Genomic DNA, 72,089 nt, shown 5'->3' with positions numbered 1-72,089 from the left:
CACCAAACACCCAATCATCACTGCTAAAGATATCAACAACAAAATGTAATAGTATTTATTGGTTAAACTTTAAACAATCAGGTTTTGTAATTAGTTCTGTTTGATATTGGCTTACATTAACGAATGATACTAGCTCACATTATCGTACGATATCATATTGACACAATATTCTTTACACTACGTTATTATAGTGATTTACTTTTTATGGTTTAGAAATATTGTTATTATTTTTATTATCTGTTTAATAATTAAACAGTGATTGTTTAACTTGTGTGTTTATTACTCAAGTGGATGTGATTATTGTTTGTATAGATTGCTGTCAGCATAGTATTTCTTTTTAATTCCTCGTTATACAGCAATAAAAGCACTTTATTCATTCCAAGACTGAGCCTTGGTAAAGCATTCCAGATGTTTCATTGTGTGGGTTTCGTGACAATATAATAATTATAATTTAATTACAACAGTTTGTAATAAAACTTAAACAAGTTCTGTTTCCTTCTTTTGTGTTGTTAATGTTATTATTATTTGTATGATATGATAACATGTTTTTAAAGTGCAGTTTAAGTAAGTTCTGTTTTTTTAACGAAATTTGGTTGCGTGTCATTCAAAAGTTGTATGGGCGAGTCAAAGTGTTGCTGTGAGTGGCCCGATTGGCCAGTCGAAAAAAATTCCAAGTGCATACCGTGTGTAAGTGAATGGTATGAACGTTGGATTTTTAATTTTGTCACAATTATTTATGGACAGCAAGTTGCCCAAACACTCAGGTGAGTTAGCTTTGGGGCGAGTTGACCAGCATTCCTATTTAACATTCGTACATGCACAGGCAATGATAGTTGTTGTTGACATCGTTGGCAGTGAAGACTGGGTGTTTGGTATATAGTAGACTCAGTATATTCCGTAAGAAATGAAAATGTTCCAACACAATGCAACTTCGGAAAACCTCAGGCTTGTAAAAAAAAATTGTTTGCGAAACATACCGTAGCGGAATGTGACGAGTTGTTTCGATTGTAACTAAATGGAAAGTAAAGATGGACATGGCCGAGGTGTTCCGATTGAACCTACGAATACATTTACGTGTCCAAGGTTTTCCGAATACATAATCAAAACCAGCCGAGGTATTCAGAATGGTTTTAGACTGTTCGATATAATGGGGAAGTGGTCGCTATTATGTCCTATATGGGTTTGGTTGTGCAGATATTAACAGGAAACCAGCTGAAAACAATAAATAAAAAATAACTTACAGATCTCTATCAAACATTAGTAATTTGCATTTTGATACATAATACAATATGCGGAAATTTTTCAGTCGCCAAGCGGGAGACACATTATAAGGTTTTGACGTGCCCGACACTATTTTGACTCACCACGGGCAATTGGGCGACTGTAAAGTGCACACCCTGTAAGTGTACCATTAAATGTATCACCTACTGAAATAGATGCTATAGTTAATATTTAGTACTGATGAGGCATGGTAATTTATGACACGTGTGGCAAACTTTAACTTGTTACATTAGCAAGTAGTTTAGTATTATTTGAATCACACAGTAATATAAAGGTAGCCATATCAATTATGTAATAAAACATGCATTGCTGTATTAAAACAGATTTAATACTTTATTTTGTTTACAAACTGATGTATTTTAGAAACAACTGCATTACTAACTCGCTAACTCACACATAAACACACACACAAACAGGTGAACAGAACGCAACTATACATGTAGCCTAGTCTACATTGAAGGCCTACGCCTACTTTCCTTTTCTCAAGTTTTTACACAAAAAAAAAAAATTGTGAGTCACATCAATTCCGGGTAGGCATATCATGAATAGCGGTACACTAGTAGCAACAGGTCCGTCTACAAAAACACATCACCCCCACATCTATAAAATATATCATTAATTAAAACCTGGTCACTCGGACTGTTAATCTGATCGAAAAACAAGGAAGCGAACAGAGCTCCGCTTCCATGAGCAGCCATTATTCTTCTTCTTGTTGTTTAATTTCGTCCATTGCTTCGTGCACAAACTTCAATAAACGAAGTGACAGACGCAATGTAAGCTTGACTGTACAGAATATCATAGACTTTAGAGTTTTGTTGTTGCTTTGAGGAGCTTTTTAAAAAATATAGGAATGTAAAACAAAACAAAATTGCACTCCTCAAATTAATGTCGAAGAGGGGGAAATCGCAAATTTCAAAATAATGGAGAAGAAATTATTTGCACTAATTAATTACTTACTCTCCTAAACATGATTAGGTGACTTTGATAATATTGATTTATAACCTATATGTATAATGTCTTCTTCTCCTTTAAAACAATAATACAAAATTTTTATAAAAACAATTACACCAAGTATCATTGCTGTAGGACTTATAGTTCGTGAAAAATTAATGAATTAATGAATGTTTCACGGTACTTTAGCATGGAAAACAAAAGTAGACTATAAACTTGTATGGGTCTCAAATAAAGGTAAATATATGCATATCAGTGATCACTTTATATATAAAACCTCAAAGTGTAATTAAAATATAGTGTAAAGAGGTGTGCAAAAATTAAAATATCAAAGGTAAGTATATTAAAGGGACTTCCTCGAGTTTGCTGCCATCGTAAGATATTTCCGACTAAGACAGCAAAACTAAAATTACGTACGTAGTTTACGTTCTTGTTTTGAATATAAGTGTCTGTATGCATGTCCAATATAAAGCCTAAGTCCCTGGGTGTGTATGTGTGTATAGCATCTAGCATCTGTAGATTTGAGAGCTGGACATACACGTACATGTAGGCCTACACGCAAAACGTTAACATTGATCTAAATGTTTCGGAGTAGCCTATTTTAATTAAAATTTGTTTTTAAGTTGTTTTTAATTTTAATTTAATTAATTTCACATTTTTAACACTCATAGATATAACTAAAAACCAAGTTTCTTTGTTTCATGAGACAGCATTATAATAATGGGAGATATTAATGCTAGGACTGGAGACCTTCAAACTCAAACAAGAGCCTTATGTGTTGGAAAGATGCGTACCCGGACCACCAAAACATACTGACACTTTACAACATAAAAAACGCTTAATTTTAGAGTTAATAAAAAAAAACGTGATTATTTCTGCTAACTGGGGGCAGCCATTTTCTTTTGTTTTCGATGCGTCCGGTACTCTAGCTTGGGGCGAAGTGACGTCAGCTCCAACCAACTCCTGTATGCACAGTGTAAACAAAAGCAGTAATTTAAGACAAGGCGCTTCTCTTTGATCAACCTGACTTGTAATTGTAAAACAACATAAATGACGTGATAATATAATAAACTATTTAACTAAATATATTTCAAGTTGCATTAACGGAACGAAATTGGGTTATAGAATTGTTCTCTGTTAAATATCTAAAGGAAAAATATACACTATTAGGCCTATTGGTATGCTACGTTGGAGCAAAAACGACAACCCACGATACCCAAGTGATACTTTTCTTTTCTTTGGGACAACGCAATTGGTGAGTTCTGTGATTTTAGATGGGAAAGTCTACTTAATCAATAGTTTTACAGAACTATTTACAGTAATAAATCATGCCCATTACCATTTTAGGGGCGACAGGTTATTACACAATACCGGTATGTAAATTTTTGTGTCTAGGCAGCGGTAATTAATTGGCCCGTCTGGTTACCTATCAAATATACACATGCCAATCAGGAATCACAGGCAGAGGCAACTAACAGAATAGACCAATTTCAGTACGCAGGTTAATGCATGGACAAAACATGGTACAATTATTTCGACTTGTTGTGTAGCCACTTTGACAATGGTGGTTTATTTTGTATTGAAAAATGATATATACTTATTGCTGGCTTACTGGGATGGATATTATTACAGAACATTGCAATGCATGCCTATTTTGTCATCCCACAAAAAGTTCTAAGACTCATTCCTAACGTTACGCGTTAAGTATTACGTAATCAGAGGGCGTATTCACTGGAATATAACAAAATGGCTGCGCCCGTTTTATATAACAGCCGTCACATTTAACCGTTTTATTAATGAAATATAATAATAATATACTTGTTGGTATTAAGCAATAATGTGCATTATATATATATATCGATGAATATACATACCAGTCCAAAGGCCTTGCGCGAACATTCCTTTAACAGTCTATATATAGAACACGACTCGATAAACTACATACCGCTCCCGACCGACTACACCCCAGACAGTACATTAATATATACAACAACACTCGCAGGACAACGTAGGTAATAGTCAGTGTAAAAAGCTTATTGAATTGTGAAAAACTAGAATACTAAATGGCCGAATTCCTGGTGATTATTTGGGAAAGCTAACTTGTTTCAATAACCAGGGAAACAACGCAGTTGATTATATATACTAGCCGATGACAGAACTATATTCCTAATAGGTGGTCTACACGTCTCATATTTAACAAAGGTATCAATTCACTATTCCCTGTCTGTAATACTAAAAAGCGACATAACCTCTACCAATATAGACACTATTGTACTCCATCCACGTCGGAGGGTCCATTGGGCTGTTTCTCGTTCCAAGCCAGTGCACCACGACTGGTATATCAAAGGACGTGGTATGTACTACCCTGTATGTGGGATGGTGCATATAAAAGATCCCTTGCTGCTAATCGAAAAGAGTAGCCCATGAAGTGGCGACAGCGAGTTTCCTCTCTCATTATCTGTGTGGTCCTTAACCATGTGTCTGACGTCATATAATCGTAAATAAAATGTGTTGAGTGCGTCGTTAAATAAAACATTTCTTTCTTTCCTTCCACTATACACAAAATACCAACCGTCGGACAAAAACAAGATTGCCTATATAAATAACCTACTGGGTGAAGAGGCTCAAAAACAGATACAGGAGTTTATGACCAACCCAGTTAACAATTCCTGTAACAGTATAGACACAGCAGTAACAAACTTTGACAACATCCGCATTGTTGCAGCATCTAAAGCATGTCCTGCAATTCGCATTTGTAAAAATATAGGAAAAAGAGCAAAATCGAACAAACTGCCAGCAGATATCCAAATCATCAAACACAAATTCACCTAAATAGTTAAAGCACTCTCAAAACACCTCAAAGATAAAGAGGAAAATATAACCAATATAAAAAGCTACTTTAAAAAATGAAAATGAAAAAGAAAAAAGAAAAAAACACCCAAATACATTAATAGGCCTACTATGTTTTACTATAAACTACAAACTTTGCATAACAGTAACTTACAGGCCTACTGGAAGGTTATAAACGATATTACAAGCAGGATTAAAGATGGTGTTGGCCTACCAGAAAGTATAACAGAGAAACGTTTAACCATCGATATACAATATGACATACAAATACGCACCTTTAACATGGCAAGTATCACAACAACCAAACACTACCCTGGATCCAAATATTAAAATAAAAGAAATTAAGATAACTTTACACAATTAAAAAAAAGAAGAAAAAGCATGTGGTCTAGATCAAATAACAAACGAAATGCTCAAATACGAAAGTGATATTATAATATCGCTTCTAGCCAAATTACTTAACACAATATTCCAATATGGAAACCTATCTTCAACCCAACAGTAGGTTATATAACATCAATACATAAAAATGGATCTAAACAAGACCCAAACAACTATAGAGTCATTACTATTACAAGCTGATTAGGAAAAGTTCTTAACAGAAGAACGGCAGACAATATCTTTATAATAAAAACACTGGTCAACAAATATATTGAAACCGTCAAAAGGCAAACTCTACTTTTGTTTCATTGACTGCCATAAAACCTTTCACATTGTTTGCTGACCAAATTTACTTCTTAAACTACTCAGAATGGGTATAGGAGGGGAATTGTACCAAATTTTGAAAACTATGAATAGCAAAACTAAATTATCAGTAAAAATTAATAACAAACTCACTGATACGTTTCCATCAACAATATGAGTAAAACAGGGTGATAACGTAAGTCCCACTATGTTTAATATCTTTCTAGGGGATATGGCATTTTCCAATAACTGCGACCTACCATATTTACAGAATGAAAGAATGTCATATTTACTTTGGGCAGACAACTTGGTACTCGTATCTGAAACCCAACTAGGCCTATACAAAGTGCACTAGAAGAGTTACACACCTACTGCCAAGAATGGCATTTAACCGTTAACCTAGAAAAAAAGTAAAATCCTTCTCTACATGGTATACCGCCATCACCCCAAATATATAACAAACTATTCGATTCAATAATCAAACCGATTAACTGCGAAGTCTGGGGTACAGAACTAAACAACAAAACAAAGGCACACAGCCTAGACAAGTTCTTAGACATATTGGAAACGGAACATTTTGAAAAAGTGGACACAAAATTATGCAAATACAACTTGCAAGTAGGAATAAATACAACAAATATTGCATGTAAAAGTGATCTAGGCCGATATTAATTAATAACTGAAATAAATACAAAAATCTTAAATTACTGGGCACATGTAGAAAACATTCCACAAAAACGTACTTTATTATATGATGCAGTCCAATACAGCAAACTGCTCAACAGGAACGACAAAAACAGTTTCAACAACTACATAACTAACATGCTCAAGAAAAACAATATTAATACAACAGAAATCAGCGTTATTCTATAAAGAAACCAAAAACACTCAAGAAAATAATAACGTAACTACAGACAACATTATTTACAGAAACTGAACAATTCCGAAAAACTTATATATTACAAGCATATTACATAACCATACAGACTTGCAACATATCTGGGAAAACGTAATAACTGTAATCTAAGACGACATCTCAACAAAATAAGAATATTTGAACATCGGCTTGAAATTGAAAGAGGTCGATACCATAATATACCGAGAAACAACAGGTCATGCAAACTATGCAGCATCACAGTTGAGGATGAAACACATCTTTCAATTGTTCTAAACTTGAAATAACCAGACTTTTTTTTTTTACAAACTCGTAGATGAATTTCCCGCATTTCAATCAATGAACAGCTATGAATATCAACTGGCCTTCTGTCCATCTTGTAAGGATAGCACAGCTCTGTTGGGACATCGATACAACAAAAAGTAGTTTGTACCATCCCAGTGAATACGCCCTCTGGCGAGCTGCTGGTTACGTAATATCTAACGTGTCAAGTCAGGAATTAGTTTTCGAACTGAAGAAACAAAACATACCTGATTTTTGCGGATGCACCGCAATATTCTGTAATAATAGTCATCCCAGTAAGCCAACAACAATTATATATTACTTTTAATACAAAATAAACCACCATTGTCAAAGTGTTGAAATAACTGTATTATGGTTTGTACATAAATTAACCCACGTACTGAAATGATAATCGGGGTCTTTTCTTAGTTAATTGGTCTTTTCTTTCCATGGCCTGTACCTGTGGTTCCTGATTGGCAGGTGTATAGTTAGACGGTCCCCAGACACTGTGTCTAGACACACTAAAAAGACTTGCCTCTTTTATTAAAGCCGCACGCCCTATTTCCATCCAGCGAAAATAAATTATAATTTGTTAATCTACAAACCTGTAACACACTTAGATCACGTTTTTATCAAATGGAGTGAAAAAGCAGGTTTTATATCGATAAATACCATGGGAATCCCCATGTCCCAATTGCTTGAAATAATTTTGAAAGTTAGTATTCTGATGTCACCGGTAGATGTCGCTCGAAGCACAACAATGCCTACGTCACGACAAATTTCACAGAGTGCGCACAGACTTGGGGTGCGTTCCTTTCACCTCTCCTGGACATGTTCCAACTGTTCTGTCCTGGTTGTATCCCCTCTCCAGATATTGTAAGACTTAGCAAAATTATTGGTTTTAAGGTTTTGTAACGTTTTGTATTGAGATACTTACTTGTCTGAACTTTATTGTTACTGAAAATGTTCACGAACTGTGAAGAAAAATCTCACAAATGAACAACAAGCAAACGACAACAAATCGGATGTTGATTGCGCGAACTGTGCACGAGAAAACAAACCGAACCAAAATGATAACGGTCACGTGGTATACCAATGTCTGTGACATTGAAATGGGAATATCCCCTCTAAAAATAGATTAGACCTTGTCTGCTCAACGGTTTTTTCTCAGAGGCCCGTGGCATTTTATGAAATACGAAAAATGCTTTTTGTGGTATTACAAACACCAGGATTACCAAAAACCACTTCAGGTGAATGGAAATGTATATTCTAAATAATAAACTGTAAGTAAAGTGCAATTTTATTTGTGAAAAAATGGGTTTAATAGCGAAAAACAACGGCGTAATGGTTAACAACTAGGGCGTGTCCCTTTAAGATCACAGGGTATTGTGTGTTAACCGCACGGACATCCCTCTAATCGTAATCGATCAGCCGTCTTGTTTTATTACTGTAAGTAATTCTATAAAACCCTTGATTAAGTAGACTTTCCCATCTAAAATCACAAAATTGACCAATTACGTAGTCCCAAAGAAAAGAAAATTATCACTTGGGTATAGTGAGTGGTCGTTTTTGCTTGAACGTAGCATACCAATATGCATTATTTTCTTTGCATTTTAAAAAAAAGAAAAATACTATAACTCCATTTCGTTCTATTGATGCAAATTGAAATATATTTAGTTAAATAGTTTATTATACTATCAAGTCAGACTGATGAAAGCGAAGCGCCTTGTCGTAAATTAGAGTGTTTGTTTACACTGTGCATAGAGCAGATGGACGGAGCTGACGTCATTTCGCCCCAAGCTATACCACCAGACGTCACAAAAACGAAACAAAATGGCTGTCCCCAGTTAGCATGAATAATCATGTTGTTTTTTTATTAACTCTAAAATTACGCGTTTTTCATTTGTTAAAGTATCAGTATGTGTTGGTGGTCCGGGTATGCATCTTTCCAACACATACATTTCTTGTTTGAGTTTAGTCGGAAACATCTTACAATGTAGCAAACTCAGAAATGTCCCTTTAAGAGACAACTTTGGTGGGTATCTTATACACAGTTTTGTAGCAAAGTACTGGTATTTAAAGGGGATATTTCACTGATAATTTTATGACAATTTGTCTGATTTGTATGAGATCTCACCATCTGTACCATTTATAGAAGGGTTTGTTGAGGTTTTTTGTCCAAATATTGGGGCGACTGTCGCCGCCCCTGCCGCCCCAGTTCCGATGCCTCTGAGTTATGTGAAAAGCCACTGTAATACTGTTTTATTTTGTTTAATGTATTTATTTAGTCGTTCATTATTCTTATCATAAGCTTTATTATTGCTGGGTCCAAAGGCGGATCCAGAGGGGGGACCAGGGGGACCCCCCCCCTCCCCATTTTTTAAGTGCCTTCAAAATGTTCAAGTGCCCTTTTTGTTTGTATAAAAAATGTTTTGCACGTAAGCATTTTTAGCTGCATGAAGTTAAGCTGTGTGTGTATATGCAAGCTTGTAGATGTGTGTCTCTGTTATCACCACATTGTTTAACGCTAGTAATGAGCGCCTTAAAGTCGCGTGATCAAAGTTGAATAATGATAGCCTAATAGTTTTTGCTTTGAAATTTTATATATTTTCAAAATTCATAATGAACAATAAGCTCTGTCATTTTTATGTATATCTGCCCTATCTAGACAGCTGTCTCTAGAATAGTTCTCTTTATAGCTATACGGGGCATGATGTAGCTCAGTGCTGGCTTGATGCACTTGCGTCGCAGGATCGAACCACCTCGGTGGATCCATTCAGCTGATTGGGGTTTTCTCGTTCCAGCCAGTACATCACAACTGGACAAAGGCCGTGGCGTGTGCTTTCCTGTCTGTGGGAAAGTGCATATAAAAGATCCCTTGCTGCATTAGGAAAAATGTAGCAGGTTTCCTCTGATGACTAAGTGTCATAATTACCATTTGTTTGACATCCTATAGCTGATAATTAATGTGCTCTAGTCGTGTCGTTAAACAAAAACAAACTTTTTTTACAGCCCTACCTAGACAGAGTCGTACCTAGAATAGTTCCAGTTAAAGTTATAATTTACAAATACCCCTTTGTATCGTTTTTTTTATGTATAACTGCTCTACCTAGAGAGAGCCGTCCTTAGAATAGTGCCCTTTAAAGTGAAAATTATCAAGTACTCCTTTGTATCGTTGTTTATGTATAACTGCCCTACCTAGACCGAGCCGTGCCTTGAATAGTGCTATAAAAAAAAGTTATCAAAGTCAAATTATAATGAAATATATGATAGTCCTACTTATATATGAAGTAAAGTTGATTCTATGGCTTTTTCCCGGGTCCCCCTCCCCGTTCTCCTGCCCCCGGTCAACGCTAAAATTCATGATTTAGTTATTGAGATCTAAGAGTAACGGGTTTGAACTCTTTTAAATAGTAATTTTTGGGTTATAAAACTCCAAAAGAGGAAGTGATCACTGTCTGAAAATGGGTAATTTTGCTATCAAGATGCCAAGGGGGAAAAACACATTCTTGGGTTATAATACTGTGCAAAATAATGCTTAAAATAGTTTTCAAATTATTATTTTAAAATGGCTAATTTTGCGATTCAGATGCCAAGAAAAGGTGTTTAAAGCTATCCAGTTTTAAAAATTTCCCCGGGGGAGTATGCACCCGGACCCTCTACATATTTTGTGCCATGCTTAACAACGACCCTGATCATTAGCTCAGCCCACTTTTAAAAAAATGCTCCGACGGGCCTCAAAACTCATATACTAATCTTTATTAATGCAGATAGCGTTACAAAAAACCCACAGCTAGTCATTTAGTGTACACTTCCGTTCGTACACTGTACATAAACGCATTCATATTAACTGCAAATATTAAAACCTTTATTAAAATAGTCTTTTAACAAGCCAATGTGCCCCTTTTACTAGGTGCCCACCTAGAAATATGTCCTGGATCCGCCCATGCGGGTCACCAACTGTGTTTATATGTATAATTTTATGTATACATCATATGTAAGCACGGTAATAAAGCATTTTGTACTGTATTGTATTGTATTGGGTTTTTTGTTGTTGTTGTTGTTGTTTTTGTTTTTTGTAGGGGGGGGGGGGGTTTAATGCATTGAGATGAACATTCGTAGGTGCAACCATGTTTCATTGATGTTAGACTAGTCTTACATTTTGTTAGAAACGGAGCCAAATGCGAAACTTTAACTATGAACTAAACAGATATAAGTATTCTAATTAAAAAAAGAAAGAAATGTTTTATTTAACGACGCACACATTGTATTTACGGTTATATGGCGTCAGACATATGGTTAGGGACCACACAGATATTGAGAGAGGAAACCCGCTGTCGCCACTTCATGGGCTACTTGTTTCGATTAGCAGCAAGGGATCTTTTATATGCACCATCCCACAGACAGGGTAGTACATACCACGGCCTTTGATATACCAGTCGTGGTGTACTGGATGGAACGAGAAATAGCCCAATGGGCCCACCGACAGTAATCGATCTCACACCGACCGCGCATCGAGCGAGCGCTGTACCACTGGGCTACATCTCGCCACCAACAGTAACCGATCTCACACCGACCGCGAATCGAGCGAGCGCTGTACCACTGGGCTACATCTCGCCCACCGACAGTAACCGATCTCACACCGACCGCGCATCGAGCGAGCGCTGTACCACTGGGCTACATCTCGCCCACCGACAGTAACCGATCTCACACCGACCGCGCATCGAGCGAGCGCTGTACCACTGGGCTACATCTCACACCGATCGCGCATCGAGCGAGAGCTGTACCACTGGGCTACATCTCGCTACCAACAGTAACCGATCTCACACCGACCGCGCGCTGTACCACTGGGCTACATCTCGCCTACCGACAGTAACCGATCTCACACCGACCGCGCATCGAGCGAGCTGTACCACTGGGCTACATCTCGCCTACCGACAGTAACCGATCTCACACCGACCGCGCATCGAGCGAGCGCTGTACCACTGGGCTACATCTCGCCCACCGACAGTAATCGATCTCACACCGACCGCGCATCGAGCGAGCGCTGTACCACTGGGCTACATCTCACACCGATCGCGCATCGAGCGAGCGCTGTACCACTGGGCTACATCTCGCTACCAACAGTAACCGATCTCACACCGACCGCGCGCTGTACCACTGGGCTACATCTCGCCTACCGACAGTAACCGATCTCACACCGACCGCGCATCGAGCGAGCTGTACCACTGGGCTACATCTCGCCTACCGACAGTAACCGATCTCACACCGACCGCGCATCGAGCGAGCGCTGTACCACTGGGCTACATCTCACACCGATCGCGCATCGAGCGAGCGCTGTACCACTGGGCTACATCTCGCTACCAACAGTAACCGATCTCACACCGACCGCGCGCTGTACCACTGGGCTACATCTCGCCTACCGACAGTAACCGATCTCACACCGACCGCGCATCGAGCGAGCTGTACCACTGGGCTACATCTCGCCTACCGACAGTAACCGATCTCACACCGACCGCGCATCGAGCGAGCGCTGTACCACTGGGCTACATCTCGCCCACCGACAGTAATCGATCTCACACCGACCGCGCATCGAGCGAGCGCTGTACCACTGGGCTACATCTCACACCGATCGCGCATCGAGCGAGCGCTGTACCACTGGGCTACATCTCGCTACCAACAGTAACCGATCTCACACCGACCGCGCGCTGTACCACTGGGCTACATCTCGCCTACCGACAGTAACCGATCTCACACCGACCGCGCATCGAGCGAGCTGTACCACTGGGCTACATCTCGCCTACCGACAGTAACCGATCTCACACCGACCGCGCATCGAGCGAGCGCTGTACCACTGGGCTACATCTCGCCCACCGACAGTAATCGATCTCACACCGACCGCGCATCGAGCGAGCGCTGTACCACTGGGCTACATCTCGCCCACCGACAGTAACCGATCTCACACCGACCGCGCATCGAGCGAGCGCTGTACCACTGGGTTACATCTCGCCCACCGACAGTAACCGATCTCACACCGACCGCGCATCGAGCGAGCGCTGTACCACTGGGCTACATCTCGCCCACCGACAGTAACCGATCTCACACCGACCCAGCATCGAGCGAGCGCTGTACCACTGGGCTACATATTCGCCACCGACAGTAACCGATCTCACACTGACCGCGCATCGAGCGAGCGCTGTACCACTGGGCTACATCTCGATACCGACAGTAACCGATCTCACACCGACCGCGCATCGAGCGAGCGCTGTACCACTGGGCTACATCTCGCTACCGACAGTAACCGATCTCACACCGACCGCGCATCGAGCGAGCGCTGTACCACTGGGCTACATCTCGCTACCGACAGTAACCGATCTCACACCGACCGCGCATCGAGCGAGCGCTGTACCACTGGGCTACATCTCGCCCCCGTATTCTAATAACGTTTTAAAAATTATGTTCGTGATTTTTTTTGTCTTCAGACTTAGTTCTTTGCTTTAAAAAGAATATTTAAAAAAAAAAATGTTTCTTTCAATGTTACTAGTTAATTATAATCACGAACCCTTTTTCCAAATTCCCAGTTATAGCCAGGTTTGGATAGTGTCACTGTATTGGTACTCGGTTACAGCGAGAGTGGAGCGTTGACGATTTTTGTTGCACGAGCTCCGGTAGATTTTTAGACAATATTGTTTATTCTTATACAGTAACTTTCATATTTAATTATTCAAACCACTCAGATATTAATTTTAACGTACCGTACATATATGCACGTGTTTAATTTAGTGCATAGCGTTGTATAGCGTAGTTTAAAGTACTATTTAATACAGTGTCATGCAATATTGCATGCTAAAAGAAAGATCCGTAGAAAAAATATGTCATGACTACCTATGTTTACGGTAACTTTCACACAAGCAATATATTTTGTGTATAGAAGAAATATGTTAGCATTTATTGTCAAAAGATTGCTTTAAAATATCAGAAAATGCATGTTTATCTTTTCTAAATCGAAACAGAAATGATACGAAGTTTTGACGATTTCTATTCATAGGTTACGGCGTTTTTCCAACGCTGTTACGGCGTGTTAACATTTCTTTGCCAGATGTCAATGAAAACAATTTCACCAATTCTGACAACTGTACTGATATTAATGTTGACATTAAAGGGACATTCCTAAGTTTGCTGCAATTTTTAAGATGTTATCGACTAACATAGACTTTTTAACGACTGTAATTACATATCAAATATATTTTCCTGCATAAAATATTAGTGTGGCTGTATATTAAACGTGTTTCTGATTGTTCTAATATTTGTACTAGGTTAAATTTCATTCTATTTCCTAAAATATGTTTTTTTCGTACATGCGAAATTATTTGAAGACAAAATCCAGTTTGGGCTAGGCCTACTTACAAATATTAATACAACCAGAAACACATTGAATGTACAGACACTGTTATTCTAAACAAGAAAATATATTTAATATGTAAGTTTAATCGTAGAAATATTTTATTAGTCGGAAACATCTTACAATGCAGCAAACTCAGGAATGTCCCTTTAACAACTGTAAACATGTTATAACATCAACAACAAAATCAAAGGTTAGTGGAGTATTAAAGAAAGAAAAAAGAAAAGATCTTTGTACTTACGAAAGTCCAGTTGGCAGTAATTTGAAACGACATGTCAAGGCTAAGCATGAGAAGAAAAAATTCAGCTGTGACAAATGTTCGAGAATAATATATTCCAGTAAATTTGATTTAAAGCAGCATGCTACTTTCTCGCACGGTGATGCCAAACTGCTATGTGAGGTGTGTTCCAAGGTCTATAACACTCGACAGGGACTTTCTGTACACATAAAGCGTCACCATGCTAAAACATACAAATATTTGTGTACATATTGTGATAAGACATACTGTGATAAGTTACTTTATTTCGGCCATTTGAATAACCATATCAGAAACAAGCCTTACAACTGCCCAAAATGCTCAAAATCTTTTGCATATGTTTCAAGTATGCGAAAACACATCATGTATCGGTGATAACCCTGAAAACTATGCATACAAAGAATGCGGACCAAAACTCAAAACATCAGCGTCCCTGCAAGATCACATGGTTGATAAGCCCGGTGATATGAACTGTGTGCATGTGGTAAAACATTCTAATGGCGTCCATCGTTTGCACGACTCAGGAAGATATGTGTAAAATTGGCCAAATGCAACTTGTTGTTTAAAACCTTATATGGCAAAGAAACTATGCACGAGTACACCCGAAACTTCTGTTGTAGTTTTAACTTGATCATTTGACTTTTTATTTTGTATTTAAGAACACTGTTAATATTCGATTGCGTAGTAATGATACGTATCCAAAATTTGAAACAGCCATTCTTCTTGATCCAGGTTATTGTTTACAATTCAGTTGATTTTATTGGGTAATGCTAATTACTCATTTGCAAGATGCATTTAAGTTTAATAATGAGTGTTCTTTTGTTGTGTACTGTAAAAATATTACAATACTCAAAGAGCTTATTGTGATTTTCGTTACACCAAACCAGTCAATATCTTCATCACAGGCCATCTGATTTCTGAAAGATATATATACACACACGAGTATGCATATATACACGTAAACTCGTACAAACACACACACACACACACACACACACAGAGAGAGAGAGAGAGAGAGAGAGAGAGAGAGAGAGAGAGAGAGAGAGAGAGAGAGAGAGAGAGTTTATTGTGGTTTATTTTAAAACCTTAGGAAAATTAAGATGATACAGAGAGAGAGAGAGAGAGAGAGAGAGAGAGAGAGAGAGAGGGGGGGGGGGGAGTTGGGCAGACAGACAGACGGAGAGAGACAGAAAAATGGAAAGCAATATAAACAGTATTTGGAACAGAATTTAGTATTAACAGATGTTACTAGTATGTTTGGTTTATTGGTAGTTTCATCAAAATAAACAGCCTCCAGCATTTTCTCTACATAATCAAATGTTCTTGTTCGAAATTTAGATGTTAAAATGTTACTGGATGGTAACAAAATTGACACTTTCTCTTTTGGGTGAATCTCTAATATGTGTCTGACAGCTGACGTAACATTTTCAAATTGTTTGCGACAATATTTGCATCTTGATGTAGAATTCTGAAACAAATAAGACAAAAATCATGAGTCAAAAAATCATAAACACTCCGTAATTCTACTTTAAAAATCAACAACAGTTCGTATCCAGACAGTAAACGTTCCGTAGCATTTTCAATAATTTTATTAATTTAATTTAGTTATAAGTACTTATATTTCTGTCATAATTGCGGCTTTTACTGGGAGTTATAATATATGTATTCTACTTTAGTTATAACATTTCAACAATTAATAATCAGGAAACTGTATTAAATAAAATTAATATAATTTATGCACATTTCCTGTAAATATAGGGCCTACGTCCAAATCTATATAATATTACGGAATATGTATTCATTTTGAAGCGTATAACATGTGTTTGTTTCTATACTTCAACGTAAATAGAGGTTTTACCTGTGTTTTTGTCGTCTCTTCCCTAGCAACAGCCACAGCCAGTGTTCATTGTACTAAAATCAGTAAAATGTAAAAAGTCCTTATATTATAAAAATATCAAGCAACACGCTGTAACAAAAATTGTCAACAGCCCACTCTCGCTGTAACCGAGTACCGATACAGTGAATGTATCGCATATGAATGTGAAGGTGGCGTAAAGTTGAGGTAGCGCCAGATTTTAATATACCGAGTATACAAAACCCCCAAAACAAACATAATTTGTTACCTATGGTCCTTCCCAGCAATGCACGTCGTTTTCTTATAATGGTTATACTATTATTTCATGTACAAAAATAGTGGGTATTATTATGTTTTGTTTATTTTTTATTTAAAAAAAAAAAAATTGTTGTTGTTGCTTACACTTACTTTTCTAAATACATTTAAATCAAACTGAAATTATTTTTAAATTTACAGTGTTCCTGGAGCTAGGAAGGACTACAGGCTACATGTGTATACTGTAGCCTATAGGCTATATCTGATAGTGTTTCATCTTTATCCATAAAACATAAAATACTGTATTTTCTACATCCCATGATTATAAATATTTAATTCATTAAAAGTGTTAATTGTACAACAGAATACAAATAAAATGTGGATGTGTTTAGCCCCTGCGCGTGCTGTAACCTCACCATGGTGCAGGGGTGTAACATTCTCTTTGAGAATGGCCAATACAGCACACATTTTGAGTAAAAGTCAGTATCTATCTGTGATATTTGTATTTTTGCACAGTTCTTTACACTGTTTTTTTAAATTTAAATCTTTAATTTTTATATTGATGTTGATCATCACTTTATTTGTTTGCATTACCATAGTTTGACACCCAATAGCCGATGTATTTTTCGTGCTGGGTTGTCGATAAACATTCATTCATTCATTTTTGGATGTGTTTAGATACTAGCATCTCCCCATGACCGACTGACCTTGACTTGTCTAGCCAAGGCGGTTAAAGAATGTTTCACTTTAATTTCAGAAAGACAGTACCAAGGAAAAAGAAACATTTTATTGAACCAGTCGATAAGTCTTCGGTAAGTCATCGATAGTTTGAAGCCATTTTTAATGAAATTGATGATGATTTTCTCTCACAATTTGTTTTTTCTTTGTCGATCACTTGTGACCATGTCCGTGTTATCGGTTTTCATTTGACATTTCCGACCATCCCACTTTTGTAGACTTCATTTGTCACCCATTTGTTTGTTAGACTGATTTCTGCGTTTCGTATAAAAAAAAAAAAAAAAACGTCTTGTCAAATAAGAGTCCTTATCAATAAGCAGTATTATATTTAATTTTGTGTAAGATGCATTGATTTGTATTTTCCGCGGATAACAACGTTGACAATGAAAATCATATCAACATTAAACGGGTGGTCTCCCTTAGATATTATTTCTAAACCACCATTTCTAACTGTTTTATAAACGTGTTGAATTTAAGTGTTGCACTTATAAATATGTAGTAACACTAAACTGGGCTTGAATTTCATTGTTACATGGGCACTGCAATTATTGTCTTGAGGGGCATTGGATCAGGGGGCATGACAGCAATTCTGAGGACACATTAGGGGCACAACTTTGTGGTGCATGAACTTAAAGGCAAATAAATAAATAATAATAATTTAAAAAAAATTAATAATAATAAAAAGATTACTGTTGGAAATTATTTTCCTTCTGCTAAATTGATCACTGTATAAAGATATTTGCTATCAGCTGTTGCATTTTGCAGATCTAAACTCGAAAATACTAGTAGTCTGTTGTTTTCTTACAAAAGCCTTAGTCTCATACATTGTTACGATTGTATATAGTCTATAGATATGTACATTAATATAAATTTATTAATAATATACATTATGTACATAGCCATACATTAGACACATTGTTGGCTATTAAATTGTATTGAATGTGTTCACTGTACAGAACAATTTGAATTTTTTTTATTTGCTGATCAGCCTTTTTACTGTTTACAACTTGTTTGTTATTTCAGCAAAACACTAATCAGAACAGAGAATTTTTCAAAATTGAAAACTGGAGACTCTTGATTTCGCTACATGGACTTTTAGTTCTGCACAAATTAAAATTCTGCTTAAAGGTAGACTAAACTCCATCAAGAGCCTTATGTGTTGAAAAGATGCATACCCGGACCACCAACACATACTGACACTTTAACAAATAAAAAATGCATAATTTTAGAATTAATAACAAAAAAACATGATTATTCCTGCTAACTGGGGGCAGCCATTTTGTTTTATTTTTGTGACGTCAGGTGGTATAGCTTGGGGCAAAGTGAAGTCAGCTCTGTCCAACTTCTCTATTATGCACAGTGTAAACAAATGCTCTAATTTACAAGGCGCTTTGCTTTCATCAACCTGACTTGTAAAACAAGATAAATGACTTGATAGTATAATAAACTATTTAACTAAATATATTTCAGTTTGCATCAATATAACGAAATGGAGTTATAGTATTTTTCTTTTTAAAAAATCCAAAGAGAAAATGCATATTATTAGGCCTATTGGTAGGATACGTTCGAGCAAAAACAACCACTCACGATACCCAAGTGATAATTTTCTTTCTTTGGGACTATGTAATTGGTCCTGAAGTTTTGTGATTTTAGATGGGGAGAGTCTAGACTTAATCAAGGGTTTTACAGAATTACTTATAGTAATAAAGCAGGACGGCTGGTAAAGTCCATTACGATTTGAGATTATCACACAATACCCTGTGATCTTAATAAAAGAGGCACGTTTTTTAGTGTGTCTAGACACAGTGTCTGGGGACCGTCTAAATATACACCTGCCAATCAAGAACCACAGGTACAGGCCACGGAAAGAAAAGACCAATTAACCAAGAAAACACTCACGACTATTATTTCAGTACATGGGTTAATTTATATACAAAACATAATACAGTTATTTCAACACTTTGACAATGGTGGTTTATTTTGTATTGAAAAATAAAACACATATACACGTTTCTGTGTTACTGGGATGGATATTATTACAGAACATTACGATGCATCCGCCAAAATCAGGTGTATTTTGTTTCTTCAGTTCGAAGACTAATTCCTGACGTGACACGTTAGGTATTACGTAACCACCAGCTCGCCAGAAGGCGTATTCACTGGGATGGTACAAAATGGCTGCGCCCGTTATATATAATAGCCGTCACATTTAATCGTTTTATTAATTAACTATACGATTATACTTGTTGATATTAAGCAATAATGTGCATAATATATCGTTGAATATGCATACCAGTCCAAAAGCCTTGCTTTAGCATTCCTTTAACCTAAAAAGGGGTTTTGGCTTATAACCTGTAAGTTTTTCCATTTTAAAGAAATGATATTAATTTTGATTACTGAATGTATTAAATTCAAAACACAATAAATGCAGCATTAATACATTTTTGTGTTTCCAGCACATTCAAATAATAGTACATACATGTGTACATGTATAACTGCTATGATATAAAAATATTTTTGCAATAAACATGGGTCATGTTTAAGAGGATGTTAGCACTACAAGTAGCAGACCTGGGAATTATTTTTACTATTAATCATGAAAGACCATATGAAAAAGGACGCTGGCGTCTTAACAAGAACAAAATATGGAAAATTCACATCTGTATCAAGTAATTTAAAACTTAATAAAATAAATATTTTCTTGTGGTGTCTGTCTACATCTACATGTATTTGCATTACAATTTACCAAAATGTCAATATTTATATATATATATATATATATATATATATATATATATTTATTTTTTTATTTTATTGTTAATACTATTTGTTTTCTTTCACTTTTCTTTTACATACTAATTATTTATTATATACCATGACAATATTTGGTTTTTCATTTGCTTTCTTTTCAGCCCTGTTTTTGTTTTTTAAATATATATTGTATACATAAATTGTAGAGCTGGGTGGTATTTAAATTTCAGGTTCGGTATCGGTATCTGCATAACCCTTGTCAGAAATACACCAGTAGTGAAGACACGCCAGGCATTACTGTTCTCTATATTTAGCAACTGCCCCAGAAAGTTGGAAAGGCAGGCAAACATTAAGCTGATCGCACAATGTGACATGTACATAGTTTGGGCCTAGACAGTGGTGGGGGTGTCATGTGGAAGGGGAATTTATACAAATAGTGTATTTGTAGCTCAACATCTCAAGATAAAGGGTGCGCTTGTTGATCAGTTTGATCCTCTACCAAGATTCTCATATACTCATCCAATACCTGGTAATTCTTCAATAAATAAATGACCTCTAGCTTTTGGAATATCACGTACAGGTACGTTATTACGCTATACATACACGAGTACAATGTATGTTTTTTGTTTCATTTAACAGGTCAAAAATGCTATTATGACTGAGTCATTGTTAGTCTGGCCATTAATTTGTTCAGGAGTAGATCGTCCATGCATCCATGCATCCATCCATCCATCCCATGCATGCATGCATCCATCCATCCATCCATGCATGCATGCATGCATGCATACATACATATCCAATGTAAAGGCATTTCTCATAAAAAGAAGATAATACTGGTAGGCTATATAAATTTTGTATGTACTTAAATGCCTCATTTCGTGAAGAACCCTGAATGGATCACAGTGTACACTGCATGCTTTTAAGTACTATAATAAGCTAACATACTAGATCCAGTTGTCAAGGTGCTGAAAAGTATTGCTGTATGTCATGAAAGTTGTTTGTCTTTCAACAATATGTGAAGACCTTTGTGAAGTACATACATGTACATGGTCAGTGCTGCCAAAATCATTTAAGTACATGTATTTAGCAGTAATCCCAACTTCATTACTTAAATAACCATGCTAGGTGTTCAATGACTCAACAAAATATTGCTTGATTTCCAGTATTTAGCATAGATAAATTTTATTTTATTTTACACTTGGAACATTTTTCCGAACCACAAATGGCACATGGTATTGCATGTTTTTGCTTGTAATGTATCAAATGAGGTGTCAAAGAATAGTAGTTCAGAAGTATTTCTGTATCATCATTTAGCAATTTCAGTGATATTACTACTAATGTCGACGACAGTCACTTTTCGCACCCTTGTTTTGGTTTTGTACATAATAAATATAACATATCTTACCGTAATTTCACTTGAAATCCTATTTCATAAAAGGTACAATTTTTTAATTAACAAAATTTTCTTCAAACACATTCAGCTACATTAGTAATGTTCAAACAAACAAGTTTCAATAGCAATTTTGCATTGGAATTTTTAAAGCATTTTTAAAACGGAAACGTCATGTACCCAGTTTATGGTTATTGTAAAGATGCAAAGTGACATCATTGGAATACTGACCGTGACCCCTGTCAAACACGCAGACAACGCTGTTTACAGGTCGGTATTTTTTAATTTTTCATAATTCTGGACAAAATTAATTTTAAGTTTTAAAAGATGAAAAATAAAAAGTACCTTTTATCAAATATATCATATCAAAAAATTACCGTTGGATATGTTTTATTTAAGCCAAAACAAGGGTCCAAAAAGTGACTATCGTCGACCTTAAGTATATATTTTCACAAGATATTTAGAAGAAGGTAGCTGTCAGCAATGTTTGGCTGTTCTACAAATGTTGGGATTCGGTTGAAATTTCATCATCTATCATCAGGTATAAATTGGTTGGTGCTAACCCATCAACTTTACACAAGTGATTAGAAACATATGAATGTTATTCAATATATACACAAAGAAACAAGTTAAGCACCCCTGTATTTTTCACAATGACTTGTCTTACGAGGTTTGGCGTTGAAAGCCTGATAATATAACCTCGGAAAAACAAATGTGTTTTGCAAGAATACATCTTTGGCAGTAAGAAAACATAACAAGTGTATCCAGTTTTGAAATTTTAATCATGATTCTGAGAAGAATTCCAATATGCTGTATTTGAGCCCAAAACTGAGGCACAATAAGTATGGAGGTGCAGAGTCAGAGACACCAGTCAACATCATGATTGATGATGAAAAATGTCATTTGAAGTCCACAGATGACATTCATGACACAAATCATCAATAGTGGGTAAACCCGCCACGTGCCCGGATAACAGCTTCAACCCTTCGTTTCATCCCTCCAGTAAGTCGTCTGATCTGCTGCATGAGCAACTGCTGCCATTCTCGATGAAGAGCTGCCTCTAATTGTGCCAGACTCTGTACAGGTGGGGTCAGTGACTGTACTCAACGCCTCAAAATGTCCCAAACATGCTCTAGCAGGTTTAGGTCAGGACTCATGGCCGGCCAGGGCAGGGTCGTCATAGCTTCAGTTTGGAGTAAAGCTGTTGCTGCTCGGGAATGATGTGGCCTAGCGTTGTCATCCATGTACAGAGGTCTGGTGGCGAGTGGATGGTTGTCAAAATGCGGCACAACAACTGGTTGCAGGACGTTACGAATGTACCGATCACCATTGAGGTTGCCTTGGATGGTGACAAGATCCAGCTTACAATCATGTGACAGGCAACCCCAAACCATTACTGAACCTCCACCATACGGGGTCGTAGGTCATATGTTCCTGGGTGTGTAGGCAGCATTTTTATGCCTCCAAACTCTCAATCAGCCATCTGTGACATGGAGCAGGAACCGGCTTTTGTCGGACCAATGGACTCTTCGTCAGGACCTCAGATTCCAACCTCTTCGGGCCAAACACCACGCTAAACGGCGTCTCTCATGATGATCAGCAAGAAAGGGACGCTTGATGACCCTTCTGGCCTTCGGTCCCACAAATTTCAGACGATCCTTCACTGTTCTGGCTGACATCCGTCTATTGGGTAACTATTGGCTCTTCAGAACAGTAGATGTAGCAAAGGGTTGACGACGTACGAGCTGAAGCAGGGCCCTGTCCTCGCGCTGTGATGTCATGCGCAGTCTCCCTGACCATGGGAGATCCTTTACAGCATTGGCATGCCCGTTTTTTCGTATCAGTCTGCTGATTACGGTGTAATGATACCCCAGTTGACGTCTTATACTTTTGAAGGTCATGCCGGTCGCATGCATGCCAATAATACGCCATCTTTGGGCCTCTGATAACCGTCGACATGCCATATTCAACAATGCAAGACAGTGACATTAAATGTCAACAATTGCAGTGTATTGATACTGCATTTTGAGCAAAGCATGGGTGGCATGATGCATGTGCATGTCGTTCTGTTGTGGGACGTCACAGTTGACATTGTACTCTCCTATTATTTCGATGGAACACCATTCTTGACAGATTCGTCACATAATTTGCAGTTTTTACGAATGGGGCTATTTCAGTACTAATTATATCTAGGGGTGCTTAACTTTTTTATTTGTGTATAATGATGACCATGAACCTATTGTGAGGTTCCCTGAGATCTAGACCCTACACGTACAAATGGCTAATTTTACCTTCAATAACTATTTTATGTCTTCTTTTTTTAATTTTATGTACATATGAAAACAAACACAATTTCCAACATATGTATCTACATCAATACATCATTTAAAATGGAGGTACTATTACAGTTAACTATTTTCCCACACAATTAATTATGGCTTTTCATAATCGATCATTTTTAGATTATATAGAGGATAATATTAATAAACGAGTGAAAATTATTTTACGACGGACATAAATTTGATTATAACTGGTACTAAGTTTGTTATCCAATTAATACCTCAGCCATTTTGTTCTTTAAAACCCTTCTATTTTCATTATAACTACATGTACATTTATATAGAAACGATGTTAACAACTTTACACACTATATTCCGAGTATCGCTAGTACTTTGTATTTTATTCATAATCACAGATAATTTAAAAAAAACAATGTTCTATTTATTCTGTCAAGAATTTGTAATGAATTGTATTAAAATAGTATTTGATAGAAATAGTGACATCATTGGGTATGTTTGTCAAATCATGAAAACATCATATTTAGTACCGGCAAAGTCATTGGTTTGTAAGTGTCAAATCATCCAATAATATTGTTCATTAAACTAACTGATAATCATTTCTCAGTTAGGCAACATGGTAGCTGCTGTAAAATGTAAAACCCTTGATGGTCCTGTCTAGTACCGGTATATTAAAAGACTGCTGCTAACTGGTAAGAGTAACCTATATGTGGCACCAGCAGATGTTTTGCTCTAAATGTCTAAGACTAAATGTCACATCTACAATGTACATATACCCCTTGAAATAAATATGTACATGAGGTAGACACCGGGCTTATATAAAAAGCCATTGTTCAAAATGTTTTAAAACTTAAAACCCCCATTCCTTTCCATTGCTTTACATTGCTGGCCATTCTAGCTCAAAATGTAAATAACAAACTAACAAGGAAAGTGTAGGAATATCTGTTTACCAACACTTTGACACATTTTAAATCAAGTCTGTTTGGTGTCATTTATTAATATATATTTCCACTTGGTCTAAGTGGTGAGGAAACATGCTGCCATCAAATAGGCTGCTTCTACTAGACAGCAGCAATGGGTTTTTTTTTGTTTTTTTACACACTTTCCTTTAGGCAGGACAGCACATACCATAGCTTTTGATGTACCAGTCATGAAGCACTCACTATTTGGATGCAAATAAATAATAAAGGGTCCAGTGAGAAATATTGAACCAGAAATACTTGCTGATATGAGAGATAGTATTGGTAGTGATCCATTTACCAATATGTATGAAAATATCAGACAGCAAAATGTATAGAGCATCTTTCCTGTTTTATCCAGTTTAGTGTTTATATAGCAGTACCAGCCAATGTTTACATAATTTGATTTATAAATACATATTACATGAAAACTATTTGTATTTTTCTGCATTTCTTAATTTATGGAGAGCCAGTTAAAAACATACTGTACATGTAATTACAACACACTAAATCTGTTACCAGTATGTATGTTAAACAAAACAAAACAAAACTTAATGTAATAAAATAATATTTGTTACTCATGAAAAATACCTGTAGACAGTTAAGTTGATGATGTACCATGAAGTTATGACTAACACTGTCAACATATTTTCTGTTACAATTCAAAGAATGATACACTAAACATGTTTTTGATACGTGACAGATCATTGCAACAAACACATGTATCAGTTATGAAATAAAAATCACAGCATACTCATTTGATCTCTTTGAGAATGCTCTCACATGTAAAATCACTTGGAGGTCTCAGTTATGAATACAAAACTCTGGAAAAAAATTTAACATGGTGTCAAAAAAGATTATGTGGCACATAATTACTAACTTAAGCTTAAATATTGCTTATTGCAATAACTTAAAATGGCCGATGATTAGTACATGTAAATCATTGTGCTCTAGTGGTGTTGATAAACAAAACAAACTTTAACTTTTTTTCTGTCTGAACTATTACAGCCTTGCTCCCTTTTTTCGATTCCACCCTGATCTTATTTTGAAGTTTTTGTGAGATGTTTGATTTTATTAGAAATTTTAATATATTGACCTGCTTATATTTGTACACAGCTCGGCTCGTTACGCTGTTTGTATTTTAACTATTGAGTTTTGATATTCATGTTGATCACCAATTCATCTGTTTACCTTTGTTTGACACTGATGTATTGTTTTGTGCTGGGGTGTCCTAAAATAGTCATTCATTTGTTCTTAGTCCCAAGTCCTAGTAAGACTGTAACCAGTGTAATGACCTACTTCTTTCCTTATTACTCCAGCCAGTGTACCATGACTGGTACATCAAAGGCTGTGGTGTATGCTATCCTGTCTATGGGATGGTGCATATAAAAGGTCCCTTGCTGCTAATCGAAAAGAGTAGCCCATGAAGTGGCAACAGCGGGTTTCCTCCCTCAATATCTGTGTGGTCCTTAACCATATGTCTGACGCTACATAACCATAAATAAAAATACGTTGAGTGCGTCGTTAAATAAAACATTTCCTTCCTTCTTACTTTCCCCATTAAGCAGTGCATTTCGAGTTAGATCCAATGCTGAGATGTGAACCTGGCATCTACCAGCCGTAAAACGGATGGTTTAAGTACTGTGCCATCCAAAGTTTTAGTTGTTACTGTGAAACGTGCTAGTAATTGTTGGGAGTTTTATGTACTGTAACAAGGTGGAGTGCATACTATTGTTTCATTCATTTTGCTTCCATGTCAGTTTTACTGTGTCAGGGCCACATGTTGCTACCATATGTTCTTACCAAGACAATCTATTGTAAATTGTCTACATGATATATACCCTTGAACTTGAACATGTTTTTTTTCTTTCTTTTTTTCTGAATGTTGCTTAATGCGCACTTATTTTATAATACAATGTAAACGGACTGTATTAATGACCTTGGAGCAGAATTTGTGATGGAGGTCAATGACTTGTAGTAATAAGATGATTGGTTGTAATTTATAATAATAATAACTAAAACTTGTCAAAACATAATAATAGGCAGCCAAGTTGACCGAGCAAGTACTGAGTTGCCCTGCAGTGTGTTGTAAGAAAATCAGAATGTAAAACGTCACAACAACTGATGTGATGCAATGGCTGACAGCATCGTTTTTTGACAAACCTGGAATGATAAAAAGTTTTTGATGTTGTTAAGTTTCATCTGTAGTGCATTGTAGTGCATTAAAATCAGTATAAATGTTCTAAACAAACTGAGTCACCACAAGTCTTGTGAGAGGCCTCACTCTTGAACTAGAGTTCTAAATCTCAGTTGGTTATGTCAGAAACAATTTCACATGCAAACTCATTAGTTTCTTTCAAACAGATTTTGATTACTGTAAAAACTGAATTCTGAATTGTTACGATAAAACATTCAGTCAATCCTCTCTCAAATTAAGTTTGAACCATGAATCGTGAAAGTGAGAAATTTAGCCTAAGTTATATTGTCAGTAAATTAATTTTGATCTGTTTAAAGAGATTCTTGATATTAATATAATTAATCTTTTTCTATTTATGAACACTGGATTATTCCTAAAGTAAGAAACTGAATTACAACTGTTTCAGAAATCACTTTAAATTCCATTTTATGCATTAAAAATAAATCAAATAATAATTTTATTACTATATATATAATAATATATTTTTTTTTAAGGCCACTTTTATTATAATTTATATTACTGAAAAAAAGTTGTATGTACATTTGATTAAAAAGAGAATGTATACATGTCAATGTGCCTGTACGTGTTTCATGTTTTTATTTACCTAATTATTGTATCCTTTTAGACATTTCTAATGTAATTAAGCATCACTAATCTGCATACGAGTATGTATGTATGTATGTATGTATGTATGTATGTATGATGATTTATACTTTCATCAACGAGTGCTGATAAATTATGATATCAAAAGACATGAGGGGGGTATTCTTTTTATCATCCATTATCATTCTTTTCATTTGAGACAGTTGTAAACAATGTCAGAATGTGGGTTGAATGTCAGTGGTAGAACTAACTACAGAATGGCAATGTTGTGATGTCACTAATGGTAGATTTAGCGCTGAAACAAACACAGTGACGTAACAAAACATTGTGATTAAAATTTGACCAATCAAGATTATATGAAATATCACAAATTATAGTGCCAGCGATATCTCCTACAAAAGCCTTTAATGGATGATAAATTATGATATCCCTCTCCTAGAGCATTACATAATTACATGTACATGCAATGGTTGTGTTATGTTGCCACACAATTTCACTAAAATCATTTCAAAAAGGTTCCCATTACACTAATTCGTAGGTGAAGTAACACTTGATATTGAGTCTGACATTGACAGTGATGAATATACCAGCCTTGGTGGTGTCGTGGTTAGTCCATCGGTCTACAGGCTGGTAGGTACTGAACTCGGATCCCAGTCGAGGCATGGGATTTTTAATCCAGATACCGACTCCAAACCCTGAGTGAGTGCTCCGCAAGGCTCAATGGGTAGGTGTAAACCATTTGCACCAACCAACAAAGGCCATGGTTTGTGCTATCCTGCCTGTGGGAAGCGCAAATAAAAGGTCCCTTGCTGCTAATCGGAAAGAGTAGCCCATGTAGTGGCGACAGCGGGTTTCCTCTCCAAATCTGTGTGGTCCTTAACCATATGTCTGATGCCATATAACCGTAAATAAAATGTGTTGAGTGTGTCGTTAAATAAAACATTTCTTTCTTTCTTTTAATTGATGAATATGAACTGTCCAAGTTAAAATCAGATATGTTGCTTAAGTTTGAAATAAATTTTTAGGAGCTATATGTGCACAGATATCTTTAAAATAAATACCATCTTCTTCCTAAATATTAATTTATTTAGTATATATGTGTTCCTTTTATGGCACTTAATTAATTTCTTGATTATCATTACAGAAAGAGAAACAATACTAAACATTTAATCTTTTGGTATTTTTAAAACTATATGGATGTGATTCCTTTCTTCTAGTGTTAAATGAAAAGACTTCAATCACATAACATTAGAATAAATGACAAATCACAGATCTGTAACTAATCTTTATAATTTATTCATTATTTAATCCCAGTTTTTGTGTAAAACCCCAGAAATACAGCTTCAAAGTTGTCCTACTCAAGATCAGTGTACCGTAAGTGATGTCCGTCGTTGGTGATGTGTGCAAATTTTAAAAGTTTATATATTAAAATATGAAAGAGGGAGTTGGGCGCTGAAATGACTATATAGGTAATACAGGTATATAGTGGCTCCATCTGTTTTCCATGTACATGTCCAGGTATTTTATATTAAAATAGGAAAAAGGGAATTTACTGGGTGCTGGAATTATTATAATTTATAGTGACCCCAAGTACATGTATGTTAATACCTTAATAACCCTTCACTGACAGAATTATGTACGTGTATATGTTTAAAAGTTTAGGAAATATATTAGAGGATTTATGGTAACTGCATGACATTGTAACAGTGTGACCTCGTCAGGCTAGGTAGCTATAAAAGAGAGCGGCTGTCACACGTGTGCTGACTTGGCTTCCAACAGGCTATTGTAATCCACTGGTTTGTTCATGCTGTACATAATAAAAATTCTGTTACCAGTCTAAGAAATTTGACTTCAGATTTCGCTGTAAAATTTGAAATTATTTTTATAAGAGCTTGTAAAAAACTTTTTAAAAATAAATTACTTAAAGAAGTTTTATATTGAATTGATTTTTCTAAACTGGTTAGCAGTCAAATTGTGTAAATAAAATTGACTGAAAAGGAAGATGTCTGTTGTCGCAACCCGTTTGTATCCGCCTCGCACTGCGAAGAGGATCGTGGTGAATGAATACCTGAAGCCAGCAGTGAGCGTGTTGGTGCGGAATCTTGCATCCAGTCTGCCACAGCCACTGCTGACTCTTATCCTCCAGCTGATCGAGTTTCTTCTCTTCCTTCTCCAGCCGATAATCAGGCTTGTTGAGTCCATCCCTCTGTCCAAGGAGGCACAGGTAAGATACTGCCATTTGATCCACAGTAAAACCCTGCCTGTCCTTTCTGCCAGGGATGTGTAGTAATAAGGAAGCATGCAGTGCCCAAACTGGCCTCCAGATTAACCACCAGTTTACTCCACCAGTAGTATTACATGTAATTATCAGAGATGTGCTGTATTATCGATCACATATTTAGAGCTTGTTTTCATTTGAAAACCCAATCTCATAGATTCGACTGATTTTTGTAACTATTTTCAAATTAAATAGGATATTAAACTCGCTACCATTTCGTATCATGTTTATGTTCCTCATGAAATAATTTTCATAGTCGCTAGCTAAAGCTCGTGACAATTGAAAATTATTTCACTCAGGACATAAACATGATACGAAATGGAAGCTCATTTAATATCCTATAATTATGATACAATGTATGTATCCTGATGCAGGAAACTCCTATCACAATAGAGGCATTCCCATAATACCCATCCCTCCTAATTGTGTATCGATGAGAGACCAAATGATTATAACAATACATACATGGTACATTTCAAAGTATGGCAGTTTGTTGTATTATAATTATATGATTATGTTTACTTCGTTACTTGGCTCATTCCAGCCAAAATCCCAGTTTTTATTTTTGTTTAAATTTGGAAGTAATAATCAAAATTGTCCCTTAAAGTTTCTGTCCCAAGTCAAGCCACTGGCATCCAGAGACGGGGACTCGGATAGACATGCTCAAAACCTTCGTGGTATAGGAGCATGTTAAAAACTTCAAGTCAAGTCATTCCAGCCAGTGCACCACACCTGTTACATCAAAGATCGTGGTATATGCAATCCTGTCTGTGGGATGGTGAATATAAAAGGTCCCTTGCCATTAATAGAAAACTGTAGTGGGTTTTCTGTGTGACTGTGTCAAAATGTTTGATACCCAATAATAAATCAATGTGCTCTAGTGGTGTCGTTTAACAAAAACAAAAAAAATTGTTTCTTGGTCAAGGGAGAGAAACTGAAAAAGAACAAGTGAGTGAGAGTGAGAGGAATCATAAAAGAGGCAGAGAAATATGCTCCCATCACTTAACATTAGTCCTATCATTGTATCAAAAAGTAGCAAGAGATTATTTATTTGCACTGTGATAGATGGGAGAATTACATACCTCTTCTCGATTTCATTTGAGTAGGAAGTTCCATTCAAATGATTAATGAATATTAAATTAGCAATTGATTGAATGCTACATTTTTGTATATGCGTACATTCATGACCTGTATATTATTTCGATCAAAATTGTATTAATAACTGTGTAAAATATACATAATGGATAGAAAATGTTTATTTGACTGGTGGGGCTTAAAGTAATAGTCCAGTCACAATGAATATTGTTCAGCCTGAGTTGTGTAGCAAAAAGTCATGCCAGACTGCTGTTTGATTCAATGTGATATTTTATGTGTTTTCTATTTTTTATGTTGAACCAAATGGATAATAATTGTTGTTTTGTACAATGTGTATACCTGTCCATTTCCACACATGCATAAACATGTACAAGTCTTAGGTCATTCCTGGGTCAAATTATCTGATTATCAATATACATGGCAGTTAGTGTCAGCTGGGTGAGAATCATTAAAATACATTTGTACCCAAATTGATTTTCTTCATTCACCTATCCTGTGATGCATGTCTGTTAGTTCAATATACTAGTAACAATATCAGCAGAACTAGGCAGTGGATATGTACCAGTACAAGTTTACATATATATATATATATTTCACGTACAAGTGTACATATATGTATAGTTAATGTACAAGTGTACGTATATGTATATTTAATGTACAAGTGTACATATATGTATATTTAACGTACACATGTACATATATGTATATTTAACATTAATATCATCAGTGTAATTCGTGTAGGACACCTCTATGTTATGGGCACAGCTTGTTTGAAGATATTTTGTAATTTGAAGGTTTGATTATATACAGTAAATTACTTTACGGTTGAAAGGACTTGAAATAGTATGTGTTTAGAGGATAAAGTCCAAACTGTTTTAATAGTTTTAGCTGAAATTGATTGAGTAATAATTATATGTTATAGTTGTTTTTATGAAGCAATATGACCCCAAAAATGTAAAAACAAAATCTAATAAATCATAAAGCTGCCAGCATAACAAAAAGTATACTGCAGCACAATGATATGAGTAATTACAAAATGTTTATGGATTGATTTTTTCCCCGCAATCACTGTTTGCATTGGCAGATTATGATGACCAATTAAAGCAAAGTGAAAATCTACTACTAGCCTAACTCCTGAAATCATTTTAATGACTGTTTACTTTGGACTAGATTTTCAGTTGTTACTTTTTTTACATCCATTGATTTCTGTACATTATGTCAAAATTTTGTGTCATGAAAAACATACATTCATGTATGTATTTATGAATTAAAAGAGTTTCAAAAATATTTCTTGATGCCAGAAGGTTAACAAAGTTGTATGTACCTATCTTTAAATTTAGCATCATGAAATATTAGCGTCTTGTATGGCCTCGCTGAGTTCTCTCAAATTTTATGCTCGCTAACATTTCCTGATTTACCATATACTGTAAAAAGCTAGCTTGCTAGCTTAATACTACACATTTTTTTCATACATAAAGTTAGGAATAAATACTGGTATGATTTCACCATTCTTTTTGATGGATTGCAAGATAAATATAATAACAGGTTAATGCCATAGGATATCTGCTTTATCCTGTTCAGGATAAATGGGGAATTCCATTTGGCAAACCTTGCAGATTTCTATATTCTTGTAATAAGAATCTTACATTCACAAAATAAATCTGATGATCACCTGTGTCATTAACCTGTTATGTTCTCTATGATTCACTGACATACTTCTGTAAATGTACCCTAATTTCACACTTGGTTGCCAATGTTTTGTTATTGCCTTCATTTTATTTATTCAGGCAATGTCACATGCACATGGACTTTATTGTCACAAACATTTCTTATGTTCTGTTGATTTTCTGGATAGTAATTTGTAAAAATTATCCTTTTAAAATAAAACTTACTTGTATCCTCGAGTAAGTGTGAACCGGCCTATTAATGAACAATGGTTTTTGCACACGCGCATTGTAATGTCCGATTGATTTGATGAAATCATGTTTTACCTTGTTCACTTTATTGTAAAAATCAACCAACAAATGTTAATATTCATACCATTTTCTGTTGTGAAGAGATTAAATGCATGTCGTAGTCTAATGTTAACATTCTTCAGCTACTCCGTAAACTGGGCTATTGTTTTCAAGAGTGTGCAGACAAAATGTCAGTAGACAAGATGAGCCATTTTTATAAAATAATCGAGTTACTTTTATTTAAAAGCAAAATTCCATGACCCATGTTCTGTTGTTGAAAAAATCATATTTAGTGCTTCACAGTGTTTTCATTGGTCAAATAAAATTTCTATAACAAGCTGCAGTAGACAACGCTGTTTACAGATCAGTATTTTTTTTTTTTTTCATAATTCTGGACAAATATTAATTTTCAGTTTTAAATGATGAAAGAACTAAAAAGTACCTTTTGTCAAATATATCATATAAAAAAAATTACCGTTGGATATGTTTTATTTATTGTGTACAAAGTCAAAACAAGGGTCCAAAAAGTGACTGTCGTCGACCGTAGTAATGCAAATATGAATAAATGTTGTTACCAGATTCGTGCATTTTTGTTTACTTTGGGCAAAAATCAGCCTGCCCCACTACAAAAATGGGAGCCTGCAATACTAATATTGAAAATGACCAATCTCCAAATTTTATGTAAAATGTTCAGGAATAGATGAATCCTTGATGGTAAACACAACTTTGTGATTATATAATCTTGCCTTCCGAATTCCGAAATGCGCATGCAGTAGACTGATGGAAATACAATCATGGTGAAAAGGTTTCAGGCCTGCTCATTTTGTATTTGATCAAATGTGAAGATTTGCTCCAGAACTGAGGGTGAGTGGGGTGTGCACAGCTGAACTCCCATCTCTTACTCTTATGCCAATTAATAGCATTATCAGTTGCAGATTCTTTACCCATGACTGTTCTTGGGTAATATGCCTGATAAATGTTTTTAAAAATACACATTTATACACCCCCCCCCCCCCCCACACACACACACACACACACATATTTTTGCTCAGGGTTTCTGCCAGAAGGTACGAAGGGTAAAATTACATGCTCTAAAATCTTGGATATTAAAGGAATGCTTAAGCAAGGCTTTTGGACTGGTATGCATATTCAACAATATATAATGCACATTATTGCTTAATATCAACAAGTATATTATTATATTTAATTAATAAAATGGTTAAATGTGACGGCTATTAGATATAACGGGCGCAGCCATTTTGTTCCATTCCAGTCAATACGCCCTCTGGCGAGCTGGTGGTTACGTAATACTTAACGTGTAACGTCAGGAATGAGTCTTAGAACTAGAAAAACAAATCTACCTGTTTTTTGCGGGATGATAAAATAGTCATGCATTGCAATGTTCTGTAATAATATACATCCCAGTAAGCCAGCAATAAGTATATATTATGTTTCAATACAAAATAAACCACTATTGTCAAAGTGGCTACACAACAAGTCTAAATAAATACATCATGTTTTGTCCATGCATTAACCTACACACTGAAATGATACACGGAGTGTTTTCTTAGTTAATTGGTCTATGCTGTTAGTTGCCTCTACCTGTGATTCCTGATTGGCAGGTTTGTATTTGAGTGGTAACCAGATGAGCCAATTAATTGACGCTGTCTAGACACGAAAATACATACCGGTATTGTGTAATATTACCTGTCGCCTCTAAAATAGAAATGGACATGGTTTATTACTGTAAACAGTTCTGTAAACTATTGATTAAGTAGACTTTCCCATCTAAAACCACAGAACTGACCAATTACGTAGTCCTAAAGAAAAGAACATTATCACTTGGGTATCGTGGGTTGTCGTTTTTGCTCCAACGTAGCATACCAATAGGTCTAATAGTGTACATTTTCCTTTGGATTATTTAACAGAGAAAACTACTATAACCCCATTTTGTTCCGTTAATGCAACTTGAAATATATTTAGTTAAATAGTTTATTATATTATCACGTCATTTATGTTGTATTACAAGTCAGGTTGACCAAAGAGAAAGCCTTGTCGAAAATTACTTTTATTGTTTACACAAGCTAGCTGTATCGGACGCCTCGAAAAGAAAAGAAAATGACTGCCTCCAGTTAGCTGGAATAAACACGTGTAAAATTACGCTTTTTTCATTTGTTAAAATGTCAGTATGTGTTGGTGGTCCATATATGCATCTTTCCAACACATAAGGCTCATGTTTTAGTTTACTCTCCCTTTAATGGAGAGATTTTTTATTTTTTTTAGAAAGATTATAGGGTGAGAATGGCTGTTTAAAATATGTCAAAGTACATCCAATGCAGTGTCCAGTTTCCAAAGATTTTAAACCTATAACCACCTATAGTCGGTCCCACAGGGATCACATTTTTTTCATGCTATGTAATTTACTACAAGTTATTTTATTTCCTGATCCAATTGATTTGTAAATTGCGCCCACAAATTGTATTTCGTTGTTATTTCCAAAACACTTTTTACTTTTCTTCTTAAGTCAAACCAAACTGAAATTATTTACAAAAAACACTTTAATAGAATGATGGGACGGACTATAGTTGGGTCACTTATGATCTGTTCTGTTTTTATTACGTACTTTCAAATTATTTTCTGGCAGAAAGCCTGATGCACAAGAACACACACACACACATACATACACACATGTATCATCTAATTAAATGTGTTTAATAAACTCCATAAAATAAACACTTAAAATGTTTTTGTGTTACAGTACGTGTACATAAACACACACATACACATACCGGTACATGACTCATGCATGCTCGCATGCTCATACACATGTAAGATTTATTTGTAAACTTGTAGAACAGGATATTAATGGCTACATGTACTGAGTTTTATATTAAATGTGTGAATTCCACCGTCTCTCGGGCAGGACGAGGATGTAGGGAAGTACTATTGACCTACAAGTATTGTGTCTCTCGAAGGTCAAACTCTGTTCTGCTTTACTGGTTTCACTGACATTCATGCAATTCTGCTCACAACCCTCACTATAGCTCACTGTCTGTTCACTGGATAGCTACATTGTACCAGTAACACATTTCCTCGTGCCAAATTTAGATTCACCCACAGTTGCTTGGACTAGATATTCCATTCTGATGGCCATTGATTGTTTGGGCCATTAATTATCATACCAGAACATTCCCAGGGATTTAGTGTTGGAATTGAATTGGTTGTGAATCTTGGGTTCAGCTTTTATACACCAACAGCAAGGCTTTGATGGAAAATACCAAGCCTAATATCCAGTGAAGTGTGTTTAAATATAGACCTGTCAAGAGTGAAGGTAGTTTTTAACCGGTAGGCAGTTGTATATACGGATACAAGCAAGCCTGGTTGTTGGTCGTTTTTTTTGCTATTGTGAGTTTTCTCCCAGTGTGTGTGTGTGATGCCTGCACAAAACAAACTGAAGACACCTCTACGGAGTACTCGCGGAGTGCGGAGGTCTCTGAAGCTGAAAAACAAGGATGAGAAGACCCGAAAGATTCTGGTATGTAGACTGGAGTGTCTTTAGTATAGGAGTGGCCTGTATTGTGTAGTCTTGTGATCACGGTGTCATGTCACACTGATCCTGCTGTCCTCTCTTGCTTTGCCCATCACGTTCAGGTTGAGGCCAACACAAAGTAGAACTGTTCACATACCATACTCGTATCACTTTTCAGGATGTTTGTGAAAATAAAGCAAATATATGCGGCATATTTTTACACAGTAATAGTACTTGATGCACTTTTTTTTTTTTTTTTTTTTTTTTTTTTTTTTTGTGGGTCTAGCTCAGTGGTAGAGTGCTTGCCTGGTGTGTGATGGGTTGCAGGGTCAGTTGCCCTCTGTGGAGTTTTTAATCATTATTAATTATGCAGCATATAATGTAAGTTGGTTCAGGATGGGGTGGGGTTGTCATGAGTTCTTATGTATTGCAAGTTATTGTTGGTAAAAATGGATATATATATATATATATATATATATATATATATATATATATATATATATATATATATATATATATCACCACATTTTTCAAGGATTCTTGAAGTTAGTTTCTTTCAATGGTTGTTGGATGTCAAACATTTTGTCATTGTGACACATAAAGAAAACGCACTACATTTTTTTGGTTAGTTTTGCCCCCCATGTGTGGGATATTTCTCGTTGTAGCCAGTGCACCATGACTGGTATATCAAGGGCCATGGTATGTGCTATCTTGTCTAAAAGATCCCATGCTACTAATGGAAAAATGTAGCATGTTTCCTCTCTAAGACTATATGTCAGAATTACCAAATGTTTGACATCCACTAGCCAATGATTAATAAATCAATGTGCTCTAGTGGTATTGTTAAACAAAATAAATTTTAACTTTTAAATTTATTGATAAATGTATTCATCAAATAGGTTTTTGGTTAAGTTTAATTTGCTTGCATATTTATAAAACTGTTATGTACAGAGTAAGGTAACTAAGGTTGCTAGTGGAAAGTGATTGGAAACATTGATTTGTACCTTGTAGTAAAAACAACTTAAAAACAAAACCAAATTTTGCTCACCAGTAATTACATACAAATGTAAGTATCTTTGCAATCATAATATTATATTGATATAGTGGTAATACTGCATGGTATTACCTCTGTGTTCAGGGCCGTAGCCAGGGGAGGGGGCAAGAGGGGCAGTTGCCCCCCGCCCCCCTCCCGAAAACAATTATAGAAATTTAAAGAAAATTCTCTTCTTATCCATTTAAGGAGTTTTAGACTATTAACTACTCAGTTGCACCCTCCCCCAACAAAAAATCCTAGCTACGGCCCTGATGTTGGTATTATTATGATTTCAAAAATAAATAATACATTATACACTCTGCCTGTACAATTGGACTCATTGATTTTTGTTGAGGAACAGGATTGAGCTAAATTAGTCAGTAGAATGCTTTCCTATTGTACATATATTTGGGTTGTAGGATCAAATCTCTTTGACAGGCCCAAATGGCTTTTCCCCTCCATTTCAACCATTTCCCTATGCTGTCATATGTCTACATACAAAAGATCCTTTTGCAGCTTATGGAAAAATGTGGCAGTTTTTGGCTGAAGACTGTAGGAATTATCAAATGTTTTATATCCAAAAGCCGATGATTAATTAATCAATATGCTCTATAATGGTGGAGTTGAACAAAATAAACAGCAATAAACAGCAATTTTTACAGCAAGTCCGCTGTCGGTCAGAATCACCAATTTCTTGAGATCTCAGCTTCTCTGTCCACAGGTGTGAACTTGAAACTGTAATTTAAAATATGGTCATAATTTTATTAATCATTGCTAAAAATGTACTCCTTCCTCACCCCAGTAGATGCCTATCATATGAGTGTGTTCTGCTTTTCAGTATGTTCTCTCATGCTGAACAAATATTTTATATTTAAAAGTATATGTACATACTTTCTTTTCTTTCTTTTTTTCTTTTCCAAATAAAAAAAATCTCAATTTTTAAAAATGTAATTTAATATTATATACATTGTATCATTTGGAAATTAGTACCAACTGGTATGATAATTACCGGTATAGGCATTAGTACATTACATATTATTAGTTATAAATAAATGTGATGTCATAGAAATATTAATTGCTATTTTCCTCCAGTTATTTTGTTTCTTTCTTTCACTGTTATAGTCAGCTTGTCGATATACACAATACACAACGATGATGAGTTTACTGATTTGCGTCACAGGTTGAAAGCAGATCAGACAAGATTATTGACCACGTTCGTCCTTGACTAAACTATTTGTCATTGACTGGAACAGGCAGCATTCTGACAGAACAATTCAAATTAATTGGTCTTCCTCTCAGCAGGCAGTGATATAGGCTGGTCCCATCATTTAATAAGTATATATCTCCTGCCAGTGTACCATGACCGGTATACCAAAGGCCGTGGTATGTAATATCCTGTATGTGGGATGCTGCATACATGTATAAAAGATCTTTTGCAACTAGTGGAAAAATGTAGCAGGTTTCCTCTCTAAGACTATATATCAGAATTACCAAATGTTTGACATCCAATAGCCGATGATTAATAAATCAGTGTGCTCTAGTAGTGTCATTAAACAAAACAAAGTTTTACTTTAATAAGCATATAATATATGTGTGTGTGTGTGTATTTTTGTGTGTCCCATTGATTGTGTTTGTGTTTGTTTGTGTATATTTGTGTTAATTGTCTGAATATGTGTCAAAAATGTTCTATAGTCTATTAACCTTATACACAAGATGTAGATTATTGATTCACAACTGTAATAATAACACATAATGATAACAATTTAAAGTCATATGACTGGCTGCTCCTAAGTGATGACCAGGTTGCCACTGTCATACCATCCAATGAAAAAAAAGCACAATTGAAATTGATTACTCTATGACATATAAGTTAATTTAAAACTGATTTCTCTGTGCTGCAAAAGTTAACGACAAGCGCTAAGGTTGTAAATAAGTTTTATTTGGAAAAGATGTTTTAATTAATTATAAACCTGTTTTTTTGAAGATATGTATGAAATAAAATCTTTCATTTGTGTCTGCTAGTTACATTTTTCTTGTAAATCAAGAAATGTCAGTGAACCTAAAATATTAGTGAATTTAGTGAGGTCATAAAAAATGCTAAGTTTATGTATCTAAATTTAAAGAGACCTACAAAAAAAAAACTGTTCTGAAAAATGTTTGTGCGATTGTTCTATTGGTGATTAACTAAACACACAACAATGGTTAAATGCTATTGATAATAACAGTAGTTATTATCCTGTTCAATTATTTAGACCCAAAGTTTTTTGCAAATGTTACGTTTATTTCCTGTTCGATATTTGTTTTCTTTGCATTTACATGAAAACAAACCCAAACCCCGACAGGTTTTATATACAAATCATCATATAAAATGCACGAAGTTGACTTAATTCCACTTTTTAAAAATCTCTGTGTCGTTTGAATGCACGTTATTTCGCCTATAAATAACTAAGGTCATTTGCATATCAAAAGCATCATTCTATAGTGCGTTTCAAACTAATGTTCGGTTCTATCGTCCTATCCGCACAAATCGTAGTATGACCTATATTTAAGAAAATATCTGTAAACATGAAGCAGGCGCGGATTCAGGTGGGGAGTTCAAGTGACAAAACCTCAGTTTGAAAAAAAAATTTGTATCAAATATTATAATTATATTGTGGAATACACAAGCGCATGCGCTGAAGGGAGAGACAGACATAGAGAGAGAGAGAGAGAGAGAGAGAGAGAGAGAGAGAGAGAGAGAGAGAGAGAGAGAGAGAGACGTCATTTATGTAACGACGTACTCAACATATTTTAATCTATGGTTATATGGTTATAGGGAGAGAGAGAGAAGAATATGGTATGCATGCGATTGGTGGAGGTGTGACCCTCTGCACAACCCCAACCCCACTTAAGGCTTCTTTTGTATAGAGCGGGACGTAGCTCAGAGGTAAAGCGTTCGCTCATGGTAGGTCGACTGATTGATCCCACATGGTGGACCCATTGGGTTGTGTCTAGTTCCAGCCTGTGCACCACAACTGATGTATAAAGGCTGTGGTATGTGCTATCCTGTCTATGGGATGGTGCATATAAAACGTCACTTATTGCTTATCAAAATTGCTTATCGGAAACAGTGGCCCATGTGGCGGTAGCGAGTTTCTTTCTCACTGTCATAATGCTCCTTAACCGTTTTGTCTGACGCCACATAAACGTATATCAAATGCGTTGAGTGTGTCGTTAAATAAACATTTCCCTCGTATGTATGTGTAGTCTATATGCATTTCTAGTCGATTAGTTTATAGGTTGTTAGGTTGTTTGATAGTGAATGATATGGAAATAAATTGTTTTTGGTGTTAAAGAGTTCATGCATACATTAAAGTAATACTCCTAATGGGTATGGAGAAATAACTTAATCAGTCGACGAACTCATTTCTTTATCACTATCTTCGTTAAGGGGGACTATCACAGGGCGTATTTTATTTCTTATAAAACTATTTTGTTTTCTAAAATCTTCTTCGATCTTTATTACATGTTTAACTGAGTCAGAGAAGTGTGTAGGTGTGACAGAGTTCAATGCATGTGCAAGTTCTCTCCGCACCGTGGTAATTTTACCATCATTATGACGAGCTATGTGCCCTTTGACTTGACTCCAGATCAGTTCTATCGGATTGAGTTCAGAATGTCTTGGCGGCAGTCTTAGACACAAGTGCCCATGGCGTTCAGCAATATCATCAGTAACAAATTGCTTTGCACATTTGTTACTTTTCACAAGTTCATAAAGAACTGGCTTTGTCATGTTACTCTCAAAAGGTATATTTTTGTTTCGTAGCCACGACTGAATTTCTTCCTTTTTAGCGTTTAGTGCAGGACATCGTGTAATCTCAGTTAATTTGTTGTGGTAGCTTGCATTATTCATGACGATAACAGAAGGTTCTGGTAGAGAAGGCATAAGTTGTTCTTCAAACCATTTGATGAAATTGTCATGATTCATCTCACCATGATAGTCTCCGTCTGTTTTTTTTAGCCTCAAAGATCAATTCACAGCCATCTATCAATCCATATTTATCACAGCCAGCATGACAAATAATAAGTCTTTTTCCCTTCCCAGTCACCGAACAGAGTTTAGGAACTCGATCAGCAGCGTCTGATTTCGGCAGGTGATTGGCGGTACTTGTGCCCGGGTGGATATCTGTCCAGTGGTGGGATGTTGTGTGGTTGACATTCACCCAGGTCTCATCTTGATACACTATTAAATACCCCTGTTCTCGTAAACTGGATATTTCATGGAGATAGGACAGTCTCCTGTCTGATATATTGGCGTCCTCAAAAATCACTTTTCCGGTTGTAGACATATGTTGGTATTTAAAATCGAGGTCATGGAGTGTTCTTCGTAAAGTTGATATGGATATGTTGATTCCACATTCCTCCCTTAAAGCCACGTTAATCTTATGTAATGTAGGTAATTCGCCCTCTCTATAAAATCTGTATACTCGTCGTCTAATAACATCTTTCTGTTTTCGGTCGCGTTTTTTAACAGTGATTTCTGTGCTTGGATTCGTAGAGCTTAGATTTTTCACAGTTCTTTTTACTGTTGAAACCGAAACTTTAAGTGCAGCGGAAACTCGATCGACAATTCGATAAGAAGCATACCTAGGTCTACCGCGCTGATATTCATCTTCAAAATAATCGAAAACGTTCTTAATACACGATTTTACATCAACTGAAGTGTTTTTCGACTTACCCATATTTTTCCTCAAATAACAATAACAAGAATGTCGACTAATACATTTTCAATGAATTTATATACCCTACCTAACTTGTATTTTACGTGGTTTACACATTGCTACAATAGCACGTGCAGTCATATATCGAAATAATGATGTTATTGACCAAGCAATGCTATCGTATTTTGAACATTCAAGGCTGTGTCTGCGGGATGAAAAAGTGTATGAGTTCCCAATTTAGAGGCAAATTAAATAAACATTTTTATTATTATTTGATGTTGGTGGCCTTTGACATTTTATCTCTCCCCCCCCCCCCCCGTCTTCTGGGTCCGGCCCTGCATTAAATTTATTTATAAATTTGGAAAGCACATTCCTGTGGTGTGTGAGGTGATTTATGTTTATTACTGTGCTACACCTCATTTGTGTTAGGTTAGGTATGGTATGCTAATATATAATTGATACAATAAAATAAAAATACATAATACATTAGCTAAATTTATTAAATATAATGCACCTACAAGAAAGGGTTACATGTTCTGTTTGTTTACATCTATGTTTAACAGAAAGATTAGACAATGCTGTTACACACTGCAAAACAATAATAACCTTGATTTAGTGAAACAAGCTATAATGGCCTTCACGTAGCCTCCGATCCCAATGTTTTGATATGCAAATGACCGTAGTTATTTATAGGCGAAATAACGTGCATTCAAATGACACAGAGATTTTTAAAAAGTGGAATTAAGTCAACTACGTGCATTTTATATGATGATTTGTATATAAAACCTGCCGGGGTTTGGGTTTGTTTTCATGTAAATGCAAAGAAAACAAATATCGAATAGGAAATAAACGTAACATTTGCAAAAAACTTTGGGTCTAAATAATTGAACAGGATAATAGTTAGCATATTACTATACTAAATTTAATTGTCTGTAGGTAGTACTAAACCAAATAACTTCCGGCTGGGTCAAAGTGCGAGGTGCACCGAACTTTTGATAGAGAAGTGAACACCACAAGTCCTGTGATTGGTTATAAATGTGAGTGTGTTGGTTGTAAAAAATAATAGTTTCATCTGGGTAAAAAAAAATTGCAATTTTATTTCATCTAGTACCAATGTGTCAAGTAGCCTTGTGCTTGAAACATGTATGGGGTACCTGTAAAAAAAAGTACTCGAATTTTGTGCGAAACTAGGGTAGTCATAGACGCTACCCGTTATCTCAGAAACGAGCAGCTTGACCCCCATTTTTTTCTGATTCACTTTAAGTGTAAGGGGTGGTAGTATTTATATCCGTGGCGTTTATGTCGGTTGATACGTTGCAGGTAGGAGTTTTAGCCACATATGTTACTATTGTCGTCTATGGGATTTGATTTGGTAGTATACACCCTGTAAGCTGCATAAGATGTCAGCATACATGTATATCAAAATTTTCTTTTTTCCTACATCTTAAGGTGTGTTTTTTTTAATATCTGATAAAGTTTGTTAAAGTTTTATGTCTCTAATATGTCACTTAACTGGATTTCGCTAACATTTAAGATCTACCATATTTTATGAGGCATTAATTGTAATCTTTCCCAAAAATAAACAGCCATATGATCCACTAAAATGGATGGATAATAACCCACTTGACAAAAGCTCACCACATTTGGAGAAAGTGGACAACATATATAACCCACCATCAACAAAATAAAATAGAATAAATAATAATCATAATATCAGTTACAGTAACAAAATAAAAAAATAAAATGGGATAAAGTAGTTTCACTTCAGGCAGCACATTTTATATTAATTTAGCAAATTTGATTAAATAGATCTACAAGCTAGTCAGCTTGCTAAAAATCTCCCAGATGAGTGGATGTTGATTTTTTACACAAGAATACAATTATAAACCAGCCAGGACCCATAACACTTCCAATTCAACTGCCCATGACACACAGTTCCAGGACGTAGTTTCACTTGAGGGGGGAGTATGTAGTAGTGTTGGTATAATGTGCTCCTACTGGCAGTAGCTAGTGGCAATTTCCCTATTAGCTCAGTTGGTAGAGCGCTGGACTCCCGTATTGAGAGTCTGTGGTTTGAATCCTCTCAGTGGATGTTGATTTTTCTGTTGCATATGGTTAAATCTATTTTATTGTGTATATTGTATTCCCAATAACAAGTTAAAAGTGTTATTCTTACTCTTGTTTTCACGCAAGTGCTTAAAAGAGTCTTACGAAACTTTATCCATAAGCAAGGATGCCTTACATATGAATTAATTTTTTCTACACTGTACACAAATCATACAGATTATGCCACTTTTAAAGAGAAAATTATATGAACTACATCACTGTTTCCAAGATAATTAACTCTTGATCTTTTTTTTTTCCTTTCCTTTTAGTCCAAAAAACTATTTTAATGCAGGATTTTCAATGTACTGAGTTTCTTTGATTTGTTGTGTTTCCTTTTTGTTTGACACCACTAGAACACATTGATTAATTAATCTTCAGCTATTGGAGGTGAGGCATTTTCATTCTGACATGTGGTCTTCAGAGGAAAGTTTAACCCCGCTACATTTTTCCATTAGCAGCAAGGTATCTTTTATATGCACTTTGCCACAGACAGAACAGTGCCCATAGCATGGCCTTTAATAATATACCAGTCATGGGGCACTGCATGGTTGGAACAGGGAAAAAACAGAAGGGATCCACTTAGGGGGTTTGATCCTTGGACCCAAGAATTTCAGGAGAGCACTCTTTTGACTGAGCAGATTGTTACATGTTGAAAACTGTTCTGTCTAAAAGCAAACTGGTTGCTGTGAAGACGTGTGATTTCCTTAGAGTGCTGTATAGTGTAGAAATACTAGAATTCAATGTACATGTACCCAGTATACTTTTATTGAATTTTCTCTTTGTTGGTGATCAATCATTTGGCTGATCATGCATGCTAAGATTTTCTATTCAGTTGGATGTGTTTGTGTTTTTGTAATACACTTGTGTCATTGAAAAAAATCTAAATCTAAATCTAAAAACATATACAAATGTTTAATAGGCCTTGTGAGAACATAAATGCCTGTTGACTCACTTCTAAAATGATTGATCCCCATCAGTGGGCCCATTAGGCTATTTCTCGCTCCAGCCAGTGCACCATGACTGGTACATCATAGGCCGTGGTATGTGCTATCCTGTCTATGGGATGGTGCATATAAAAGATCCCTTGCTGCTAATCAAAAAGAGTAGCCCTTGAAGTGGCGACAGCGGGTTTCCTCCCTCAATATCTGTGGTCCTTAACCATAATTATGTCCTATGCCATATAACCGTAAATAAAATGTGTTGAGTGCATCATTAAATAAAACAATTCCTTCCTTCACTTCTAAAATAGTGGATCATGTAGCTCGAGTCACATCCAGCCCTCCCCTTATTGATATGTTGTTGGGGAGAATAATCAAATTAAATCTCTGTGGCATTAGATTTAGAAGAAAAAAAAGTGTATTTAGACACAGTACCTGGCTACGATTTTGGTCCTGACTATTACCAAAGTGTTACACTCTAGTCCTCCACTACAACATACCAATAAGGGGAGGGCAAGAGGTGACTTGAGCTGTAAATCATGTAACCAGTTCTTTGTAAATTAAGGAAGAAACTTATGCAAATGAGAGAGAAAAAAGCTTTTAAATACATGTATATATTTCATAAATGCACAAATGTTTTTTGAAAATCACTCTTGCATGTAGAAGTTCAGTAACCTGAAAAATAAAACCACTGGTTCAGCATACATTCTCTGCACCATGTCTCATTTATAATGAACCTAGTGGCCTCTAGAAGCCAGCCAATGAGGTAGGAGTATTTGTCCCCACCTTTTTCAGACAGACTGCAATGCAAGGTAACTTTGGCACATGGCCAAGTCTTTCCTGTATGTGATGTTATGTTGCTGGCAGTGAGCCAGGAAATATTGACAAAGTATTGATCCAGAAATTGCATCAGCCAATGTGAATGCCAAGTAGCACACACACCCCAGACTGGTTCTTACAGGACAGTCTGACCTTAGGGACACATACATAAACAATTGTAATTTACTGTCCACTAAGATTCTCATGAATGAATACAATCATATAGTTTTTAAAATATCTTTATCTTCTAAAATATCAGATTTTCAACATTATTATATATTTTTTTATGTATTGTTTTCTGTTAATTATCCCTTTACCATTCTTGACCCCCCACCCCCCCCCCCCCAAAAAAAAAAAACCCACAAAAAACTACACAAAACAAACAAACAAAACAACAACATTGACATAGTTATGAAGAAAAAAAATATATATATATATTTTTAAAAATTATATAAATATATGCCCAGCTAAAAAAGTAACTAAAGTTAATTCATATTCTGAAATTATACATTAAAAATGTATATTTAATACTTCATTTACTGAACAGCAAAATTAAGAAATAATTCAAGGTAGATTTGTTTGAATGATTTAAAAATGTTACTTTTTCTTTCTGAATCATAACCAAAAATTATTTCACAGCATGTTTATGAGATTTTTTAAATAAAATTTATGAGTAAGATAAATTGACTGACCAACCCATGTGTTACACTTACAGTAAACATTTTAAGGATGAAGCTGATAATGAAGACATTGTACATGTTTGTATGTCATATCCTGACAGTGATGTTGAGTGTGTCATTATAAACAAACAGGATTTGAATTAGCCAATAAAATATACTGAGTTGTGTGTGCATGTATATATATACTATATAAATGTTCACATATTCTAACAGATCAGAGAGTGCATCAAAATTAGTTGAGTTCAAGTTGATCAGCCTCACTGACTGCATGTCATTGAGGATTTAAACATAAAGAATCGCTCTCAGGTTGCTGCGAATCAGGTGAATGTTGTAGAAGGTGTTCAGTAAAGGATTATTGATTCTCGGGGAATGAGTGCCGGCTGAAAACGTGGCTTCTATCACAGCAGTAACAGCTTGTCAATGAACAACGACAGTTTGTTTTTATTATTCATATTTTCCTTGTTGAACATTTCTGTCTGAATAGAATTATACACACTCCTAAAAAAAGGGGGTGTTCTGATGTGAGAACGTGTGGCATCTTGAACATCTGTTTAAAAGTTCACTGGATTTTAGATGTTGTGGTGGAACTGCTAACTAATTAGCTTGTCTCAAGACGGTTGCTAGACCACCGTTAATTCTCTTGGTGCTGAATCACTTATATTCCAACCTGGACATACCTGTGAATACCTGTGTATTAAAACATTTGTTTTATTGTCCTTATTAACTTCAATGGGATCTTGTGAAAGTACACAATCTTTTAAATTGCGTGCTAAAAAGTGGAAATACAAAGTTTCAGACAAAACTGCTCTGAAAAAGGCAAGTACAAGTTCATCTTATCATCTTATCATCTTAATATTTAATTTTACCTTTTTAAAAATATAGGTACAATTTTTTACAAATATTATATACATGTATATATTTCTGCTTTAGTCGAATGTTTTACCTTTGAGATACATCCATCGCTGAATGTTTGATGAATGAATGAATGAACAAATTAATATACAGACTTGTTAGTACACTTTTCATACACCAATATCGGTCACTGCTGATCTAACGCTAAAATATTTTGATTTTATATACATGCATACATACATTAATATTACATCAAGCATACATCAGCCATTCACTAAAAAAAATTGGGGGATATTATAGAGGTACCATAGTGCCAACAATCCACTGTTCAATAGATAAGAGCAATAAATGAAGATATTATGTGTCTTGTAAATACATTGATGTGTCACACACTGGGATTGCCTCCAGGACAAAGACGCATAAATATTCTTCATATCCTGGTTTGGGTCAGTGTACGACATCTGTTGATTTATAACCAAATAAGCCTGTGACTGAGATGACGTGGGTATGACTTTGATCTGTGGACGTGGAATGTGCTTCAATGGTTAGAGCAATCACCAGACAAAGAATGATCACAGTATTGGTTCCCTATACTACCTGTCCCAACCATATTATACAGTAATTGATATACATATTATATTATTTTAAAAAAAACCTATAGTATATGCTACCCATCTGAAAAATGGACACACCAAAATAGATTCCTTACTCCTTACTTAAATTTGAATTTGATATATTGAAAGTATAAAATATATATTGATGGGATTTGAATCAACTGCACTAATGTGCAGTGTCGTTAACCTCCCATCCAAATGGGACATCTACAAAATAAAAGTCTAGTTAATTATAGTTTGATCAATACTGTAAGCTATGTGGCTTGAAGACAACATCATACATTGTACTTGTATGTATTATGTATTATTAAACAATTAATGAATTGCAACAGAATTTATGGTGCATTCTGATTCAGTGACTAATCTACCTGCAGAAACACTAATCGAGTTCATGTAAATAATAAAAACTCAATGTAGTTTAATGGGATAACACCAGGGTGGTTGGTTGATTAGTTGATTGATTTGTTTTGTTTTGTTTTGAGATATTTTATAGATTATAAAAAAAAGTCAAAAGGATTGCACAACAGGCAGAGCCTCTATAAGAGCTCTCCTAAACAAGACGGACATCAGACAATAATCAATATTCATAATCATATATAAAACATAATAACATAACGTCCAGTGGCATAAAGTATTTAAAATAATTAATATTTATTAATATATAGTAGTAAAAGGTAGAGAGTAGATATAATAGAAATGGGATAAGATTGATATGTTTACTTTATTAAATAAAATATGGAGAACATCTCATCAGTTATTATACACTGAAACTGGCTTCATCAGAAAGGAGAAATCGTCATAAACTACATAATGTATGCATGATGTACAAACTTTCAAATAACTTGTTACCTTCTTTTCTGACATTACAATTACCCCGTTTTACTGCTGAGATAAATCCATATCATACATATAGGGCTATATACATATTTTTGCCGAACAAAACTCTTTTCAAATTCTTTCTTTCCTTCGGTATTAAGCTATGGAATAATACATGATCCAACATTAGGAATTGTTCATCATTTTACAGTCTAAAAGTTCAAATTAAAAAAGCAGACTCCACTGTACCATTTTATTTTCATCAAGGTGACAGAAGGCAACAGATGTTACATAGGTAGTCAACTCTTGTCTGGGTATCAGCAATCTAAATAGTCATAATTTTGCATGACATGTAAATCACAACCCGTCTTGTGCTTGTGGGCATCCTATTGAAGACACTGAACACTTTTTCACTATTGTCCTATCAACCATGTGGTTAGTAATACCCACTTGTCTAATTAATTTTATCTTGATTGTAACATTTTATTATATGGTCATCTGAACCTTAGTTACCAAGAAAATACCTGCATATTCAAATCTGTTCAGGACTTCATTATAAATAGTACAAGTTTTGAGATGACTTAACCATTCACTTACGCCCATTCTCTCTCTTTCTTTTTCTTTGTTTCTCTCTCTCTCTCTCTCTCTCTCTCTCTCTCTCTCTCTCTCTCTCTCTCTCTCTCTCTCTCTCTCTCTCTCTCTTCCCCCCTTTTTCCTTTGTTCACTTCATTTGTCTTCGTTTACAAATATTAATTTATTAAATTTGTCATCTTGGCTGTATGTCTTTGTATTTGAAAAATGTAGGGAGGGGCATTAATATAGGCTCATGCCTGCTGGCCGATCCCAAAACCGCATATTTAATGGTTAATAAATATTGTTTAAACCAAATAAAATACAACAGAAAACTTGATTACATTCACTGAAATCTTTTCTTTTTATTATTCTACATGAAATAATTACCGTAGCTCTAAGACAGACTGTTGTTAGCTTTGTCAAAATGACATGTACGTGTACATGCGAAAACAAATATTTTTCTTCTACTCTTCCCAACTCACCTGTCCCACCTCCTACCCATCCCCACTTCAATTACAAAGGCTGGGCATGTATTTAAGTTTATAACAAAGAGGATGTTTTAAAAGTTAAACATCAACATAAACCTGTAATGTATGAGATATTCCAGTCTGGTTGCAGCCCACTGTGAAGAAAACAGTCACAAAGAATATTTGTTTAAAGCATGGTTTTTTTTTAGAAAGTAGGTGACCTTGGTGCCCGGCACCTAGTTACCCAGACATTGAGGCATGCAGGTCTACAGGAAGTGTGTGTTTGTCTAATGTGACATGTCTCTGAAAATGTTAACCCAGGAGTGGTTTCATTCATAAAACTAAGGTGAAAATTGTGTCCGCTAATCATAGCTAAGTGTGTTGTTGAAATAGATTTTAAGTTTAGTCCCACATACATATATACATACATAACCTGTATGTAACTGCAGCAAACAGTTTTGCTTTAAAAAAGATGAACACTGTAAGATGGTCTTTTGCATACTGTTATTTTATATATATAAATTTAGCACACACACCTTATTATATTATGTCAAAAAGTTAATGATTGTAACATGATCAAAAGATTGTTGTAGAGCATACGTTTTACTTTTCTTTTCTTTTTTTTTCTTTTTTTTTTATCTCTACTACTACTAGTATATTGGTTGTGTTAGTAAGTTAAAGTCTACATTGTTACAGTTTGAGAACAATTAATGACTTGTTATTAGACATGTTGAGTATATCTAAAGTCTACATTGTCTGTTGCATGTTGATAACATTGTATGACTTGTTATCAATTGTGTTGAGTAACCTAAAGTCTACATTATCTGTTATAGGTTGAGAACATTGTACAACTTGTTAAAGGGACATTCCTGAGTTTGCTACATTGTAAGATGTTTCCGACCAATAAAATATTTCTACGATTAAAGTTACATATTAAATATATTTTCTTCTTTAGAATATCAGTGTCTGTATAGTCAATGTGTTTCTGGTCATCGTAATATTTGTAAGAAGCCCAAACTGGATTTTGTCTTCAAATAATTTTGTACATACTAAAAAAAAACATATTTTAGGAAATAAAATGAAATTTAACCTAGTACAAATATTAGAACATGAGAAACACGTTTAATATACAGCCACTAATATTTTATGCAGAAAAATATATTTGATAATTAATTACAATCATTAAAAAGTCTCTGTTAGTTGATAACATCTTAAAAATTGCAGAAAACTCAGGAATGTTCCTTTAAATTAGTTATGTTCAATATTCTAAAATCTGAATTCTTTGTTACAGGTTGAGAACACTGTAGAACTTGCTATTAATGGTATTCAGTAAACTAAGTCTACATTGTTTGTTTCGTGTTGAGAACATTGTACAACTTGTTATCAGATGTGTTCAGTAACCTAAAGTCTACATTGTTTCAGGTTGAGAACATTGTATGACTTGTTAGATTAGTTGTGTTCAGTAACCTAAAGTCTGCATTGTCTGTTACAGGGTGATGACATTGTATGACTTGTTGTTATTATTAATGGCATTCAGTAACCTAAATGTCCTGAAGTATGCATTGTTTGTTTCAGGTTGAGAACATTGTACAACTTGATATCAGTTGTGTTCAGTAACCTAAAGGTCCTGAAGTATGCATTGTTTGTTTCAGGTTGAGAACATTGTACAACTTGTTATCAGTTGTGTTCAGTAACCTAAAGTCTGCGTTTGTTTCAGGTTGAGAACATTGTACAACTTGTTATCAGTTGTGTTCAGTAACCTAAAGTCTACGTTTGTTTCAGGTTGAGAACATTGTACAATTTGTTATCAGTTGTGTTCAGTAACCTAAAGTCTACGTTTGTTTCAGGTTGAGAACATTGTACAAGTTGTTATCAGTTGTGTTCAGTAACCTAAAGTCTACTTTGTATGTTTCAGGTTGAGAACATTGTACAACTTGTTATCAGTTGTGTTCAGTAACCTAAAGTCTACTTTGTATGTTTCAGGTTGAGAACATTGTACAACTTGTTATCAGATGTGTTCATTAACCAAAGTCTACATTGTTTCAGGTTGAGAACATACATGTAGTATGACTTGTTATTAGTTGTGTTCAGTAACCTAAACCCTACCTTGTTTGTTACAGGTCGAGAACATTGTTCGGCCGTTACTCCTCAAAGATGAAGACTACCGGAAAGTCATGGATCGCATGCTGGAAGACTTCAACCGAGGTCTCGGCAAAGACACCAACGCTGATGCTGCGGTCAAAATGTTCACAACATACGTCAGATCAGTACCTGATGGCACAGGTAAATTCCTGGATTGGTTTCGCACTTTATGAATAAATACAAATATAGTGGGAGATAACTCTGGAGCTTCTCAACAAAAAGTCTAGTACATTCTTTGTGGAATTAGGGGGTAGGGTAATAATCATCTCAGACTGTTAAATCCGAATTTTTAAAGCCTGTTTTGGTCAAATGCAAGTGTTTATAAGCATTGTAAATGCAAATGTATAATGTAGTTGTTGTATAAGACAAAAACAAACTGACGTAAATTTGGTCAATAATACTTTATAATGATACACTGGTGGCACCTAAGTCTGCGCATCTAAGCATTTGTGTTATATTTTAAAGTTAAAATATTTCTTTAAAAATATTTGTTTCACCGCCACAGTACAATGGAACAATAAACGTGTTACAACTAAAGTTAATTTAATTTTAATGTTTTTTAAACTGAAGTAATAGCACATTTTTAGTGGGACCCCCCTGCATTTACTGGCCTGCATGATGGCACATAAGTCTGCGCAGCAAACAGTAAAACAACCACTTCTGTCGCTAATGTTTACATAAAACAGCAACAAACAATGGATCCGACTTTTATAAGTTCTAAATAACAAACACTTCCTGTTATAGTCTGTTTCAGAAACATTTAGATTGTGCAAATGAGATAAATATAAATGGTGTCCCATGCTCCTTAGTTTGGACAACACAAAATGACAATATAAAAAAAGCCAATGTAAACATATTTGATCATTATTCAACAAAAATTGTCTGTTATTAACTGTGTAAATGAGCACAAATAGTGTTCATTGGACATATAGGACAATCAATGATAATTTTGAAACAGACTATAGCTAAAATAGGCCATGCTGCAAGTACAATCTTCAAAGTCTTTGTGCAGCCATTTTGCATTGTGTCACTCGGAGGGAAATTCAAAGTATTCTTGGATGTTTACGTCAACAGATAAAATAAGACATTCATTTCATTTATGGATTCATAAATTACAATAAGGTATGTATTGAAGCTTCTATGTAAATTTATGTAAGTTGATATGCAAGGTTGATCATTACAACGTTGATAGACACGTGTTGACAGGTGATAGAAAAACACGTTGTTCGAGGCTGGCAAAAGTATACTTTTAGTGCATTAATTCAAAGTTTTTTTCAGTAAAAGTGTTATCGACCAGTTTTATACATATATTCACAATCAAGATGTGTTGTTTTAACCATGGTTTTGTGAATTAAATTAACGTTGTTTGTTTGTTTACAAACATACCCCGACACTTGTTTCAAGACGTAATGAAACATTAACGTGCGCAGACTTTTGTACCGCGTAGACTAAGGTGACATGAGTGTATATGTTTTCAATCAGTTTATATCATGAAGTAATGATCAGACTTTCTGTAAGGGAATTTTTTTTTACATTATTAATTAATTCCTTTATATATTTAGCACCAGCTGTCGAACATTCCTGGAATATTGTTCTATATAGTGCACTGGACTGTCCAAACTGGCATCTGTGTAATCCAAAATCATAAACATATGGATATTTTTGGATTCTGTCTCCTAATTATAATCTTATGCTTCTTTCGACCCAAAATCTGAGATTCGCAGAAGCATGGAACCATGCTGAATTTGCAGCCTGACAATAGATTATGATATTTGTCGTCAGACTGAATTGATCAATTTATTCAGGTTGATGGCAGATGTATTGGATACCTGTGAATATCTACACATTTCATCAGTTCCGCTTGACTGTGGCTTAAACACTGCACAGTATTTGTTCTGGTCCATTTAATTTCACTTCTGGTTTTTTTTAATTGTTTTAATTTCCATCAGTGTAATAATGATTGGGCGAGAGATCACTGTACAGTGTATTGAACATCTTGTATCATTTTCAGAGATTGGCGATTTCCTAGCACTGGACCTGGGTGGCACTAACTTCCGTGTGTTGCTAATATCACTGCAAGGTCAAGAAGTGAAGATGCAGAGCAAGATTTATCTTATACCACAGCATATCATGTTAGGAACAGGTGTACAGGTATTTCATCTTCACCATTTTATTCATCACATTTGGGGGGGGGGGGGGGGGGACGTAGCTCAGTGGTATAGCGCTCCCTCGATGTGTGGTAGGTCTGGGATAGATCCCCATCAGTGGGCCCATTGGAATATTTCCTCGTTCCAGCCAGTGCACAATGACTGGCATATCAAAGGCTGTGGTATGTACCACCCTGTTTGTGGGATGGTGCATATAAAAGATCCCTTGCTGCTAATAAAAAAGAGTAGCCCATGAAGTGGCAACAGCAGGTTTCCTCTAAATATCTGTGTGGTCTTTAACCATAATATATCTGACGCCATATAACCATAAATAAAATATGTTGATTGCGTCGTCAAATGAAACATTTCCTTGTTGGTGAGATTTTGCTACATAATAGGTGTATGCTTGCTGTGCCAAAGAAGAGGTGAAAAACACCAGGCTAGAGATTATCAAAGTTAACTTAGCACTATGATATCGTTGGCTATGACGTCACCACAATACACACTATTGTGACGCCATAGCCTAAGATGGTCTTAGAGCTAAGATAGCTATGAAAATATGGGCCCATGTTCCTACATGTAGTTGTGCATTAGATTTGTTCAATGTTTTTAAAATGCATATGATTGAAGGAAAGTATAAAATACATGTTCAGAAAGAAAAAGCACTAAAATCTACAATATGGACCCTTTGTACTAAATGGTAATGTATCTACGCTAACCAGAGTGATTGACTTAAATTAATACCTGTATGCAGTCTTCGCTAGGAGCAAAATCAAGGCGAGCTGAAGTTGACTCTCTTGAAATTGTGTTAGGCGAGCAATCACATGTGTCAAATAAACTTAAATATTTTAGTTAGAGGTGATCAATTTGCTGCTCTCCTAAATCTTTCAACGCTAGTGTGGAGGGGAGCGGGAGTGATCACTCGCCTCTCCTGGCAAAGACTGTGTATGTATAATTGTAAAATAGATATATGACATCATTAATCACAGTATCACAGTTTGGAATTCATACCTTTGATTGGTTTTAATTATTAAACAGGAAAGTATTACATAAGCCTTTAATATAGAATAGAAGTGTGACATAGGAAAGAGAAGTAATTGTTAAAATGTGAATATGCATCAGTTGTAAAAATTAAATTATTGTTCAATTTTAATACCTATATATAATATAGAGGTAGTTCATTTTATTTTGCTTATGAAAGAATTAAACTTATTTTTCAGTTATTCGACCATATAGCAGAGTGTATACATCGCTTTATGAAGGAACATACTTTGATGGAGTCTAATTTACCTCTAGGATTTACATTTTCATTTCCATGTCAACAAAAAGGACTAGCTCGTGCTATTTTAACCACGTGGACAAAAGGATTCAAGTGTGAAGGTGTGGAAGGAAACGATATTGTTCAGCTTCTTCATGAAGCAATTAAGAGAAGAGGTGTAAGTAAATGTAATGGCCTTATTAACTCAATTACTCAGTTAACAGAAAAAGTGTGAGTAAATGTAATGGCCTTATTAAGTTGATTACTCAGTTAACAGAAAAAGTGTGAGTAAATGTAATGGCCTTATTAACTTGATTACTCGATTACAAATTTCAGTTTCTTCAGTTGAAGAGCAAATCATTACTTAACATATTCCACAGACATATAACATCAATGTTCTTAAATAGAAACAATTCAAGTTCATATTTTTGGGGGGTTTCGGTTTTAGTAAGTATGTATGTGCTGGGATATTAACCCAATTCCTACAAGCCTTAGACCTAATACCACCTCGGTGGATGCATTCTCTAATTGTGTTTTTTTCCACCATCCCAGCCAGTGTTTCACGACTGGTATATTAAAGATGACTGTGTGCTGTCCTTTGTGGGAAAGTGATTATAAACGTTCTGCTGTTAATGGAAAAATGTAGTAGGTTTTCTCAAAGATTACAAAATGTTTGACATCCAATGGTTAATAAATCAATGTGCTCTAGTGGTGTCGTAAAAAAAAAAACCCAAGCTTTTAAACTTTATTCCGCTCATAGGGCAGAATATGGCCCAGTGGTAAACTGCTCGTGTGGAGTAAGTTCAGCCAACCATTTGTCGCCAACATTTGCTAGACTTCAGAACCAGTCAAAATACTTTGCAAATGTTTAGCACAAACACGCAGGCTTAACTTAGGCCTGGTGCACTGAGTTGGTTGCAGCCATTGCATTTGCAGCAAGAGCTTCAACAAAGTTACTAATATGTTAACATTCATGACCTGCCGATTTTTGTGTTCACAAAGCAGACTTTAAACTGGTGTTTGCCAATTCGTCAAATTCAAATAAAAGTTGAATTTGGTGGATATGGGTTTTTATTGTCAAAAAACTAATTAGAAAATCCAAGAAATTCCTTTAAAACAAAACACCAAAAAACACATAAATTTTGCTTCATTTTATTTGGCTAGTTGAAACTTTAATTTGTCTACAGATTTGACCAAATTAGTAAAATTGCTAAAAATAGTTTGTGTGATGCTTAAACTCGGACTCCATTTTACTAGCTGTAAATAGAATTAAAAAACCACAAGTATTTAGAATGTACATCAGTGTGTGATTTTGGTTTAAAAAATTTAAGTGTCATAATGACTCCCTGTTTGCAAATTTTTAGAGCCCACCACCAACAAGGCGAGCCCTGCCGTACGCCTCCAGTAGAACAGAAGATACACTAAATGTTTTGTATGAAACCATGGAAAAGATCGTTATTCAAGACTGTACTTTCCTAAGATTTTGAGATATATGTTGACTGTCATTTCGAAGAATCATTGTAATTTGTACAATTTTACGAGCCATGCAGGCTCGTATGCTAAGTAAGCTAGAGAGTCCTATATGATTTTTGCGAGCTCCTGGACTTTCCTCAAAATCGCACACTGTACATGAACAGACGGGAAATTATAAACTATTCCATTATTGTTCAAGTTAATTAATACTTAATTACTTGTGACATATCAGTGTCCTTGTGGTTTATCATGTGTCTTTGTGCTTATGAAAATTCACATCATATACAAACATACATTGATAAATTGTGTTTTTCTTCCCCAGGATATAAAAGTGGAGTGTCTGGCTGTGATAAACGACACTGTGGGTGCACTGATGTCATGTGCACACAGTGATCGGCAATGTTCTATTGGGCTTATTTTAGGTAACATTTTATTTGTCTTGGATAGGCAGGAGAAGAATTTAAATTCAGTAAAACTGTGTTAAAACATGTTGGTGTAATTCTGTGTAATGATATTTCCTTCGGTTTTGTGAGAATGGAAAAATATTTATTATCAGCAATATTTGAACAACAGCGAAAGTAGAAAATTGGAAAGGAAAATTCTATTTTATTACCAGTGCCTCAGAACATTTTAATAACATGAGGCGTCTAACATGTATATTCTGACACTTGGTGGAGGGGAGAAAGAAAAAATCAACATTATCACCATATAGGCTGCCGAAAAGCAGTAATGGATCTCTTATATTTTCCCATAGAGCCTTTGATGTACCAATCATGTTGAGATGAAAAAATGCTCAAGTTCACTGAATATGATCACACCTCAGCTTCAGCTACATATTGCAGCTGTCCCCCACCCCCAATATATATTGCAGCTGTTTTCATATTGCATAATGACTTGTTACATGCCCTTTATACTTAATATTATTTGAAAATCTGATGATGGACTCTTGTTACATAGTGTAGACATGACTTCTGGCCAGTGATATCAAATGAATACTTGTGATATACTAGTACTAACACTATCTATTTTAGCTCGAGTGCTGTTTTGTATATATTTGTTGTGTCAGGACTAGAGAGTGCTCTGTGTTACAGATTGCCAGTTTTCGACAGCTAAATGGGTATACCCAAGTACTGTGTCTTAATCTGACACTACAGACCTTTAGTTTGATCCTTTTCAAGTTGACTCATAACATTAAACTGACATGTTGTTGGGTTTCTTCTTGCAGCACTTACAGTAATCATAAACGAAAAAGTTTATTGATATCGGTGAACTCCTAAATAATAACTCTAAAGGTCTGAGGCATCATGTTTGAGAAAATATGTTTTATTTCAGACACAATACTGAACAAATCTTTAGTCGTCTGAAATTTTAAAACTGTTCATTTGTAACACTAAACACACTTGATCCCTATTCTCACATATAAACATAACAGGGCTAGAGGATACTCAAGCTATATCTATTGAGGATTTTGTATGCTACTGGGTGACCATTTCAGAAACTTTACAAATGGCAGTTCTGAGGACAGGATTTGTACTTATAAGTGTGTAACACAGTGTAAATACATGTATGTATTACAGAATGGTACTTGTGTAGCAGTTTCTGAATGGCCTGTAATTTCTAATTTCAGGTACTGGTACTAATGCATGTTATATAGAAAAAATTGAAAATGTAGGACTTTGGGATGGAGATGATGATGAACCAAGGGAGGTAAGTTAAATGTTTTATTGTTCAAATACTGAACTAACCAACGATAATTTATTTTTATAGTTTTTATGTCTTGCTATTAAAATGGTTAGACAGATAAAAACACACAAATATTGTTTCCTGAAAAAAAAACAAATATTTTATTTTTGTTTTTAATATTTATTTTTCAAATACAAATGGAAACCTAATTTGATCAATTTATTTCAAGCAGATGAATGTTATTTATTTATTTTTAATTATTCATCTTTAGCTATGTTTTAATCAAACTTGAAAGTATTAAGCAAAGTTAAGCAATTTGCTAACATTTGTTTTATTTAGTTTAACCCCTGTTTTTGATCACACAGATTATATATATAAAAAAATGTTTTTACAAAGCTAATTGGCCAGATTAATTTCCTATATTCTAGGTAATAATCAATACAGAGTGGGGAGCATTTGGAAATGATGGAGCACTCGACTTTGTGCAAACAGAATACGACCATAAAGTTGACAGTCACTCTCTCAATCCTGGAAAACAAATGTAAGAATTTGAATGTTGCCATTGTCTTCCATAGTATACAAAGAACACATCATTTTTATTACATCAGTAATTATTTATTATTGTTATTATTTTATTGTATGAGATACCATAGTTGATCAGTCTCATTGAAGACTTGGATTTAACCAAAAGGTACACAGATGTGTCTTGTTTGCAAAGTAATATTTCCAAGGGAGGCCACTCGCATTAATTTCATTAGTCAGTCCACAATCATTTGTATTAATTTAGGGACACATTAATTTCAGGATCTTCAGTGTTTAACAATATGTAAGTACATTTTGGAATCATAAGCTATTACATATATGTCAAGGTAAGAAATAATGCTATATATATAGCTGGTTGTGAAGATATTTGGTCGCACTGCTACTGTGTTTTCCAAGTTACTTGACAGTAGGTGACTACATGTACATCTGTGAAAAAGAGTACAGATGACGTCATGTGGAATTTTAATGTGGCACATATTATTGATTATGTCTTTCCTACTTCTGAAGAATGCCGAACTAACCTGTGTTTAATGTTTTTGACAGATACGAAAAGATGATCTCCGGGATGTACATGGGGGAAATTGCACGACTTATTCTTGAGAAGCTACGTAAGAATGGTTTGCTCTTTCAAGGTCAAGGTTCAGAGGAAATGGCCACGAGGGGTCGATTCTATACCAAATACGTGTCTGAAATTGAGAGGTAATTACATACACGTGTTAATGTTTTCATAGTTTTGTATATCGGTATTGATTTGTTGAAAGTAGTTTGCAAAATGTATGGTCTCTTCATAAATTTGTGTATACAGGAGAAATCCATCGTTATGGTTTACTAACTTTAAATGTGCTCTGTTTTTCACTGTGAAGTTAGGGTATGAAATTGTCATGAGAAAACCAGACACTGATAGTTACTGTACTCGTGGGCCACTTTTTCTTCATATGATAATGGTCGTTCAATGCATATTTATTAACATTATGATGTATTACTGATGAAACATTACAATCTAACTTAAATTTCAGACATTTTACCTTCATTGTACTCAGTGTTGTTAATGTAATGATCTGCCCATTCTTCCCTAAAGTTGAATATTACTGCATCTTGATACGTTGATTTCAGCGATGTCGACGATGGTTTCAAGAACACAAAGCAGGTCTTTGATGAGTTGAACATTGACCACTTCAACGAGGAGGACTGCCGGATAGCGCAGTATGTGTGTGCAGCTGTGTCCTCGCGAGCAGCGTACCTGGCTTCCGCTGGTAACTTTTCCTCCTTTACACCCATCTTGGGCCCTCGGATAGCAAAACATGTATACAGCAGAAATTACAAAGCCTGGTCTTGACTTACAATACTTAAACACCTACTTTTAAGAAGAATAGGCTTTGTAAATTTGGCCCATAGTCGTCTTGTCATCTTCTCAGATTTAATCTGGACTTTCTAACTGCATTAAATTTGTATGATATTAATGTCTGCATTGTTAAGTTTGACCAGCCTCGGTGGCATCGTGGTTAGGCCATCGGTCTACAGGCTGGTAGGTACTGGGTTCGGATCCCAGTCGAGACATGGGAGTTTTAATCCAGATACCGACTTCAAACCCTGAGTGAGTGCTCTGCAAGGCTCAGTGGGTAGGTGTAAACCACTTGCAACGACCAGTGATCCATAACTGGTTCAACAAAGGCCATGGTTTGTGTTATCCTGCCTGTGGGAAACGCAAATAAAAGATCCCTTGCTGCAGGTTTTCTCTATAAAACAGTGTCAAAATGACCATATGTTTGACGTCCAATAGCCAATGATAAGATAAAAAAATCAATGTGCTCCAGTGGCGTCGTTAAATAAAACACACAAAGTTCAGGATCAAAATTCACAAAACATCATAAATTTAGGTTTAGGGTTAGGTTAATAAATCCAAGGTGTAAAACTCCTGATAAGTACAGTAAGTTTGAAATATATAAGACTAATTTTCTTTCGTCTTTACTTTTATTCATATGCCGTAATTACATAATTTTCCGTTAACCTGAAGTACAAATTCTCCAATTTAAAGAATTTGGACACTAGAAACATAATTTGTAATTTGGTGGTGGAAGCGTAAATTTAAAGTATGCTCAGTTATTGTTATAGAAATATTTCCATTTGAAATATGTGCACATAATGTGTCAGCAGTAATGTTTTTTGTTTTATTTCCAGGTATTGCTTGCTTGTTGAACAAGATGCAAAGACCCGATGTGACGGTAGCTGTTGATGGGTCCCTGTATAGATTCCATCCTCATTTCCACGATCTCATGATGGAGAAAATCGGACAGCTTGTCGACAAGGGTATTCGAGTGAGTCATCTTGCACAATACTCACACATAGTTTCAAGAGTTTGCCTTACAAATCTAAAACAATGAACATTAGTTCAGATAAATGGTTGGTTATTTCCTTTTAAATCTAGAATAATGACAAAAAGTTAAGATGAACTGTTGGTTATTACAAATCTAGAATAATGACAAAAAGTTAAGATGAACTGTTGGTTATTGCCTTGTAAATGTAAAATAAGAAAACTGTTATTATTAGTAGTATAACTTGTTAATGTCGTTACATTGTAAACTGGGTCATGCAGTGAATAAATATACCGCAGGCTGTACGGATTAGAATATAATATATTTGAAACAATGATAATCAATATTTTTAAAGGGACACAATGTACACTTTTTTTTTTTAATTATCTGCTGAAATTTGGTCTACGTACTGCACATCTATGAGAGTAACGAAGTACCTGTATTGTTATGATGGAAATATACAGATTTAATGTAGCTTAAACTATTAACGTGCCTCTATCCAATTAAGGTTCAGGCACGTCTCTTCCACACATTTTAACTACAGGTGCTTTTCAGTATTATGACCAAAAATAGATGAGGTATACAGTTCCACATTGTATAGAAGAAAGTGGGGGAGTAACTTGCTTCCACAGCATATAGTGTACCAGCTGTTGTCAGTCAATAGAGTGAGCTAACATTAATATCACATAATGGCAGTTATATGAGAGAAAGAAAATGAGCTGGGTCAATAATGTCCGATTGTAACAGCCTTGTATGGGATGTTGAATAGTTTGTAATTCATACTTCTATAAATACAGATCAGCTTGTGTTAAAGCATTTCTTTGATAATAAACTAATAAAAAATGGACATGAAATGACAAACTAAAGGTGGCTGGAAGAGTAGCTCATTTACTTTTATCACTTTATAATACATTAACCACACTATGACGTTAATAGTGTTGGTTGTTTATTTAAGAGAATGTAATGCAACAAAATCTAAAATTGTTTTCTGGTGACCTCATGTTCCCAAAGTCATATGCTCATACAAGATAAACCGTATCGGCTTTTGCCTACTTTGTTGAGTCGTTTCTAAATCCGACGTGTTTCTCGTCATAACTGTCCAACCGTCCGTTTAGCTCTCAAACGGCAGAGTACTCAAGCTTGTTCATTATCAATTGATATAACACATTCAGTAATATGTGTGCTTCTCCATCAAACTTGTGTACCTCACTAGTACTCTTGTTGTTATTTTCAGTTCAAGTGTACTCTTGTTTGTTTCAGTTCAAGTGTATGCTGTCTCACGATGGGAGTGGTAAAGGTGCTGCCCTCGTGGCCGCGGTGGCGAACCGGCTGAAGCGGGAGAAGGAGGAGAAACAGCAACAACGAGCAGCAGAGAGTCAGCTAGCCGACATGAAACTTAGTTCATAATTAAATCTCCGTAGTCCACCCGTCTTTATTTATATGCCCAGCACTGGTCAGAGCTACATTTACTCCTGTTGCTTAGAGACAAAGAACATTCGGTGTGGCACGGTTACAGATCCATCTGTCTGTGTTCTGTAGCCACCATGCTGGTCAGATGTGTTTTCTCTGACCCCTGTTGGAAGGTCCATTAGTAGATGGCACATCACGGTGGTCGTTCGTGTTCAAACAAAAACTGTCAGGACATTAAGGGAGTCCCAGCAATTCTTGCTGTTGATTCTTGCTGTTGACCACATGAATACGACTTAAGATTTAAGTACTCTGCCAGCTAAAGTTACCAGCACAAAATCTTAAGAGAGAAAGAGAGAGAACAGCTCTATTAAATTAGTCTGCGTCAAGTTTTTCTGTATTGCTAAGTGTTTTTAATGTGTAGTACCTTTCGGGAGTCTTTGCCTTAGGGAAGTTGAGAGAGGTGAGATTATAGGTGTTGCCTTTCCAACAGTGCTGGCTTTTAGGTCACTTTCTCACAAGCTATAAATGTTAGGTCATCTGGACTTCATAAACGAACTCACCATGAGTAAAGAAAAATCACCAGTTAATCATATACGTCGTATGTCATTGAAAGTTGTTAGTCAGATTTTACACCAAGAGCACAGCTTTTGTTTTCAAATCATATGTCAATGTAAAACCCATGCAGGAATATAATCATACATTTTATGGTACGTTTTGGTTTGCTTTTGTTTTTGGGGGGTTTTGTTTTATTTAATTATTATTTTTTACATGACAGCTTCTGTTTAGATCGGTTAAATGAGGATTTGAGCTTAACTTACAGGCAGTGTATATATATCTTTCATAATAGGTGCCCACAGTATTAAGCATTATGAACTCCATAATATATTATATGTTTGAAGTGAAATGGACAGCTCACAACCAGAACTGGTTATGTTGAAAGTCATAGTTTTTAAATAAACAAATTTTAATGTTTAAAAAACAGTTTAAAAAATTGGAAAGCAAAGCAACTTTATTTATCAATGAAAATTAGGTAGCTTTCATCACTCCTGTGTTTACTCCCAAAAGACTACATTAGAATAAGAAAAAAGGTGAAATGGCGAACTACTTTCATTTTTACAAAGAATGGACATAATTTCAAAATATTCTTTCATAGCTGATAAAATGAAACTGCTTTCATTTATATATGTATATATACAGTGTATATATGGATATCATGTCTTTTCCGCATGCAAAAATGGATTGTGCACCCCAGTATCAATAAAAAAAATAGATATCTTATAATAAAATTATAATATTATTGACAAGAAGAAATCTGTATTTTCATATGCAGGGCATAAAATGTGATTACAAAACAAAGAAATAGTTAATGTAAATTGTGAAAAGCGAATTGTTTTGGTAGTATGATTTGTTAAGAAAGTAAGAGGTTACAAGTTGAATTCCTGCAGTACCTGGCTAGTGGTGCTGTATCTGAAACGTTGATGACCCGACTCCTCGAGCAGGTCAGGAGTAAGAAACAAATCTGGTCATGAATGCTTATAAAACTGTAAAAGTCTACACTCAGGACTTTAGCAAAGCCTGCAGACTTTGACTGAATGCTGTTTGTGTGACCAAGACTTTATTAAAGCCTTGAGTGTAGGTTTTAAAGTTTTATTAACAGGGCCTGATGGAGATATTTTTGGTTGGTGTTCTCTTTTTTTTTCAAAGATTGAAAAGCATATCTTCAAGACAGTTTTTGGTATCCAAAGGCTGAGTATTGGAATAGCTGAATATGAATATTTTTCTTCTTCTTTCTTTTTTTCAATTGGAGGTCAGCAGTGTTCTTGATGTAAATATCCTCATGTTAAAGACTGTCTATTGTAGGCTATATTAAAGTGACAATCTTGTCTCACCATTTAATAATGTCATTTACTAATGCAAAATACAAACACACCGACAGTTTTAATAAGCTTATGTGTTGTCATGATCAACGAGCTGTCTTCCTATAACACACAAGTCGGGTGCTGGGTTTTTAATACTTTGTAAGCCAAAACGATGGATTAGTGATCTCAGTGTAAAAATGAAGAATAAGAAATTTTTATGTGATGCAGATTAGCAACATGGCCAGAGAATATCGGTGAATGGTATGTGACAGTAAAATCATTAATATGGATGATCTACCAGTATGTCAAGTGATAAATATACTGATTGAAAGAAATAAGGGATCACACTAATTTTAACAGCAAATAGTGACAGCAACCAAAACTATAAATCTATAGTGTCAGAGGTTGACAGTGTTATTGACAGTCAGTTTGACATCGCTGACATTCAATCCCATATTACAACTATGTACTGGCAGTCAGTTCAACACTACTGACATTCAATCCCATATTACAGCCTATGTCCGATGGCTTAACCACGACACCACCGAGGCCGGTAAGTTTTATAGAAATGGAAATCTTTATTTGTACATTTCCTGGACTATGCAGACTTCTCCTTGGGAAGATTTTTAAAGATTCTTTCAAAACTACATGGGGATGGGTGGGGTTATTGTAGTTGTAATTTCTGTTTGGTAAACTATATATGAAATCTGTAAATATGAAAGTGTAAAAAAAAAAAAAGTGCTTATTTAAAACTAGTGCAGTCGTTATAGAACTAAATATTCAGTATGGCGAGTTAATTAATGACAACTTGTTAAATATTAGTTAAAAAGATCCTCCAAATCATGATGCAATTTTTAATTTAATATAATTACATAATGTGCTATTTGTGATGTTTCTTGCTGCAACCAAACTTTTATCCTTGTTTTATTGATGCTAATTTTAAAAATGTTTATGTAGTTCGTGTATAGTTGTATCTTCCTGCTTCAAAAGCACTTGTGTCTGTAATATATAATTATTTAATGCTGTACATGGGATTCATTGGGGTTGCATTTGGGTAGGGCTTGTGGGAATATGTTTTGCGAGTATGTAATATTAATTGTTATTGATATAGAAGCCATATTAAAGTTGATTTTATGTCATTTTTGTGTTTTTTTCTTCATAGTTACTACATAGTCATTTGTGAAGTTAAGTTCATGTACGCTAGGGTGACAATATATACTACTCAAAAGAATTTAAGGGTCAGACGATATTTTCGACATTATTTTCTGAATGTCAATTATATTAACTAGACCATAATGTCACGCATGGTATTGTTTCATTTTGACGAAAGTGGGTCTAAGCAACCCATAAATGAATTAAAATCCACTGTCATTGACACTGTCGACTAGTTCTAATGGCGAAAACATGCTTACATTTGCACGTAAATTAGGGCGAAAGCAAAGGTCTGCTAAGTGCCCATAACTTGCTTTTTCACAAAGCGCTTCATTTGCACGCTTTGCACGTGTATTCCATGTTCCCAATGCTGAATTTCCGTATAATTGGAGCTTGCGTTCGTGTACGGTGCACACTCCAAATTCGACAGATCGAGGAAGGGCTATTGCTTGGCTTCAGGATGGCAATACGCAAAGAAATGTTGCTCTGAGACTTGGTGTCAGTAAGAGTGTCGTTGGCCGACTGTGGCAACGGTACCAAGATACGAATTCTGTTCGAAATCGTCCACGTTCGGGAAGACACCGAAGCACTACAAATAGAGAGGACCGCTACATCACCAATATGGCTCTACGTCAACGCACAACCACTGCACGCCGATTACGTGACAATCTGCGGACTGCGACTGGAACTCGAGTCTGATCAAACCATACGCAATCGTCTGAGAGCCAATAATCTACGCTGCCGTCGCCAGGCTGTTCGACCACCACTCCTACCACGTCACAAAACGGCCAGACGTCACTGGTGCACGCTTTATCTGCGGTGGCAACGTGTGGTCGGGTTCGTGTCTACAGACGTCCTGGGGAGCGCTTCGCTGACGTTAACGTTAGACAACGTCACCGTTTCGGTGGTGGCAGCGTCATGGTGTGGGGCGGCATCTCTATCCACCACAGGACCCCCCTCTATGTGGTGGATGGCAATCTGAATGGAATCCGCTATCTGAATGAGATTATCCGGCCGTTAGTTTTCCCAGGCCTTCAGCAGATTGGCGGCGGGGCAGTTCTGCAGGATGACAATGCCAGACCCCACCGCGCCAGGGTGGTAACGGACAACAAGGTATCGCCAGGATGGATTGGCCAGCATATTCGCCTGACTTGGCCCCAATAGAGACGCCTGGGACGAATTAGGCAGGAGAGTTCGGGATAACCATGCCCCTCCGGCCAACCTTCATGATCTGGGTCAACTTCTTATGGCAGAGTGGCAGGCCATTCCCCAAGAGTTCTTCAGACGTCTGATCAACAGCATGAGGCAACGATGTGTCGAGTGTATTCGCGCCAGGGGTGGATTCACACACTATTAAACGAATGTTCTAATGTGTAAAATCCATGTTTGACAACCTTCAACTTTGACAACATGTCATGTGACTTTCTTGTATACAGTGACGTTTATTTGTGGTTTTTTGTAAATATGGAACAATAAAAAAAAAAATTGGTGTAGTTTACATCATCAATCTAATACACTCTGAAACTTATTTGGTTGTAAATTTTTGACCCTTAAATTCTTTTGAGTAGTATATATATATTTTTTTCTTTGAGACTTCGGTAGCAGGTTAAGTGGTTGTCTGAAGTGCAGTGGATTGAACCATCTAATGTAGGCTTTCCTTGTCTCATCCTTGGCTCATGACCTGTATATTGAAAGTTATGGTATGTGCTGTTCTGTCCATGGGAAATTACATATAAAAGATACTTTGCCTTTTTTTGTTTCGTTTTTGCTAGTGCCCCCCTTTCTTTCTTTCCTTTGAATTCTATCTATTTCCTATTATCTTTCAACTTCTTTAGCTACCCACCTCCACATCTTGGTCCTTGTATCTCCAACCGTGACAGCATGACTGGTATATCAAAAGCAGTGGTACGTGCTATCCTGTCTGTCAGGTGGTGCATATAGAAAATGTAGCAGGTTTCCTATGACTAAATGTCAGAATTACCAAATGTTGGACATCCAACAGACTATGATTAATAAATCAATGTGCTCTAATGGTATCGTTAAACAAAACAAACTATTTACTAACCGTGACAGGTGCTTGTCACTTTCATGCCATTTCACTTCAAATTTAGCTGGTACCTAAGTCTGACCATTTCAGTGAGTGTTTAGTGGTTACTTCTGTCTGGGATTGTTAAGAGGCACTTGTAACCAACTACTATACTTCCCTATTACTGGTGGTTGTTAGTGCCGTGGGTCAGACCAGCTTTATTAGTGGCAGAGGACGAGGATGCCAGGTGGGTGCAGGGAAGAACACTGACTGCACCCGTAAAGGAAGTGATTCCTTGCTATTATTTAGTAGGAGTAGCCCATGTGACGGTAGGTCAGGTCATAGGGTTTTACGTGCACATTCAGAACAAACTGTTGTAGCGCACGCCTGTCCTGGACACAAGAGCCGGCCTCGGCCGGCTCCTCCGTCCAGGACAGCAAAGAATGTGACGGCAATAGGTTTCCTCTTTTATATTCTAGATCAAGTGTAACAAAAACTGCATGTTTGTTGGACACTAAATGTTGTTACATTTATCTACACCATATTGTGAAACTATTATACTTTGGTAGCAAAATGTTTTTAGGACTAAGCATTACCCGGATGCCTTGGCAATTACCCATATGGAACATGTCATAGAATTTATTGTTCTGTCAAGTCGAGTCAAGTCAAATAATTTGATCATACCTCTGATATTCAAATAACAGTTATTTTTCTTTGAATTATGAACCGTCGACATAATTGAATTATTTGTACAAAGTTGGATATGGTGGATATGTAGATGGTTAAATAAAGTACTTTTAGGGACAAATCAAATGTATACATTTTCAAATAATACTTTGTTGGGTTATTAATTAGGTCGGCCATCGGTGACTGAGTGCCTTTAAACAGCCATGTTATAATGACATTGTGTTGAAATGGATCGACTTCCTTTAATACTATAGCCATCACTGAGAGGTTCAGCTGCCCGCCCGACAAACCCACTTCATCTACTGGTGACACTGGTCAACTCTTGGTACTGGGGGTCACTTGATGGTTGGTCATTTATTTTCCTGTTGAAAGACTATAACAAATTAAATTCGGAAATAACGTTGAGTCACTCGAAGTTTGGTTTTTTGTTTCAGTTAGCAGAATGTTTGACTCGACAGAGCATCCGACAGAGGGCAGTGTACTGTGTGTATCAATATTTTGAACACCTGATACGGCTGAGGTTTTGTAATAACTTATCACGTGTTGTTCCATTCATGTCACCTGTTATCTCGTCTGCATGTACCACATACACATATAAGTGCATCCATTCTTAACTTATTAATCAATCCACCACTTCTCTCTCTCTCTCTCTCTCTCTCTCTCTCTCTCTCTCTCTCTCTCTCTCTCTCTCTCTCTCTCTCTCTCTCTCTCTCTCTCTCTCTCTCTCTCTCTCTCTCTCTCTCTCTCTCTCTCTCCTATATTTATTTCGTTCTCTCTCTCCCTCCCTCCCTCTCTCCACCCACATGACAAACATGGTAAGATTTGTTTTCATTTTGTATTTTGTTTTCATCTTGTAAACATGTTTATCATTATAATTACTCTCTCGTAATTCCTTAAGGAACAGCTTATGACCTTTTTATGATTTTATTTATTTGTTTCAATGGTGTACGGTAAGACGTAAGTAAAATGGGCTGCATGTCGATCCCTCCGTCCATCCGGCTCTCCACGAACGTATCCGTGCGCCGAGTCATCCAAGTCATCCGTGCATCCATGTATATATCCAGGAAGGAAATGTTGTAGTTAACGATGCACTCAACATTTTATCTACGGTTATATGGCGTCAGACATATGGTTAAGGACCACACAGATATAGAGGGAGGAAACCCGCTGTCGCCACTTCATGGGCTACTCTTTTCGATTAGCAGCAAGGAATCTTTTATATGTACACACACACACACACACACACAGAGAGAGAGAGACACACACACACACACACACACACACAGAGAGAGAGAGAGAGAGACACACACACACACACACACACACACACACAGAGAGAGATAGAGACACACACACACACACACACACACACACACAGAGAGAGAGAGACACACACACACACACACACACACACACAGAGAGAGAGAGAGAGACACACACACACACACACACACACACACACATTCACAATCACACATACACGAGTACTCGAGCACAGGCCGAGTGTAGCAATAGTGAGTCCGTTCACAGGACTTGAGTACCTGTACAAGCAGGAGCACTCTAATTTAATTATATATTTACGTCATTTTGCCACATGTTTGCCGCCGATTACATTATATTATATAGGCTATGAGACATGGAGGGAAAAAACAAGTAGAATGTATGGAATGCAATACAGTGGCATCATTTGGTGGCATCCACGTTCAGCGCTGTAATTAAGATGCATTTATAATGGTATTTTATCAGGTCCGGGTCGAGTTTGACTCTCGAGTACTCGAAAGAAAGAAAGAAAGAAAGAAATGTTTTATTTAACGACGCACTCAACACATTATTTTACGGTTATATGGCGTCAGACATATGGTTAAGGACCAGACAGATTTTGAGAGAAAACCCGCTGTCGCCACTACATGGGCTACTCTTCCGATTAGCAGCAAGGGATCTTTTATTTGCGCTTCTGACAGGCAGGATAGCACAAACCATGGCCTTTGTTGAACCAGTTATGGATCACTGGTCGGTGCAAGTGGTTTACACCTACCCATTGAGCCTTGCGGAGCACTCACTCAGGGTTTGGAGTCGGTATCTGGATTAAAAATCCCATGCCTCGACTGGGATCCGAACCCAGTACCTACCAGCCTGTAGACCGATGGCCTACCACGACGCCACTGAGGCCGGTCTCGAGTACTCGAATCCAATATTTTAGAATCTTGGAGGCCCTAACACACACACACACACACACACACACATACACACACACACGCACGCACGCACGCGCACGCGCACGCACAAACAAAAACAAGTGTCGACTTTGTAGCATGCTCTTAGACTGAATGATTTAAACAACAACTTACAGCAAACGAACCAATTTGTAACGCTAGGCTAGGCTCAAACTATCAACTGTCACGACGGTGTTGGTCAATTTGCTGCTGTTACGACGTCTACGACTGTCCAGTTGCTAGTCAGAGCACTCATACAACTCGATTCACGTCGTATACAACTCCTACGACCAATTAGTTGTTAATCTGAGCGCACCCATCGTAAGTCAGGAGTTGAACTGTCGAGTTGGTCAACTCCATCAAGATAGTTTATAGTTTGAGACTAGCATAACGCACATTTCGATAGTTTTCATAAATGCACGAAAACCCCACCAAACGTGTGTAAGATTATTGCGCGTACCACAGATCACATTTTACTGAAATTATTTTTTGACGTTATCTGTGTTTAAAACCTGCAAATAATGTTGTTTAATTGTCTACATATCCACAGTCATTTTAATTCCACAATTTATAAAAACTTTTAACAGATTCGGTAAGCTTGCGCACATCGATATTATTGATTGGTTTGATTGATTACTTTGTTATTATTAATTTCATTTTTCTTTGTGTTACATTATGTTATTGTGAAATTAAATGAAATTCTTGATTTGATTTAAACAAATAAATTATATTTCATTTTTAAATTTGACATCTTTTGTTTGTAATTTTTTATTTACATACTTGACTGAACGTTTGAGTCAATATTTGGTTAACGCAATATTTATGTGCGGTCCCCACGATATCGACACAACGGTGCTCGACTGTATATATATATATATATATATATATATATATATATATATATATATATATATATATATATATATATATATATATACTGGTATATATATTTGGCCTCAATTAATTTTGTTGACTATATTTACTAATAGTGCCAAGTATACAAATCAGTGTAGCCATAACAATGTATATGTAACTGACTAGATACGATAACGTAGCGCTGACATCGACACGGTCTTCTGTAAC

General features: G+C 35.8%; 2 protein-coding genes and 1 long non-coding RNA gene across 6 annotated transcripts in view; 1 reads left to right on the top strand and 2 right to left on the bottom strand.

Annotated features, from left to right (window-relative positions):
• The window catches only part of LOC121383793 (BRISC complex subunit Abraxas 2-like), a 16,041-nt gene extending 14,062 nt beyond the window's left edge, over positions 1–1,979 (bottom strand). Inside the window, exon 1 of the mRNA XM_041513889.1 lies at positions 1,908–1,979. Within this exon, the coding sequence (XP_041369823.1) occupies positions 1,908–1,979 (72 nt within the window). The remainder of the gene's footprint in view (positions 1–1,907) is intronic.
• Positions 1,980–15,874: 13,895 nt separating this feature from the next.
• Positions 15,875–17,665, bottom strand: LOC121384548. The gene is made up of 3 exons (XR_005959409.1): positions 17,582–17,665; positions 16,460–16,512; positions 15,875–16,069 (listed from the first exon to the last, which is right to left on the bottom strand). It is a non-coding gene; the product is annotated as an uncharacterized LOC121384548 (long non-coding RNA).
• Positions 17,411–66,067, top strand: LOC121384546 (hexokinase-1-like). 4 transcript variants are annotated; one of them, XM_041514982.1, is made up of 11 exons: positions 17,411–17,523; positions 52,222–52,384; positions 54,255–54,394; positions 55,611–55,826; positions 57,444–57,543; positions 58,749–58,828; positions 59,233–59,345; positions 59,891–60,046; positions 60,461–60,600; positions 61,526–61,662; positions 62,920–66,067. In XM_041514982.1, the coding sequence occupies exons 1-11, from the start codon at positions 17,449–17,451 to the stop codon at positions 63,064–63,066; spliced, it is 1,467 nt and encodes a 488-aa protein (XP_041370916.1). In that variant the 5' UTR covers positions 17,411–17,448; the 3' UTR covers positions 63,067–66,067. The 4 variants fall into 4 exon arrangements, with proteins under 4 accessions (XP_041370916.1, XP_041370913.1, XP_041370914.1 ...); XM_041514979.1 differs by lacking the exon at positions 17,411–17,523 and adding an exon at positions 29,295–29,870; XM_041514980.1 differs by lacking the exon at positions 17,411–17,523 and adding an exon at positions 35,937–36,509.
• Positions 66,068–72,089: the final 6,022 nt, after the last annotated feature.

Source organism: Gigantopelta aegis, chromosome 10 (assembly GCF_016097555.1).
Source record: "Gigantopelta aegis isolate Gae_Host chromosome 10, Gae_host_genome, whole genome shotgun sequence".
Taxonomy (NCBI): domain Eukaryota; kingdom Metazoa; phylum Mollusca; class Gastropoda; order Neomphalida; family Peltospiridae; genus Gigantopelta; species Gigantopelta aegis.
The sequence above is the reverse complement of the archived record's forward strand: the minus strand, read 5'-3'. Positions and strand labels throughout refer to the sequence as shown.

What these genes read in the sequence shown, in the direction of transcription:
- LOC121384546 (XM_041514979.1), top strand. Translation starts at nt 29,649, where the DNA reads ATGTCTGTTGTCGCAACCCGTTTGTATCCGCCTCGCACTGCGAAGAGG. An exon ending in CTCTGTCCAAGGAGGCACAG is followed by an intron (nt 29,871 to 52,221) that starts GTAAGATACTGC and finishes TGTTTGTTACAG; the next exon opens with GTCGAGAACATTGTTCGGCC. An exon ending in TTCTATTGGGCTTATTTTAG is followed by an intron (nt 57,544 to 58,748) that starts GTAACATTTTAT and finishes TTCTAATTTCAG; the next exon opens with GTACTGGTACTAATGCATGT.